Source organism: Ascaphus truei, chromosome 20, assembly GCF_040206685.1.
Source record: "Ascaphus truei isolate aAscTru1 chromosome 20, aAscTru1.hap1, whole genome shotgun sequence".
NCBI lineage: Eukaryota > Metazoa > Chordata > Amphibia > Anura > Ascaphidae > Ascaphus > Ascaphus truei.
In genome coordinates this window covers 4046287-4114889 of record NC_134502.1, presented here as the reverse complement: position 1 = coordinate 4114889, position 68603 = coordinate 4046287, and the positions used below count along the sequence as shown (strand labels likewise).

The following is a 68603-nucleotide window of genomic DNA, read 5'->3' as shown; positions in this document are numbered from 1 at the left end:
ACACACACACTCTCCCCCCCACCCCCCCCCCACACACACACACTCTCCCCCACCCCCCCCCACACACACACTCTCCCCCCACCCCCCCCCACACACACACTCTCCCCCACCCCCCCCCCCCACTCTCCCCCCCCCCCCCCCACACACACTCTCCCCCCCAACCCCCCCCCCCCCACACACACACTCTCCCCCACCCCCCCCCCCCACACACACCTCCCCCACCCCCCCCCCACACACCCACTCACCCCCACCCCCCCCCACACACCCACACCCCCCCCCCCCCCCCACACACACTCTCCCCCACCCCCCCCCCCCCACACCACACTCTCCCCCACCCCCCCCCCCACACACACACTCTCCCCACCCCCCCCCCCCACACACACACTCTCCCCACCCCCCCCCCCCCCACACACACTCTCCCCCACCCCACCCCCCCCACACACACACTCTCCCCCACCCCCCCCCCCACACACACACTCTCCCCCACCCCCCCCCCCACACACGCACTCTCCCCCACCCCCCCCCCCACACACGCACTCTCCCCCACCCCCCCCCCACACACGCACTCTCCCCCACCCCCCCCACACACGCACTCTCCCCCACCCCCCCCACACACTCACTCTCCCCACCCCCCCCCCCCCACTCACGCACCCACCCCCACCACACACACACACTCTCCCCCACCCCACACACACACACTCTCCCCCCCCCACACACACACACTCCCCCCCCACACACACACACTCTCCCCCCCACACACACACACACTCTCCCCCCCCACACACACACACTCTCCCCCCCACACACACACACTCTCCCCCCCCACACACACACACACTCTCCCCCCCCACACACACACACTCTCCCCCCCACCCACACACACTCTCCCCCCCCACACACACACACTCCTCCCCCCCCCACACACACACACTCTCCCCCCCCACACACACACACTCTCCCCCCCCACACACACACACTCTCCCCCCCCACACACACACACTCTCCCCCCCCACACACACACACTCTCCCCCCCCACACACACACACTCTCCCCCCCACACACACACACTCTCCCCCCCCACACACACACACTCTCCCCCCCCACACACACACACTCTCCCCCCCACACACACACACTCTCCCCCCCCACACACACACACTCTCCCCCCCCACACACACACACTCTCCCCCCCCACACACACACACTCTCCCCCCCCCACACACACACACTCTCCCCCCCCACACACACTCTCCCCCCCCACACACACACACACTCTCCCCCCCCACACACACACACTCTCCCCCCCCACACACACACACACTCTCCCCCCCACACACACACACACTCTCCCCCCCCACACACACACACTCTCCCCCCCACACACACACACTCTCCCCCCCCACACACACACTCTCCCCCCACACACACACACACTCTCCCCCCACACACACACACACACACTCTCCCCCCCCACACACACACACTCTCCCCCCCCACACACACACACTCTCCCCCCCCACACACACACACTCTCCCCCCCCACACACACACTCTCCCCCCCACACACACACACTCTCCCCCCCCACACACACACACTCTCCCCCCCCACACACACACACTCTCCCCCCCACACACACACACTCTCCCCCCCCACACACACACACTCTCCCCCCCCCACCACACACTCTCCCCCCCCACACACACACACTCTCCCCCCCCACACACACACACTCTCCCCCCCCACACACACACACTCTCCCCCCCCCACACACACACACTCTCCCCCCCCACACACACACTCTCCCCCCCCACACACACACTCTCCCCCCCCCACACACACACTCTCCCCCCCCCCACACACACACTCTCCCCCCCCCCCCACACACACACTCTCCCCCCCCCCCACACACACACTCTCCCCCCCACACACACACACTCTCCCCCCCCACACACACACACTCTCCCCCCCCACACACACACACTCTCCCCCCCCACACACACACACTCTCCCCCCCCACACACACACACTCTCCCCCCCCACACACACACACTCTCCCCCCCCACACACACACTCTCCCCCCCCCACACACACACTCTCCCCCCCCACACACACACTCTCCCCCCCCACACACACACTCTCCCCCCCCCCACACACACACTCTCCCCCCCCACACACACACTCTCCCCCCCCACACACACACTCTCCCCCCCCACACACACACTCTCCCCCCCCACACACACACTCTCCCCCCCACACACACACTCTCCCCCCCACACACACACTCTCCCCCCCCACACACACACTCTCCCCCCCCACACACACACTCTCCCCCCCCACACACACACTCTCCCCCCCCACACACACACTCTCCCCCCCACACACACACTCTCCCCCCCCCACACACACACTCCCCCCCACACACACTCCCCCCCACACACACACTCCCCCCCACACACACACTCCCCCCCCACAAACACACACTCTCCCCCATCCCCACAAACTCTCCCTCATCCCCCCACACACACACACTCTCCCCCACCCCAACCCCTCCACACACTCTCCCTCATCCCCCCACACACACACTACCCCCCGCACACACACTCTACCCCACCCCCACACACACACTCCCCCCACCCCCCACACACACACTCCCCCCCACCCCCCACACACACACTCCCCCCCACCCCCCACACACTCCCCCCCACCCCCCACACACTCCCCCCCACCCCCCACACACTCCCCCCACCCCCCACACACTCCCCCCCACCCCCCACACACTCCCCCCCACCCCCCACACACACTCTCCCCCACCCCCCACACACACTCTCCCCCACCCCCCACACACACCCCCCCCACCCCCCACACACACACTCTCCCCCATCCCCACAAACTCTCCCTCATCCCCCCCCCACACACACACTCTCCCCACCCCCCCTCCACACACTCTCCCCCACCCCCCCCCTCCACACACTCTCCCCCACCCCCCCTCCACACACTCCCTCATCCCCCCCCCCCCACACACTCTCCCCCACACCCCCACACACACTCTCCCCCAACCCCCCACACACACTCTCCCCCAACCCCCCCACACACTCTCCCCCACCCCCCACACACTCACTCTCCCCCCACACACTCACTCTCCCCCACACACTCACTCTCCCCCACACACTCACTCTGCCCCACACACTCACTCTGCCCCACACACTCACTCTGCCCCACACACTCACTCTGCCCCACACACTCACTCTGCCCCACACACTCACTCTGCCCCACACACTCACTCTGCCCCACACACTCACTCTGCCCCACACACTCACTCTGCCCCACCCCCCACACTCACTCTGCCCCACCCCCCACACTCACTCTGCCCCACCCCCCACACACTCACTCTGCCCCACCCCCCATACACTCACTCTCCCCCACCCCCCACACACTCACTCTCCCCCACCCCCACACACTCACTCTCCACCACCCCCCACACACACTCACTCTCCACCACCCCCCACACACTCACTCTCCCCCACCCCCACACACACACTCTCCCCCCCCACACACACACAAAGTGGAGTACAGAGGCAGTGACGGATGTGAGTGACTGGAGGGGGAGGGGGGGGGAGAGAGGAAAGGGCTGCAATCTGAGCAGGCGGCTCCCCGCCTCCCCCTGCACCCACCGCCCACCAGAGATCGCGCACCACCACTGCCCGCCCCCCACGCCCATCTCCCGCACCAAGGTGACCGGGGCAAAGGGAGCGCCAGGGGGGGGCAAAGGGAGCGTCAGGGGGGGCAAAGGGAGCGTCAGGGGGGGCAAAGGGAGCGCCAGAGGGGGGCAAAGGGAGCGCCAGAGGGGGGCAAAGGGAGGAGCGCCCCCCCTGCCCCGGGTCCCTGTGGCTGCCCGCCCGGCAGGGGACACCGCGCAGCAGACAGAGGAGCCAGGAGCGGGAAGACAGACACTCACCGTGTGCTCTGCACAAAGCGGAAGCCCCGCCCCCGGCTTCCTCTGACCTGCCTGCGACCAATCCCCTGCGTCCCGGCCGGCATTCTAAGCCCCGCCCCCGGCTTCCTCTGACCTGCCTGCGACCAATCCCCTGCGTCCCGGCCGGCATTCTAAGCCCCGCCCCCGACTTCCTCTGACCTGCCTGCGACCAATCCCCTGCATCCCGGCCGGCATTCTAAGCCCCGCCCCCGGCTTCCTCTGACCTGCCTGCGACCAATCCCCTGCGTCCCGGCCGGCATTCTAAGCCCCGCCCCCGACTTCCTCTGACCTGCCTGCGACCAATCCCCTGCGTCCCGGCCGGCATTCTAAGCCCCGCCCCCGGCTTCCTCTGACCTGCCTGCGACCAATCCCCTGCGTCCCGGCCGGCATTCTAAGCCCCGCCCCCGGCTTCCTCTGACCTGCCTGCGACCAATCCCCTGCGTCCCGGCCGGCATTCTAAGCCCCGCCCCCGGCTTCCTCTGACCTGCCTGCGACCAATCCCCTGCGTCCCGGCCGGCATTCTAAGCCCCGCCCCCGGCTTCCTCTGACCTGCTGCGACCAATCCCCTGCGTCCCTGCCGGCATTCTAAGCCCCGCCCCCGGCTTCCTCTGACCTGCCTGCGACCAATCCCCTGCGTCCCTGCCGGCATTCTAAGCCCCGCCCCGGCTTCCTCTGACCTGCCTGCGACCAATCCCCTGCGTCCCTGCCGGCATTCTAAGCCCCGCCCCCGGCTTCCTCTGACCTGCCTGCGACCAATCCCCTGCGTCCCGGCCGGCATTCTAAGCCCCGCCCCCGGATTCCTCTTACCTGCCTGCGACCAATCCCCTGCGTCCCGGCCGGCATTCTAAGCCCCGCCCCCGGCTTCCTCTGACCTGCCTGCGACCAATCCCTGCGTCCCGGCCGGCATTCTAAGCCCCGCCTCCTCCAACCAACCCCCCGGCAGCATTCACTCATTCTACTGACCATAGAGAATACTTACCCGCCGCCGCGTCCCCCTCACCGCTGCCGCGTCCCCCTCACCGCTGCCGCGTCCCCCTCACCGCTGCCGCGTCCCCCTCACCGCCGCCGTAACCGGGACACATTGGCTGGGCCGGAAAGATATTCGTTGCGGGCCGCGAGTGTGACATGCTTACTGCGCCGCGCCGGTCTGATCATTTAGCTGTAAGTGTCACAAGACGCAGGTATGGGCTGCCGGCGCGATCCAGATTAACCCCTGGCGTGCTGACCCCCTGTGGCACGCTGCTGCTAATATGTGTCTGCACGTTGGGTAGGTGGGAGCGGTAAAGCGCTAATCAGGCACAGTGTGTCAGGAGCCGGGTTACACACAGAGGCCTGTCACTGTCTGGTTACACTGTGTCACACTAGTTTGTGTCACACCATGCACTAAAAGTAACGTAGCCGGGATTTATTGCTGCAGGACCACGCTATTTAGTGTTTCAGGGCACCGTGGGGGTTAGGGGATCTCCTCCGGTGAGTGAGGTGCTTATTATATGGAGGGGTTCAGCTATACCTGTATGGGGGATGCAGGCTCCTGTTATCTGCAGGTTGCACAGGGATTCAAATAATAAATAAATAACAAGCAGCGGTACTGTGTGTGTGTAAATAACAAGCAGCGGTACTGTGTGTGTGTAAATAACAAGCAGCGGTCCTGTGTGTGTGTAAATAACAAGCAGCGGTACTGTGGGCGTGTAAATAACAAGCAGCGGTACTGTGGGCGTGTAAATAACAAGCAGCGGTACTGTGGTGTGTAAATAACAAGCAGCGGTACTGTGGGTGTAAACAAGCAGCGGTACTGTGGGTGTAAACAAGCAGCGGTACTGTATGTGTAAATAACAAGCAGCGGTTCTGTGTGTGTAAGTAAACAAGCAGCAGTACTGTGTGTGTGTAAATAACAAGCAGCTGTACTGTGGGTGTGTAACTAACAAGCAGCGGTACTGTGGGTGTGTAAATAACAAGCAGCGGAACTGTGGGTGTGTAAATAACAAGCAGCGGCACTGTGGGTGTGTAAATAACAAGCAGCGGTTCTGTGTGTGTGTGTAAATAACAAGCAGCGGTACTGTGGGTGTGTAAATAACAAGCAGTGGTACTGTGGGTGTAAATAACAAGCAGCTGTAGTGTGGGTGTGTAAATAACAAGCAGCAGTACTGTGTGTGTAAATAACAAGCAGCGGTACTGTGTGTAAATAACAAGCAGCGGTACTGTGTGTAAATAACAAGCAGCGGTACTGTGTGTAAATAACAAGCAGCGGTACTGTGTGTGTAAATAACAAGCAGCGGTACTGTGGGTGTGTAAATAACAAGCAGCGGTACTGTGTGTGTAAATAACAAGCAGCGGTACTGTGGGTGTGTAAATAACAAGCAGCGGTTTGGTGTGTGTGTAAATAACAAGCAGCTGTACTGTGGGTGTGTAAATAACAAGCCGCGATACTGTGTGTAAATAACAAGCAGCGGTACTGTGGGTGTGTAAATAACAAGCAGTGGTACTGCGTTTAAATAACAAGCAGCGGTACTGTGTGTAAATAACAAGCAGCGGTACTGTGGGTGTGTGTAAATAAGAAGCAGCGGTACTGTGGGTGTGTAAATAACAAGCAGCGGTACTGTGTGTGTAAGTAACAAAGCGGTACTGTGTGGGTGTGCAAATAACAAGCAGCGGTACTGTGGGTGTGTAAATAACAAGCAGCAGTACTGTTTGTGTAAATAACAAGCAGCGGTACTGTGTGTGTGTAAATAACAAGCAGCGGTACTGTGGTTGTGTAAATAACAAGCAGCGGTACTGTGGTTGTGTAAATAACAAACAGCGGTAATGTGTGTAAAAAACAAGCAGCGGTGCTGTGAGTGTGTAAATAACAAGCAGTGGTACTGTGGGTGTGTAGATAACAAGCAGCGGTACTGTGGTTGTGTAAATAACAAGCAGCTGTGCTGTGGTTGTGTAAATAACAAACAGCGGTAATGTGTGTAAATAACAAGCAGTGGTACTGTGAGTGTGTAAATAACAAGCAGCGGTACTGTGGGTGTGTAAAAAAGCAGCGGTACTGTTGTTGTGTAAATACCAAGCAGCAGTACTGTGGGAATGTAAATAACAAGCAGCGGTACTGTGTGTGTGTGAATAACAAGCAGCGGTACTGTGTGTGTGTAAATAACAAGCAGCGGTACTGTGGGTGTGTAAATAACAAGTAAAAGGGATAAAGGGGAATGTTACAGGGCAGTAGAGGCTTTTCCCTAATATCTCCGGAGATAATATACACATTAAATCATGGGGCAGTAACCCCATTATTTCCTATGAACAGGACAGGTTTTATCCCTATGAAACGTAAATGTTTGGCAGATATCCCCACTGCATATTATATGCTGCAGCATAACAAGAAAGGCAGGAATCACTGCACACAGCAGAATAACAGGAATAGAATAAACGCTCATTGGGAGGTGACAAGATTAATAAGACTATCAGATATTATATTATTATCCCACGCGCCTTTAAAGCTGCCGTCCCACCTAGGGCCAAAATAACTCAGCGGCAGAGTTATATCCGGGGAGCTGACGCATCTCTTTACAGTATCACACACCTAGAAATATTGTGATAACATTTATTAAATGAGATGAGAGACGCGGTGAGATAAACACTTGTCTGACAAACATTCTCAGGGAGAAGCAGGAATATGTTATTCTGCATCATACAATTCTTATATTATAAAGCATTTCCATTTACTGACACAGCACAAACATATATATGTAATGGGTATACGCTCCTATATTACTTCTATACGCACGCTCCCAGAACAGGAACTAAACACAGATTCACGCAATCAGATATCCCCAGGACAGGTATGTGAGATATATATATATATACATTGCAAAGTGCTGAAGGGCCCCTCTGGGTAACTGATTAATACATGAGATATATTCCCCTGTTCTCTCCCTCGCTCACTGAATCCCTCCCAGTATATTCTTATTTCTGTGTACTAATACCCTCTGGGTATTTCTTTTAGTGGGAGGGACAGATGTGAGGGGCCGTGTGTCCTGTCTGTGTCACCCTGCAGTGGGAGGGACAGATGAGGGGCTGTGTGTCCTGTCTGTGTCTCCCTGCAGTGGGAGGGACAGATGTGAGGGGCTGTGTGTCCTGTCTGTGTCTCCCTGCAGTGGGAGGGACAGATGTGAGGGGCTGTGTGTCCTGTCTGTGTCACCCTGCAGTGGGAGGGACAGATGTGAGGGGCTGTGTGTCCTGTCTGTGTCTCCCTGCAGTGGGAGGGACAGATGTGAGGGGCTGTGTGTCCTGCCTGTGTCCCCCTGCAGTGGGAGGGACAGATGTGAGGGGCTGTGTGTCCTGTCTGTGTCTCCCTGCAGTGGGAGGGACAGATGTGAGGGGCTGTGTGTCCTGTCTGTGTCCCCCTGCAGTGGGAGGGACAGATGTGAGGGGCTGTGTGTCCTGTCTGTGTCCCCCTGCAGTGGGAGGGACAGATGTGAGGGGCCGTGTGTCCTGTCTGCATCCCCCTGCAGTGGGAGGGACAGATGTGAGGGGCTGTGTGTCCTGTCTGTGTCCCCCTGCAGTGGGAGGGACAGGTGTGAGGGGCCGTGTGTCCTGTCTGTGTCCCCCTGCAGTGGGAGGGACAGGTGTGAGGGGCAGTGTGTCCTGTCTGTGTCACCCTGCAGTGGGAGGGACAGATGTGAGGGGCCGTGTGTCCTGTCTGTGTCACCCTGCAGTGGGAGGGACAGGTGTGAGGGGCCGTGTGTCCTGTCTGTGTCACCCTGCAGTGGGAGGGACAGGTGTGAGGGGCCGTGGGTCCTGTCTGTGTCCCCCTGCAGTGGGAGGGACAGGTGTGAGGGGCTGTGGGTCCTGTCTGTGTCCCCCTGCAGTGGGAGGGACAGGTGTGAGGGGCTGTGGGTCCTGTCTGTGTCCCCCTGCAGTGGGAGGGACAGATGTGAGGGGCTGTGTGTCCTGTCTGTGTCCCCCTGCAGTGGGAGGGACAGATGTGAGGGGCTGTGTGTCCTGTCTGTGTCACCCTGCAGTGGGAGGGACAGATGTGAGGGGCTGTGTGTCCTGTCTGTGTCCCCCTGTAGTGGGAGGGACAGATGTGAGGGGCTGTGTGTCTGTCTGTGTCACCCTGCAGTGGGAGGGACAGATGTGAGGGGCCGTGGGTCCTCTCTGTGTCCCCCTGCAGTGGGAGGGACAGATGAGGGGCTGTGTGTCCTGTCTGTGTCTCCCTGCAGTGGGAGGGACAGATGTGAGGGGCTGTGTGTCCTGTCTGTGTCACCCTGCAGTGGGAGGGACAGGTGTGAGGGGCAGTGTGTCCTGTCTGTGTCACCCTGCAGTGGGAGGGACAGGTGTGAGGGGCTGTGTGTCCTGTCTGTGTCACCTTGCAGTGGGAGGGACAGGTGTGAGGGGCTGTGTGTCCTGTGTCACCCTGCAGTGGGAGGGACAGATGTGAGGGGCAGTGTGTCCTGTCTGTGTCACCCTGCAGTGGGAGGGACAGATGTGAGGGGCCGTGGGTCCTCTCTGTGTCCCCCTGCAGTGGGAGGGACAGATGAGGGGCTGTGTGTCCTGTCTGTGTCTCCCTGCAGTGGGAGGGACAGATGTGAGGGGCTGTGTGTCCTGTCTGTGTCACCCTGCAGTGGGAGGGACAGGTGTGAGGGGCAGTGTGTCCTGTCTGTGTCACCCTGCAGTGGGAGGGACAGGTGTGAGGGGCTGTGTGTCCTGTCTGTGTCACCTTGCAGTGGGAGGGACAGGTGTGAGGGGCTGTGTGTCCTGTGTCACCCTGCAGTGGGAGGGACAGATGTGAGGGGCAGTGTGTCCTGTCTGTGTCACCCTGCAGTGGGAGGGACAGGTGTGAGGGGCTGTGTGTCCTGTCTGTGTCACCCTGCAGTGGGAGGGACAGGTGTGAGGGGCAGTGTGTCCTGTGTCACCCTGCAGTGGGAGGGACAGGTGTGAGGCGCTGTGTGTCCTGTCTGTGTCCCCCTGCAGTGGGAGGGACAGATGTGAGGGGCTGTGGGTCCTGTCTGTGTCACCCTGCAGTGGGAGGGACAGATGTGAGGGACCGTGTGTCCTATCTGTGTCCCCCTGCAGTGGGAGGGACAGGTGTGAGGGGCCGTGTGTCCTGTCTGTGTCCCCCTGCAGTGGGAGGGGCAGATGTGAGGGGACGTGTGTCCTGTCTGTGTCACCATGCAGTGGGAGGGACAGATGTGAGGGGCTGTGTGTCCTGTCTGTGTCACCCTGCAGTGGGAGGGACAGGTGTGAGGGGCTGTGGGTCCTGTCTGTGTCACCCTGCAGTGGGAGGGACAGGTGTGAGGGGCTGTGGGTCCTGTCTGTGTCCCCCTGCAGTGGGAGGGACAGATGTGAGGGGCTGTGTGTCCTGTCTGTGTCCCCCTGCAGTGGGAGGGACAGATGTGAGGGGCTGTGGGTCCTGTCTGTGTCACCCTGCAGTGGGAGGGACAGATGTGAGGGGCTGTGGGTCCTGTCTGTGTCACCCTGCAGTGGGAGGGACAGATGTGAGGGGCTGTGTGTCCTGTCTGTGTCTCCCTGCAGTGGGAGGGACAGATGTGAGGGGCTGTGTGTCCTGTCTGTGTCACCCTGCAGTGGGAGGGACAGGTGTGAGGGGCTGTGTGTCCTGTCTGTGTCCCCCTGCAGTGGGAGGGACAGGTGTGAGGGGCCGTGTGTCCTGTCTGTGTCCCCCTGCAGTGGGAGGGACAGATGTGAGGGGCCGTGTGTCCTGTCTGTGTCCCCCTGCAGTGGGAGGGACAGATGTGAGGGGCCGTGTGTCCTGCCTGTGTCCCCCTGCAGTGGGAGGGACAGATGTGAGGGGCTGTGTGTCCTGCCTGTGTCACCCTGCAGTGGGAGGGACAGATGTGAGGGGCTGTGTGTCCTTTCTGTGTCACCCTGCAGTGGGAGGGACAGATGTGAGGGGCTGTGTGTCCTGTCTGTGTCCCCCTGCCGTGGGAGGGACAGATGTGAGGGGCTGTGGGTCCTGTCTGTGTGTACAATCACCCCACATGTCTGCCTGTGATGTCTCTCCCAGTTACTCACCCTCTGTCTCTATCTTTCTCCACAACTGCACTGATTGAGATTGGCCGTCTCTTGTCATGTGGTCTCTCTCGCCTGCAGGGGCTTCTGGGAGTTGTAGTCCTACTTCTCTTCTGTTACAATTTTAGTTACAGCCGTGAACTACAAGCCCCAGAATCCCGTGTAAAATGGTGACATCATAATAATTCAACCAATCAATGCGCAGATCTGTGGTAACCACAACCCTCCCCCTCCTCCACAAGGCTGCCGCAAGGTCCCGCCCCGTAGTCAGGCAATGAGAGCCAATAAGAGCCAAGGCCCGCCCCGCAGTCAGCCAATGGGAGAGCTTGAGAGCCAATGAGAGACAATGAGAGCGCACACAAACCCACAAACACAATATATACTGTTTCTATGGGTTCCCCTGCTGGGCCGGGATCAGTACTCCTAGCTCCTGGTTCTGACCCAGCCTTTCTTATTTACATAGAACGCAGCATGAAGAGGCTCTGTGAAGGTGGCAGTGACGGTGTGTAAGTGTCTGATCGGGTCACACAGCTGATAAAAGGACAGCCGCCCAGCCTCATAGTCCAGGTATATTCCTAATCTCTGCACGCGAGACTCGGGATATATCTGTGTTCGTATTGAGTCATGTATCACTAAATGATTATTATCCAACATGCACAAACCCCAGGACTTCTTATTATGTCCTATGAGGGACTGATTTCCTTCCCTTACTATACTGGGATAGGAAATCCCTACCCCCCTGTCCCCTGAGTCACTGATCTCCACTTCCCAGTAATGTTGTCCTGAGGAAAAACTCCTGGTGCTTAAAACCTGAGGACACACAAATCTCTCTGGTGTATTTGGGTGTAACTGGCCTGTTTGTGACCAGGATGCAGTTTTCAGGTCACCTGATACAGATACATTACCAGCTGTATTTACATCCAGTAATATGCCTGAATCCCCCTGCACACAGAACCCGCTCTTTGCTTTTAGATCAGTCACAATATCAGCTAATCTCTGTAAGGTCAGTGGGATCAGAACCTCATCCAAATCCCCTACAGCAGGGACCTTATTACCCTCTCTCTCTCTGTCCTCAGCATTGTCTGATTCCCGTCCCTGTAAGACAGTTACTGGATCAGTGATGTTGCACAGCTCCTCAATGTGAAGCATCTTCCTGGACAGCTCGTCCTTCTCTATTTCCAGCTGCTGGATTAGATCAGAGACTCGGAGAGAAACCTGCTCTTCCCACCTGGTGATCTCACTCAGGACTCGCTTCTCTAGGACTTCCAGCTGTGCTCTGATGTCCCTAATCAGGGCAGTGACTCGGTCTGTTACCCCGGCTGCTTTCTCGTGCACTTCTCTCTTCTGTCCCTGCAGACTCTGGGCCCTTTTCTCAGTCTCCTCTCTCACTGAAGTCAGTTTCTCCAGAACATGTCTCAGTTTCTCCTTCTTCTTCTCAGAGGCCTCATTCAGCGACTCCACCTGGTGTCCCCTGTGCTCTCCGACCAGGCAGCAGGACACACAGACACAGGCAGCATCCTCAGTGCAGTAATACTTCAGGATCTCCTTGTGGACGGGGCATTTCCTGTTCTTTAAGGAGGTGGTTGGCTCAGTTAAGACGTGTTCCTCTGACTTGCTGTGTCTCTCTAGGTGAATATCACACAGGGAGGCGTCACACAGCAGACATGTTTTAGCAGCAGGTACAGAGGCGGTAACACAGTAAGTGCAGAAGATCACAGCCTCCTCCTGCTCCGGCTGAGTAGAAAGGAAACGCTCCGCTATGTTACACAGCTTCAGGTTCCTCTGCAGTGCAGGACGCTCCTGAAACTCTGCTCTGCATTCAGGACAGGTATAAAGTCCAGATCCCCCCTGGGAATCCCACACACTTCCAATACAGCCCTGGCAGAAGTTATGCCCACATGTCAGCGCTACAGGCTGGGTATAAATGCTCAGGCAGATGGGGCAGGTTAGCTCCTCTCTCAGATCAGCAGACGCCATGCTTGGAAGCAGCAACAGGAAACGAAACTTAAATTCTCTTGTTATTCAGCACACAGGGGCGGGGAGTTTGTTACTCAGACTATTAACCCTGTAAGTTCCGGGCTGCAGTGTACAATATGAGGAATGAGAGTCCTGTATGTCACGGGAGACCAGGCAATTATTTGTAAAGTGATATAAAAATACAAATAGCAATAGTAGGACAATATGAATAAAAATATGAGACAGACATCGTACCCACTTCCTATACGTACCAGTGTTATCGCTTAAGCTGCCGCGTGAATTGCCCTATAAATGTTACATAAGACGAGCATTGAGAGGAACGTACGTAATAAATTCTATACTAGACTATATACCCGTGAGCTTATAGTATCCCCGTCTGTCTCTACATGAGTCATCGGAGCAGAGAATTTAGGTATTGTTACGAAAGCAGGAACAGGACCTAAGAGCCCATTACAGCGCCCCCTCCTGTGGTCAAAGTATGTGTCAGGTGTAACAGGACTGGTTCAGGGACTGAACCTATTGTAGACCCAACAAGTAAACATATTAATTGCCCCTCGTTTATTGACTAGGAATATTGGATTATTAAAACACTTTATTATAAGTAATAAATAGAATAAGTGGGGCTGAATAGGCACATATATACAGTAACACACTAAGCACACTGCGGATACACAGCAGGGGGCTCTCAGATATGGCGCCCGGTATAACGTACTGAATCTCGGGGGTACAGGTCCCTGGGAATAGTATGAGCGGCAATGTACATATCACAGGGATTGGGGCATAAGGGTTATTGAAACAAATGTGTGTGGTGCTCTCAAGACAATACTTGAGCCAGATGAGTATATAACAGGAAAACAACCCTTGAATAAGTATATATGTAATGTCTCTAGGAATGTAGCCCGGTAATGACAAACCCACAAACCATGCAGTAAGGAAATGTCAATGACACCAGCAGGTGACCGGTAGATGAAACATCCTATGACTGTAATATAATAAGGGCAATATGGAACGAACTCACTTGGGAATCTTCATCCACCATCAGCAGCAAGTCCAGTTAGGTTCCAATGTCCAGGGTTGAATGTGCATCCGTAGACAGTACTCAGAATGTAGAACAGGGAAGAAAAAATGAAGCACCAAGTCCAGCTGTAGAATAGCAATAACACCAACAGGGATACGTACCAAAAATAAGCTGTTTAATAGGATCCAAACAAAGTAACAAACACACCTACGCGTTTCGGACCTCTACAGTTCTTTATCAAGGTGAATACAACCATAAGTTATGGAGCGTCATTTATACTCACTTAACAAGCATGTAGCCCAATCGCGGAGCATATCCGCATACGTCACGCGGGTCGCATGGATGACCTCTGACCCGTGACGTGCGGTCGCGTAGTTACGCTGCATGATGCGTGCCCTGGGGTCGCGCCATGCGCAAAGGGGGTGGGAGAATCACTGCACGCGCATGAGCACATGCACCCGATGCTAGTGCCTCCCCTCCATAGAAAAATAGCGCATGACGTCACTCCGTCACGGACATGTGACCAAAAGGTCAAATGCTAGGCGTAGCTAGGCAACCAAGCCCAATGCGTCCCAAGGTGTGTTAAACAAAACAAACACATCTTTATTAACATGAACAAAAATTTTTTTTTTTAAAACACTCCTAATGAGGAAAAGCATATTAATGATAAAACCAGTTAAAAAATAAAATAAAAACAATTAGAAGTGACCTATGATAACAGTTTTTCAAGATCCTCATAGTTGGTTGTATGATATTGTAAGGGTAAAGTGGAGGCACATTGTAATAACAAATTAGTATAATCATATATAAAGTGTAAGCTCCACTGCCCAGAGAGATAGTGAAAAAGGAGACCTTCTTTATAATGTCTCTATAACAGACATACCTTATATACATGCCTAAAGTCTGACAATCTAATATATATTAAGCATATAGCATATTTGGTCACACACAGAGAGTGGTGTTGCGCAAAGCTAGGTATCAAACAGAAGAGTACCAATGTCCCAATCTGAGTTTAAACCGTATGGGATACGTGTTTGTAAAGTAAATATCCAATATAGTTCTCTTCTGTTTAGAATACTTAGTCTATTGCCACCTCGGATCGGATTCGATATGTGTTCAATACCCTGAACGCACAAATTGTCTGAATCACCCATATTACAATGACTAAAATGTTGGGATACAGGATGACTCAAATCTTTTTTGATAATCAGTCTCAGGTGTTCGAGTATACGGACTTTCAAGTGTCTTACGGTCCTACCAATGTACTGTTTCCCGCAACCGCAACTTAACAAGTATACCACAAAATTGGTATCGCAGTTAATGAATGAGTTCACATAATATTTTTTACCAGTTTTGAAAGAAAAGAAATCTTTTTTGATATCCATATGTTTGCAAATTTTGCACTTTGAACATGCATAGTTGCCCTTAGGTAATTTCTTAATCACTGATTTGTCTGTAGTAAACAAACTGCCAGATACAAAGTTCGCAATGGTTTTAGCTCTGCTGAATACTATCTTAGGCCCCTCGTCGTATACAGTTTTTAATAAAGGATCTGCTGCTAACACTCCCCAATGTCTGTGAATGGATTCTCTAATGTTTTTAGATTGATTGTTATGTTGACAAAATAGGGAGATTGGAAAGATTTTTTATCTTTCTTACTTTGCACTCTTTTAAGCAAAACAGATCTGTCCAAATTTCTCACTTCCCTGAGTGTCTTTTTGAGATCGTCTTTTGGATAACCTCTAGCTTCAAAACGCTCCATCAACTCATCAGATTGTTTTACAAAGTCCTCATCATTTGTACAAATTCTTCTTAATCTAATGAGTTGGCTTTTTGGTATTCCTTTTAGCAAGGATTTGGGGTGGCAGCTGTCAGCTCGCAAAAATGTGTTGCGTGAATTTTCTTTGCGATACACCGTGGTGATAATTTGTTTGTGCATATTAACTGAAAGAAGTAAATCTAGAAAGTGAATATGGTGAGCATTGTGATTAGAGGTGAATTTTAAATTAAATTCATTATTATTTAAATATTCTGTGAACATAAAAAGAGAATGTGCATCCCCGTGTCAAATAAAAATAAGGTCGTCAATGTAACGCCTGTAAAAAGTGATAAGGTGTCTGTAGGGATTCTTGTCTCCAAACACGTGGACCGACTCCCACCATCCTAGGAATAAATTCGCATAGGATGGAGCAAAGCTGGTACCCATGGCGGTACCACGTGTTTGGAGATAAAAATCCCCATCAAACATAAAGTAATTATGTGTTAACAAAAATTGAATGGCATTAAGAATAAACGTGCTCTGTGCAGGTGAAAGCTCTGATTGTTGTAAATAAAATCTGACAGCTGCCAGCCCATGCTCATGTATTATCACTGTGTACAATGATGTGATGTCAAGACTTAGCCAAATGAAATTTGTTTCCCATGTGATGGAGTCAAGTTGAATCATGAGATCACCGCTATCTTTAATGTATGATGGCAATGTTTGCACTATTGCCTGCAGGAAGTGGTCAACATATTTGGATACACCATCTCCCAAAGATCCAATACTAGCGACTGTTGGCCTCCCAGGTGGGGAGACCAATGTCTTGTGGATCTTTGGGTGGCAATAGACTAGGTATTCTAAACAGAAGAGAACTATATTGGATATTTACTTTACAAACACGTATCCCATACGGTTTAAACTCAGATTGGGACATTGGTACTCTTCTGTTTGATACCTAGCTTTGCGCAACACCACTCTCTGTGTGTGACCAAATATGCTATATGCTTAATATATATTAGATTGTCAGACTTTAGGCATGTATATAAGGTATGTCTGTTATAGAGACATTATAAAGAAGGTCTCCTTTTTCACTATCTCTCTGGGCAGTGGAGCTTACACTTTATATATGATTATACTAATTTGTTATTACAATGTGCCTCCACTTTACCCTTACAATATCATACAACCAACTATGAGGATCTTGAAAAACTGTTATCATAGGTCACTTCTAATTGTTTTTATTTTATTTTTTAACTGGTTTTATCATTAATATGCTTTTCCTCATTAGGAGTGTTTTTAAAAAAATTTTTTTGTTCATGTTAATAAAGATGTGTTTGTTTTGTTTAACACACCTTGGGACGCATTGGGCTTGGTTGCCTAGCTACGCCTAGCATTTGACCTTTTGGTCACATGTCCGTGACGGAGTGACGTCATGCGCTATTTTTCTATGGAGGGGAGGCACTAGCATCGGGTGCATGTGCTCATGCGCGTGCAGTGATTCTCCCACCCCCTTTGCGCATGGCGCAACCCCAGGGCACGCATCATGCAGCGTAACTACGCGACCGCACGTCACGGGTCAGAGGTCATCCACGCGACCCGCGTGACGTATGCGGATATGCTCCGCGATTGGGCTACATGCTTGTTAAGTGAGTATAAATGACGCTCCATAACTTATGGTTGTATTCACCTTGATAAAGGACTGTAGAGGTCCGAAACGCGTAGGTGTGTTTGTTACTTTGTTTGGATCCTATTAAATAGCTTATTTTTGGTACGTATCCCTGTTGGTGTTATTGCTATTCTACAGCTGGACTTGGTGCTTCGTTTTTTCTTCACTGTTCTACATAAGCGTTATTGGCATTATACTCCCTTTGCCCCACTGGGTAATACTTCTGTACCCCCCTATATGCCACCTAAACTGATGTCTGCTGGTGCCGCGCCCGCGGATAATGGCGCTAATTGTAAGTAATAAGTTGCTTACGTGACGTTACAATGACGCTGACACCGTGTGTCTCAAGCGGGGTTAATAAGTATTGATGCCTGTGTGTGTTTGGGCAAACCAGGACCGCCAACAGAAATTATGGGGCCCAGGACAAATGAAAGGAGCAGGGGACCCCCCCCCCCCCCGAACCCATAGCGCACCTACCACGAAGAAATATTTTTTAGCGCAAAACTTTTACTTATCTGTTTTTCTTATTCAAACAATGGATGAATCAGACCGCGCTGCTCAGGGATTACGCGCTGTGTAAATTAGATGCGCAGGTGCAAAAGGGGTGAATATTATAGTACCCAGAACCCAAAGAAGGGCCCACAGAACCCCACTGATCGCTCTCATCGCTATATTCACAGAACTATTGTCTGATAAACACCTGCCAGGTTTGCACGCGTGTCTGTGTTAGGTATGTACAGATATACCGTTACACGCATGTAACCACACCATGGTCACGTGAGGAACCGCTTGCTATACTGCGTATCCACTGCAAACCCAGCTGCCCCACGGAGGGTAATTAGGCTGTAGAGATTATGCATTAACATTGCAGCAGTATATCTGTATATACCTAACACAGACAAGGCTGCAAACCTAGAAGGTGTTTTTGGATGCATGGTAACCTTATATTGTAGTGCAAAGGGTTAATAATTCCCACATAGGTTGCATTGTGGTTCCAGATATATGATGTAGGTGTCACAGTGTCGCTGCTCTCTGTGGATCAGCAATAGGCATACACACAGCACGCTGCTCCTCGCTTTACCAATTATAGCTACACTAGTATAACAAAAAAAAAAAATATATATATATATATATATATATATATTTATTATCCCAGCAGCGCCTGTGTTACACCCTGACAGCACAGGTACTGTGTCTATGGGGCTCTGATATCATTACTGACGCTTTAGTCTGTCTATGTACACAATATATCTAGAGCCAATACTAGGCTAACACCAGCCATAATAATACAGGTATCTGCGCTGGGAGCACAATAGTACCTCACTATATCACTGGGGGGCCACTATCTGACCTAAGGACCGCAGGAGGAAGGGAGGATTTGGCCATCAGCTCTATTATAGGTACCCAGAGGCCACTTACCCCTTCTCTCCCTACCTCCTCCGTGGGGATCATGTTAATACTTTAACCTATTATTATGTGTTTTTGATAAAATAAAACCTTTCTGTTTTGGTTAAATTTTAGACCCTAAATTGTTCTGGTGGTTGGACCATAGGAGGTTCTCAGACAATAGTTCTGTGATTATAGCAATGAGAGCGATCAGTGGGGTTCTTTGGGCCCTTCTTTGGGTTCTGTCTGTGTACTGTTTTTCTTACTGTAATACGGGAAAAATTACAATGCAATCTGTTTATTTTTACATTTTCAACAAACAACAGGTGACTGCCTTTGGGTGACTGCCTGGGTGGGTGATTGAATGGAGGGGTGACTGCCTGGGTGGGTGACTGCCTGCCTGGGTGGGTGACTGCCTGTCTGGGTGGGTGACTGCCTGCCTGGGTGGGTAACTGCCTGGGTGGGTGACTGCCTGGGTGGGTGACTGCCTGCCTGGGTGACTGCTTGCCTGGGTGACTGCCGGCCTGGATTGGTGACTGCCTGGGTGCCTGCTTGGCTGGGTGGGTGACTACCTGCCTGGGTGGGTGACTGCCTGGATGGGTGGGTGGGTGACTGCCTGGATGGGTGGATGACTGCCTGGATGGGTGGATGACTGCCTGGATGGGTGGGTGGGTGACTGCCTGGGTGGGTGACTGCCTGGATGGGTGGGTGGGTGACTGCCTGGATGGGTGGATGACTGCCTGGATGGGTGGATGACTGCCTGGATGGGTGGGTGGGTGACTGCCTGGGTGGGTGACTGCCTGGATGGGTGGGTGGTTGACTGCCTGGATGGGTGGATGACTGCCTGGATGGGTGGATGACTGCCTGGATTGACTGCCTCGGTGGGTGACTGCCTGGGTTGACTGCCTGGATGGGTGGATGACTGCCTGGATGGGTGGATGACTGCCTGGATGGGTGGGTGTGTGACTGCCTGGGTGGGTGACTGCCTGGATGGGTGGATGACTGACTGACTGCCTGCCTGGGTGACTGCCTGCCTAGGTGACTGCCTGGATTGGTGACTGACTGGGTGCCTGCTTGCCTGGGTGGGTGCCTGCTTGCCTGGGTTTGTGGGTGACTGACTGCCTTGGTGGGGATATTCGGGGGTGTGGGGGTATTTTTTAAATATTTATTCGGGGGGTGTGGGGATATTGTCAGTTGTGCTGAACCTGCATGCGCTTTCATTATAAAGCCATCACCCCCCCCCCCCCCCGCTTACCCCCCTCCGAAGACCCTGAGCTTTGCAAACCACCGGCGCTGACCCAAATAGACCCGCCCTCCGAGGCATCATTATGGGTCAGCCGCAGATCCATATCCTTATAATCTCACCCAATCTTCTTGTTTACTGATGCGTGTTACCGAAAAGCCTCACCGTAACGCACCCACAATCCGCCCCCCCCCTACAAATCTGGTGAGCCCCCCGAATGTGGTCCATATAGCGAATTATTGGCGGGCACTTCCGTGGCTCTTTCTCCATGATTATCGTGGCCAAAATGGCACACGCCTCTAGCCAATTCCAGAATGTTTGTGGGATAGTGTCCCTGTCCCCGTCCTTATCTTTGTCCTGTGACCTATCCGACCTCCCCTTAGCGTCCTTATAACCTGGCAACAGCGAGAATATTTCTACGTAATTGTCACGGGAGAACAGGTTATTTACACCTTTTTACCGGGATCATTCATTGTGCAAAACAAGGAAGAGAAATAAAGTGTCATTTATTCGGCATAAATTCGCTTACACACAATGATACACAAAATACAGACACAAAGACACACTTACTTTGGGGCTGGGGTTGAAAACTAGACTCTCCTAGGTGCAGGGATCTCTATGGGAGAGTTTTACCCTGACCGGGACTTAGCCCGGAATCTCCTGGAACCCAAATCGGCAGAAAGTCCCACACGCCCCCGCTACGTTCCCTCCTGAGAACCTGGTCCCTCCTGACCGCGAGTTACTACAAATCTCCTGGAACTCAAATCGGCATCAAATCCCAGCGCGGCCGCTACGTTCGATTCTGGGAACTTGGGCGCAGAAGTCGGGACTTAGTCTCAGGCGGGCAGGATTTTCAGGCTTGAAATCGAAGCCGGTTGCTTTGCTATTACAAACAAAGCAACTTTGAAAAGCTCTTTCAGCGCAGACTCAAGGGGAACGCACAATCTGATTGGCTCGCGGCTTCTTATTGTATTCTCTGCTTCATTCATAAAATAGAAGCTGAGCGGACAGCCAATCAGCGCGTGGGAACTTTCCCAAGCAGCCAATCGGAGTCGAGCCGGCTAGAATAGCCGGGTCAGTGGGAGATTTGAAACAGCTAAGGGGCATACGCAAGCTTGCCACATACCCCCCCAGCCATCCCAATGCCACCCGCTGGGACAGGCTCCACCAGGTCTGGCAGAACAAGTGTTATCCCGGAGGACGGCCATTGATCTCCGGACCTGGTACTCCTCCTTTCCCCGCTGACCAAATGCTGTCCGCACCTCTGGGCCTCCTCTGGCTGCTCTGAACTCCGATGTCCAGCAGACATGCCGGCACCTGTGGGTTTGCATGGGCTGCCTGTGTGGGCATCGGTTCCGAATGTTTAAACATATTAAAACTATATTTGAATACACACTGGGTCTCGGGGATCCCCGTCAGCAATGTGGGACTTTAGGGGAAGGACTTGGGGGTACAGGGAACAGAAAAGAAAAATGTCTCTTTATTTCTGCTGCCTTATCCCCCCTCACACTTTCCCTGTGACTCAGTTTGGACTCTGAGTCGTCCCCCCCGCCTTATATACGGTTGGGGCACCCACAAACCCTATACTGTTTGTGGGTCACCTTGGCACTAGCTGGGGTACCCCCCTTAACTTAGGGATACAGCTACAGGAATACATATGTCTCCCTGTGCCTCATTATCTGTCTGTCTGTCTGACGCGGGAGGCCAGGTCTCCTAACACATTTATATTTCAGGGATCAGTCACACGGCAAAATCAGGGAAAGTAAACAAACTGATCGGCGCCGCCCCACTGGTGAAATGTAACGCAACACCGCCACCCGGTGGTGGATAGGGTCAATAGCACCTGAGCAATAAACAGAAGTAAAATAATAAGAGTTATTAGCAACAAATAAAATAAATACAAATCTTTAACCACTACTCACCCTCTGAAAAGAAGCAGCCGGTTTCTTCAGCAGATGTATTAGGATCGGCCGTCGGTCTGTCGCAGCCCTATACATTACGTGTAGCCATGTGCTTTCAGGAATCTGCTTCTGGGTTTAACAAGCCATGTATCTGACTTCACACGTACTTAAGATATTTTATAAAATGCGGGGTAGACTTCAATGTTTAAATAATAACTACGAACGATCAGCTTTATTAATTAATCACCTCATATATTTATTTATTTCATGTCCGGTCGTATTCAGGGACTGGTTTTGTTCTGTATAATTTTGCAGTTGGCGAATTTAGCGAATCTGCCATCTGCACTTTCAACAGTAGCTCCCCTATCAACCAATAGGAAGGGGATGCCTGATATATTAGCGCAGGTAGTCAGGATCAGAGCCACCCCCTGAGGAAGTTGGCCCAGAGCCAACAAAACACGTCGACTGTTACGTCACAATTGTCCAGTGTGCTAGAGGAGGAGAATAATCACTGCCGGACCTGGACAATCGTGACGTCAGGACCTTCGGGGGAAACGAGTGCCTTTTCCAGCGGCCGCTGTAGGAGAGGACACGAGGCGAACTGAGGAGGAGAGACGTCCGCCAGAGCCCGACGGTAAAGGAGGAGAGAAAACCAACCCGCGTCACAAAGATACCTTTTCATGCCCTGATTGGCATTTACAGATGTGAGTGAACATCTATCTGGGACTGGTTTTATATGTGCTTATTGTATTAAAGTGTTTTACTTACTGCACTATCAGCCCCTCTTTCTCCTGTCCCTGCTGAAGAAGCGAATATACCTGCACTTACCCCCATACTCATCACCCCACCTATAACCACCTAACTACGGATGGGCTGCTGTTTATTCGTTGAATAAGTCTGACAATCACACCCTCACCTTGTGTTTACAAGGCAAAACAAGGCAGTTAAATAAAATGAGGTTTATTTTGGATAAATCCTCGGCAACACACAAGAATACAAAATACAAAAACATACACACTTACAGGGGTCTGGGGGATGAGATCTACCTTTCCTAGGTGCAGGGACCCACTTCAAATGGGTTTCCCCTGTCCGCTTCTCTGCTCCAGGATATCAGAGTGCTGAACACACAGCAGCCACTCTGACATGTATCTCCAGCTGGTCACAGTCCAACTTCACACTCCTTCCCAGAGATGGACCTCTGCAAACTTCACACTCCTTCCCAGTGTCTCGCAGATGGTCCTCTAAGAGAATCTTCACACTCCGTTCCAGAGTGTCTCTTCCTCTGAGGGTAAACTAGTGCTCTGATCAGCAGCACCCCTTATATAGCCCTCAGTGGCTATCCTTTACATGGGACAGGGGCTGCTGGCCAACCAGAGCACGGATTGAGTTGGTGTCACAAAAGCCAGAGGAGGGCGTGCTAAGGCACTCAAGACCTCCCACTGGGTAGAAGCCTCAGAGCCTGGGCAGTACAATCCTCTATTTTTTTTCAACTTTATATTTTATTGAATTTTCAAAAGGTACAGACTGTTGTGCACAAATTATGAAACACTCAATATACTCTGTAGCTTGTCCATATCTGTCTGAAATAACAAGACGCACACACCAATCACACATCAAACAGGTACAGGGGGGAAAGACAAACTGGGGAAGAGAGGTATGGGGGGGTCACTGAAGATCTGCTATCCAGCGCCATGCTGGGCATATCTCCACACTTCTCCATCCTGCTTTTAGCTCTGGTGCGGGAAACCTCTGCAGCTTCTTATGCCTTCACAGGCTTCCATGTATATAGAAATTTTCCCTTAACTTACTAACCCAATCGTCCCTTCCCTAGGCCCGTCTCTATACACCTTACTCCTCCCTGAGTGCAGGCTGTCACAGGAGAACTCACTTATTTCTATCATAGCCAAATGGAGGAGATGTGGTCACCCCTGGAATGTCTGTTTGTGCCAACCACGGCAGCCAGACCTTTTGAAAATTTGAGCCAGTGTCGTTGACCAAACTCGTCAGCTTCTCCATCTGGCAGACAAATTCTGTTCCGAATCTTTTCAATTGTTGGAATCGTGTTCTGTTTCCACAATGCTGCGGTCTCGCACCTCATTGCCATCGCAAAATGGACTATCAATTTGTTCCCAGCCCTTGACAGACCCTCCAGTGGCTTATTTAACAGAAACAGCCAGGGATCCCGGGGAATTTCGGGGCCCAAGATTTTCTGTAACCAATTCTGAATCTGTTCCCATATTGGGATCAAACGAGGGCAGGACCACAGCATGTGCAACAAGTCACCCAGCTCTCCGCATTGTCTAGGGCACAAGGGGGAGTACCCTGGTACAAATCTAGATAATCTGACTGGGGTGAGATACCACCTCATCAGTACCTTTTATATGAGTTCTCCTTTAACGTCGCGCAGATCGAACTTTTTGCTGCCGCCTCAAGTATCGTTCTCCAGTCCTCTTCCTCTAACGTCCTCCCAAATTCTGCTTCCCACTGCGTCATGTAACCTAGTCTCAGCCCGTGGCTGTTGCCAGGATCGATCACTTCCCTATATAGTCTAGATGTGAGTCCCCCTGTGTCGTGCCCCCGTGCACAGAGCGTCTCAAAATTCGTCATCTTAGGATGATTTACAGTATGTGTTTGGTATAAAATGCCCTGATCTGGAGGTAGCTAAAGAATTCGGTGTTGGGAATGTCCTTATCTGACTGAATCTGTCTAAATGTTTTGATTGTGTTCCTGCCCTCCAGATCCTTCAATCTCCTGTACCCTCCCTGCCTCCACCATGTAACCCCCCCCCCTTCTTCCAGCCCTGGGGCAAAATTTGGGTTCCCCCACAATGGGGCCATCAGTGAGTGCCTCGTAGTCAGAGCACTATCTAAATTTAGTGGCCTCCCAGATTGCAATTGAGTTGTTCATTGAGGCTAGCGGTTTCTTTATCTCCTTGAACCTAGATTTTGGGTACCAAATTAAGTTACTAATTTCTAGTGGGGCGCAGAGTTCGCTCTCTATGCCCACCCATCTGCGTAGCTTCGGATCTAGATGCCATTGAATAATTTGACTTAATTGGGCCGCTCTGTAATATGAGAACAAGCAAGGTACCGCCAGTCCGCCTGTGTCTTTGGGCCTCATCATTATTCTAGCCTTTATTCGTGCTTTTTTGTTCTTCCAAATAAATTTAAGAACCTTTGTCTGCATGTCCCTAATATCTGCATTCTCTATGGGTATGGGAATTGTCTGAAAAAGGTACAATAATCTGGGAAGAAGGTTCATTTTAACGCTATAAATTCTTCCAATCCATGAGATGCCATATGATGCCCATTCTTTTAACTCCTTTCCCAGGGATTGCAAGAGTTTAGGATAATTTGCCTTATATAGCAATTTTACTTCCTTGGTCAAATTGACACCTAGGTACTTAATTGCTTTAGGTTGCCAACTAAAATTAATCTCTATTAGTTTTTCTGTATCTTTTGGGAGATTTAGACTTATGGCTTCAGATTTCGCCTGATTTATTTTGAAACCTGATATCCTGTTAAATTTTTCCAGCAGGTCAAAGAGGTTGGGTAGAGAGACCAGGGGCCTGGACAGCATCAGGATGACATCATCCGCAGACAATGCTGTCTTATGTTCCTGGGAATGAATTTGGATCCCTGTAATGTCCATGTTACCTCTAATCCATACTGCTAGTGGCTCCATGCATAAGGCGAACAACAAGGGCGATAGCGGGCAGCCCTGCCTTGTGCCACTCTTGATTTTAAGAAATCCTGACGGGAATCTCCGATGAACTACCCGTGCCACAGGATTCGTATATAGTGCTTTGATTGCCCTCAAGACTCTGTCCCCAAATCCAAATGCTACAAGTGTGGCATCAAGGTACGGCCAGTCTATCCTATCGAAGGCTTTCTCTGCATCCAAGCTTAAAATAAATCCGGGATCTTGTTGGTATTTATGTAATCTATAATATCAATAACCCTTCTAGTATTATCGGCCGCTTCTCCACCTTTAATGAAAACAACTTGATCCGGGTGAATCAGCCAGGGTAGAATAGCACTCAATCTATTGGCCAGCAATTTCGAGTAAATTTTTACATCCGAATTAATCAGTGAGATCGGCCTATAGCTTGGGCAATTTGTGGGGTCCTTACCCTGCTTATGAATCACCGAGATGGACGCCTGCAGCATCTGGTCCGAGAAAGACCCCCCCCTCCAGGATATTATTGTACGTCTTTAACAAATAAGGGGTCAGGATCCCAATATATTTTTTGTAATATAAATTTGAGAATCCGTCTGGGCCCGGAGCTTTTGCAGGTTTAAGATTAGTAACTACCTCTTGTAGTTCTTCCACTGTAAACTCCTTCTCTAGGAACTCCCGCTCCAACCCCGTCAACCTTCTCAAATCCGAGTCTGCTAGAAAATTCTCTAGTGCCCTGCTCGTGTTAGCGTTGTGTTTCACCTTCTTCCCATCATACAGCCCTTCATAATATGTTCTAAACTCCTCAACTATGTGTTTGGGATTTGAGGTTAACTTTCCTTCCCTGTTCCTGATTGCGTGAATTGTATAGTTGGATTGTCTGTTGCGGATTTTATTTGCTAGCATGGTATCCGGCTTGTTCGCCTTTTCAACTCCGTGTCTTTTCGGCCTGGGAGGTAAGGAGTAGGTTAAGTTCTATTCTTACATCTTTCAACTCCTTCAGTGTCTCCTCTCTCCCCGTCCTGTTATGTAGTATAGAGAGTTCATGGAGCTTTTCTCTTAGCTGATTTATTTTGGCTTCCCTCTTTTTTTTTTCTCCCTGTCGCCATGTTGATCAACGTTCCTCTCAGAGGGGCCTTATGAGCCTCCCACAACATTATGTGAGATTCCACACCGCCTTTGTTTGTCTTTAAAGAATTGTGAGATCTCTTCTTGTATGGTTTGTGTGATCTCTGGGATCTTAATTAATGATTCATTGAGTTTCCAATTTGCCCCCGGGCTATCTAATCTGATTTGAGAGCACCGCAGCTCTAGTGGTGCATGATCCGACCATGAAATATCATGGATTCCTGAATAGGAGATCTGCGGGACCAGTCTATTCGACACAAAGAAGTAAATCGATCCTGCTGTAGCCGTCATGTGGGTGCGAGTAAACAGTAAATCCCCTTTCTTCCGGGTGCTGTTCCCTCCAGATATCTACAAGTTGCCTTTCCCTAATACCCTGACGGAGAGCGTCTACACCTCCCCTTTTGATTCTACTTCTTTGTTTGTTTCCGTCCAACGCCGGGTCAAAGTGTTTGTTAAAATCTCCTGCTACTACTATGCTCCCCTCCGCCACCCTATCCAGCTGTGCAAAGAATGTCCTAAAAAATTGAGGGTCATCTTCACATGGGGCGTATACCGATGCTAGCGTCAGACTACTCCCATGCACCGTCCCTGTTAGGATAAGATATCTACCGTCTATGTCCCTTTTGATTTTTTCCACCTTAAACGGCAAATTATTGTGGAACAGTATCTGCCACTGAGGCCAGATAGAACTGGCAGAAGTGCCCGTTTTAGAACCTCGGGCTATTTCTAGTGCTGAAGTGAGTCTCACAATATCACATCTGCTTTTCTAGTTCTGTACTCCCTAAAGGCAATGCGGCGTTTCTGAGGGCTGTTAAAACCTCTAACGTTGTGTGAAACCCATGTTGCTGCCATGTTACTGCTTTAGTGAATCGGCTTACCCTCGGCATATGCACTTTCGGGTCCCTTCTAGAGATCTGCCACCCCCAATGTTCTTCGTGCCTTGCGCCCGCTTCCAACCGTGACCAACAACTTGAGGGACATGAGGGGGGGAAACACACAGGGGTAGACAAGGAAAACCAAACAATACCCAACAAATCCAACACTATAAACAACAACGGAAATGAGCTGTATTTGATCCTTTCGGACCTAAGCTCAACTGCCATGGGGCAACGTGCCTCCCTCCTCCCCCTTCCACCTGGGGGGCCGCTGCTCCCACCCTCCTGGAGCCTCCCTTCCCCTGGGTCTTCACCTATGGGTTTAGCAGTCTAAGTCCCCATTGGTTGTCGGCGCAAGTCCACTGCCCGGATGGAGTAGCTTCTGCCCACCCCCCTGCGCATTCCTACATATTACCCCAATGTCTGGTATAACGTACTTTATAATAAGTTCTCTACCCACCTATCTTCCCATTTCTCGCCATTATAAACTCTGCCCACTGGCTAGAACTCTTTTCCCACCCCCACTTTTACCTTGGTGACTGCTGATCACTTTTCCCCCTATATCTGGAGTCTGTGACACATCTCTTTACAGTATCGCACACCTAGAAATATTGTGATAACATTTATTAAATGAGATGAGATTGTGGAAAAAACAACAACAGAAAAAGAACAATCTAAGTGCAGATGGAAAAACTTTTGGGTGTGTTAATTCACAGGGTGTCTTGGCTCATATGTGCAGCCTACTCACAAGATGTAAGTGGTATATGGGTAACAACTGGTGTCTTGAGTATATGTGGTCTCCTGTGTCCGCGCGTTGATACACTCCACCCCAGGTATTCAGTGTGGTGGTGAGATGCAAAGACAAAAGGACATATCCATGGTGCAGATCAATGGTATAAAGGTAGGTATTTTATGTACGTTATAAAAATGCGCACTTACAATAAAATCAAATTAAAACCGCATGTATCATGTAACCGTGAAAGAAGTGAGGATATGGTACCGCCGTGGCTCACCCCGCTGCCTCCGTTCTGTGCCCGTCAGCTCTCCCGCGTACAGCTGACTGCTGCCTGGTCGCACGCTGCAGCGCCTGCAACTCGATTCCCCGGCGGTCTCCAGAGCGTCGCGTCACTTCCGGTGAGGCTTCTATGCTTGGCAGTCACAAGGCACCAATCCTCTCTTCCTCTGGGCGGTGCTCCCCTACGTGTTTCACCACTAAGAGTGCACGGCTTCGTCAGGAGTATGCCGCCCCCTCCCACTTCCAACATTTAAATATCAAACACAACAGAAAAAAACTTAATTGATCAATAGATATGGGGAACTCATTGGAGCTGATGTGTTCACATCATTTAGGCAAAAAATCTGCTAACAGGATGAATATAAACTGTCCCAGATATAAGATCCAGAAATAGAATTAAACGTTTTAAAATTACATCTGATGTTAAATACACATATGTGAAAGACCTATTAATAGTGTCTACACGACCACCCACGGGAGCAGGAGGTGAGAAAACGGGAACATATTGGCATGACAAAAAATTGCTTCTCTATTTATACAATGATGTGGACACATCTGGGGTAACCATATTTATAACAATGCTGACAGTCATGGCTGTACAAAGATAAGTGGGACAATGGGACATGACGTTAATGGATGGATCACGTAGTATAATACAAATTACAGAGTACATGGTATCGTTAAAAATACATGATAATTAAACAACTCTAATAAAGACGACTTGATGATCTCCTAGAGGGAGAAGGGAAGGATCACGGGGGAAAAAGAGGCAACGTTAGTAACTAAAAATGCTTCTCTCAGGAAAGGTGCAACATCTATTCCCATATTTAACCCCTGGGGGAGACGGATCTCAATGTATGACTCCAGAACGGTTCTCTCTTTACCAGTTCTTAGTTCTGTCTCCCCCTCGCCAATGTGGTTTCACAGACTCAATGCCCTACAGGTCAGGCCCGGGGTTTCTCCCTGGTGCTTTTATAGGAAGGGGTTTGAGACGCGGTGTGTAACTAGTTTCCTTATGCTGCTGAGATGTTCAATAATTCTCGTCCTGACCGGCCCTTCGGTTTTGCCAATATATTGCCATTTACACGGGCACGCGAGCATGTAGGCGGTGGGGTCTGTTCTACGGGTGATACACGATTCTACGAGGAATTTCCCCCCGTGATGTTAGAACTGAATTCTGTTTTATTTATTGATTTGAACTGACATTCTCTGCAGCTGCTGCAGCCAAAGAAACCATTACTGCGCTGAAGCAGTTTGTCGTTTGTAAAGTACCTCTTTTTAATGCACCAGGTGCCAGTTTATTTTTAAGATTACACGCTTCCCTGAAAATCACATTCGGTTTTTCCGGTATGATTCCACCCAAAATGGGGTCATTGTTGAGAATACCCCAATGATTACTGATGATGTTTCTGATTTCCTTTGCTTCCCCAAATGGATCCTTCCTTCTAGAATCTTTTATTTTTGGTTTCAATAAATCTTCTCTGTTGAGCGTATGTACCCTGGACATTGCCTCATCTAATCTTCCCTCGTTATAGTTTCTCTCTACAAACCTCCCTTTCAGTCTGTTGGCCGGCATATAATAGGTCTCCCTATCACTGCAATTTCTTTTAATTCACGTTAACTGCCCAGATGGCACATTGTCCATCCATCTGGGCAGATGGCAGCTGGATCTGAATATAAAATTGTTCTTATCTGTATCCTTGAAATACGTTCTAGTTTTTATGTTACCTTCCTCTATGAAGATGCCTAGATCAAGGAAATTAACTTGGCCGCCACTGATATTGCTAGTGAATCTTAAATTACTAATCCTTAGTATTCAAAGACTCCAAGAAGGACTCTAACTCTCCCTGTTCCCCCTTCCAAATTAAAAACACGTCGTCGATGAAACGATGCCAGAGGACCAGGCCCGACCCGAGCTCTTCACCCTGCCAGATCTTCTCGTCTTCCCAGGCGGCCATAAACCGGTATTTTACCATTAACCTAAAGTTCATAAAAGTGTAGTCAATCCCCCCGGCAGGCCCATTGTCTCGGGGATTGACTCAATAACGGCCAACCTGTCACTGTATATAGACAGGTTCCTTCAGAAATATGTGGTGCAGCAAAGGGCGTATTTGAGGGACACAACACGTATGATTAACATTCTAAACAAAGTAAAGTGAGAGCAACATTATCTAATGGCTACGTGCGACGTAATGTCGCGTTATACATCAATAGAGCGGGATAAAGGTTGTGAGGCCGTAAAAAAAGTTCTACTAAGGGATGTGGACTTGACTGAGATACAAGTCAATTTCATTATAGATGGGATTAGGTTCCCCCCGAGCTATGCAAACCTATTTATGGCCATCTGGGAAGATGAGAAGATCTGCCTGTGGGTCCTGTCTGTGTCCCCCTGCAGTGGGAGGGACAGATGTGAGGGGCTGTGTGTCCTGTCTGTGTCCCCCTGCAGTGGGAGGGACAGATGTGAGGGGCTGTGTGTCCTGTCTGTGTCCCCCTTCAGTGTAATGGGCAGATGTGAGGGTCTGTGTGTCCTGTCTGTGTCCCCCTGCAGTGGAAGGGATAGATGTGAGGGGCTGTGTGTCCTGTCTGTCACCCTGCAGTGGGAGGGACAGATGTGAGGGGCTGTGTGTCCTGTCTGTGTCCCCCTGCAGTGGGAGGGACACATGTGAGGGGCTGTGTGTCCTGTCTGTATCCCCCTGCAGTGGGAGGGACAGATGTGAGGGGCTGTGTGTCCTGCCTGTGTCACCCTGCAGTGGGAGGGACAGATGTGAGGGGCTGTGTGTCCTGTCTGTGTCACCCTGCAGTGGGAGGGACAGATGTGAGGGGCTGTGTGTCCTGTCCCTGTCCCCCTGCAGTGGGAGGGACAGATGTGAGGGGCTGTGTGTCCTGTTTCTGTCCTCCTGCAGTGGGAGGGACAGATGTGAGGGGCTGTGTGTCCTGTTTCTGCCCTCCTGCAGTGGGAGGGACAAATGTGAGGGGCTGTGGGTCCTGTCTGTGTCCCCCTGCAGTGGGAGGGACAGATGTGAGGGGCTGTGTGTCCTGTCTGTGTCACCATGCTGTGGGAGGGACAGATGTGAGGGGCTGTGTGTCCTGTCTGTGTCACCCTGCAGTGGGAGGGACAGATGTGAGGGGCTGTGTTACCTGTCTGTGTCCCCCTGCAGTGGGAGGGACAGATGTGAGGGGCTGTGTGTCCTGTCTCTGTCTCCCTGCAGTGGGAGGGACAGATGTGAGGGGCTGTGTGTACTGTCTGTGTCCCCCTGCAGTGGGAGGGACAGATGTGAGGGGCTGTGTGTCCTATCTGTGTCCCCCTGCAGTGGGAGGGACAGATGTGAGGGGCTGGGGGTCCTGTCTGTGTCCCCCTGCAGTGGGAAGGACAGATGTGAGGGGCTGTGGGTCCTGTCTGTGTCCACTTGCAGTGGGAGGGACAGATGTGAGGAGCTGTGTGTCCTTTATGTGTCCCCCTGCAGTGGGAGGGACAGATGTGAGGGGCTGTGTGTCATGTCTGTGTCCCCCTGCAGTGGGAGGGACAGATGTGAGGGGCCGTGTGTCCTGTCTGTGTCTCTCTGCAGTGGGAGGGACAGATGTGAGGGGCTGTGGGTCCTGTCTGTGTCTCCCTGCATTGGGAGGGACAGATGTGAGGGGCTGTGTGTCCTGTCTGTGTCCACCTGCAGTGGGAGGGACAGATGTGAGGGGCCGTGTGTCCTATTTGTGTCCCCCTGCAGTGGGAGGGCAGATGTGAGGGGCTGTGGGTCCTGTCTGTGTCTCCCTGCAGTGGGAGTGACAGATGTGAGGGGCTGTGTGTCCTGTCTGTGTCTCCCTGCAGTGGGAGGGACAGATGTGAGGGGCTGTGTGTCCTGTCTGTGTCCCCCTGCAGTGGGAGGGACAGATGTGAGGGGCTGTGGGTCCTGTCTGTGTCTCCGTGCAGTGGGAGGGACAGATGTGAGGGGCTGTGGGTCCTGTGTCACCCTGCAGTGGGAGGGACAGATGTGAGGGGCTGTGGGTCCTGTCTGTGTCCCCCTGCAGTGAGAGGGGCAGATGTGAGGGGCTGTGTGTCCTGTCTGTGTCCCCCTGCAGTGGGAGGGACAGATGTGAGGGGCTGTGTGTCCTGTGTTCCCTTGCAGTGGGAGGGACAGATGTGAGGGGCTGTGGGTCCTGTCTGTGTCTCCCTGCAGTGGGAGGGACAGATGTGAGGGGCTGTGGGTCCTGTCTGTATCCCCCTGCAGTGGGAGGGACAGATGTGAGGGGCTGTGTGTCCTGCCTGTGTCCCCCTGCAGTGGGAGGGACAGATGTGAGGGGCTGTGGGTCCTGTCTGTATCCCCCTGCAGTGGGAGGGACAGATGTGAGGGGCTGTGTGTCCTGCCTGTGTCCCCCTGCAGTGGGAGGGACAGATGTGAGGGGCTGTGTGTCCTGTCTGTGTCACCCTGCAGTGGGAGGGACAGATGTGAGGGGCTGTGTGTCCTGTCTGTGTCTCCCTGCAGTGGGAGGGACAGATGTGAGGGGCTGTGTGTCCTGTCTGTGTCCCCCTGCAGTGGGAGGGACAGATGTGAGGGGCTGTGTGTCCTGTCTGGGTCCCCCTGCAGTGGGAGGGACAGATGTGAGGGGCTGTGTGTCCTGTCTGGGTCCCCCTGCAGTGGGAGGGACAGATGTGAGGGCTGTGTGTCCTGTCTGTGTCTCCCTGCAGTGGGAGGGACAGATGTGAGGGGCTGTGTGTCCTGTCTGGGTCCCCCTGCAGTGGGAAGGACAGATGTGAGGGGCTGTGTGTCCTGTCTGTGTCCCCCTGCAGTGGGAGGGACACATGTGAGGGGCTGTGGGTCCTGTCTGTGTCCCCCTGCAGTGGGAGGGACAGATGTGAGGGGCTGTGTGTCCTGTCGGTGTCCCCCTGCAGTGGGAGGGACAGATGTGAGGGGCTGTGTGTCCTGTCTGTGTCTCCCTGCAGTGGGAGGGACAGATGTGAGGGGCTGTGTGTCCTGTCTGTGTCTCCCTGCAGTGGGAGGGACAGGTGTCAGGGGCTGTGTGTCCTGTCTGTGTCACCCTGCAGTGGGAGGGACAGGTGTGAGGGGCTGTGGGTCCTGTCTGTGTCCCCCTGCAGTGGGAGGGACAGATGTGAGGGGCTGTGTGTCCTGTGTCCCCCTGCAGTGGGAGGGACAGATGTGAGGGGCTGGGGGTCCTGTGTCTCCCTGCAGTGGGAGGGACAGATGTGAGGGGCTGTGTGCCCTGTCTGTGTCCCCCTGCAGTGGGAGGGACAGGTGTGAGGGGCTGGGGGTCCTGTCTGTTTCTCCCTGCAGTGGGAGGGACAGATGTGAGGGGCTGTGTGTCCTGTCTGTGTCACCCTGAAGTGGGAGGGACAGATGTGAGGGGCTGTGTGTCCTGTGTCCCCCTGCAGTGGGAGGGACAGATGTGAGGGGCCGTGTGTCCTGTCAGTGTCCCCCTGCAGTGGGAGGGACAGATGTGAGGGGCTGTGTGTCCTGTCTGTGTCCCCCTGCAGTGGGAGGGACAGATGTGAGGGGCTGGGGGTCCTGTCTGTGTCCCCCTGCAGTGGGAGGGACAGATGTGAGGGGCTGTGTGTCCTGTCTGTGTCCCCCTGCAGTGGGAGGGACAGATGTGAGGGGCTGTGTGTCCTGTCTGTGTCCCCCTGCAGTGGGAGGGACAGATGTGAGGGGCTGTGTGTCCTGTCTGTGTCCCCCTGCAGTGGGAGGGACAGGTGTGAGGGGCCGTGTGTCCTGTCTGTGTCTCCCTGCAGTGGGAGGGACAGATGTGAGGGGCTGTGTGTCCTGCTTGTGTCACCCTGCAGTGGGAGGGACAGATGTGAGGGGCTGTGTGTCCTGTCTGTGTCACCCTGCAGTGGGAGGGACAGATGTGAGGGGCTGTGGGTCCTGTCTGTGTCACCCCGCAGTGGGAGGGACAGATGTGAGGGGCTGTGGGTCCCGTCTGTGTCCCCCTGCAGTGGGAGGAACAGATGTGAGGGGCTGGGGGTCCTGTCTGTTTCTCCCTGCAGTGGGAGGGACAGATGTGAGGGGCTGTGTGTCCTACTGCAGTGGGAGGGACAGATGTGAGGGGCTGTGGGTCCTGTCTGTGTCCCCCTGCAGTGGGAGGGACAGATGTGAGGGGCTGTGTGTCCTGTCTGTGTCACCCTGCAGTGGGAGGGACAGATGTGAGGGGCTGTGTGTCCTGTGTCCCCCTGCAGTGGGAGGGACAGATGTGAGGGGCCGTGTGTCCTGTCAGTGTCCCCCTGCAGTGGGAGGGACAGATGTGAGGGGCTGTGTGTCCTGTCTGTGTCCCCCTGCAGTGGGAGGGACAGATGTGAGGGGCTGGGGGTCCTGTCTGTGTCCCCCTGCAGTGGGAGGGACAGATGTGAGGGGCTGTGTGTCCTGTCTGTGTCCCCCTGCAGTGGGAGGGACAGATGTGAGGGGCTGTGTGTCCTGTCTGTGTCCCCCTGCAGTGGGAGGGACAGATGTGAGGGGCTGTGTGTCCTGCCTGTGTCTCCCTGCAGTGGGAGGGACAGATGTGACGGGCTGTGTGTCCTGTCTGTGTCACCCTGCAGTCGGAGGGACAGATGTGACGGGCTGTGTGTCCTGTCTGTGTCACCCTGCAGTGGGAGGGACAGATGTGAGGGGCTGTGGGTCCTGTCTGTGTCACCCCGCAGTGGGAGGGACAGATGTGAGGGGCTGTGGGTCCTGCCTGTGTCTCCCTGCAGTGGGAGGGACAGATGTGACGGGCTGTGTGTCCTGTCTGTGTCACCCTGCAGTCGGAGGGACAGATGTGACGGGCTGTGTGTCCTGTCTGTGTCACCCTGCAGTGGGAGGGACAGATGTGAGGGGCTGTGGGTCCTGTCTGTGTCACCCCGCAGTGGGAGGGACAGATGTGAGGGGCTGTGGGTCCCGTCTGTGTCCCCCTGCAGTGGGAGGAACAGATGTGAGGGGCTGTGTGTCCTGTCTGTGTCCCCCTGCAGTGGGAGGGACAGATGTGGGGGGCTGTGGGTCCTGTCTGTGTCCCCCTGCAGTGGGAGGGACAGATGTGAGAGGCTGTGGGTCCTGTCTGTGTCACCCTGCAGTGGGAGGGACAGATGTGAGGGGCTGTGTGTCCTGTGTCCCCCTGCAGTGGGAGGGACAGATGTGAGGGGCGGTGTGTCCTGTCTGTGTCCCCCTGCAGTGGGAGGGACAGATGTGAGGGGCTGTGGGTCCTGTCTGTGTCCCCCTGCAGTGGGAGGGACAGATTTGAGGGGCTGTGGGTCCTGTCTGTGTCTCCCTGCAGTGGGAGGGACAGATGTGAGGGGCCGTGTGTCCTATCTGTGTCCCCCTGCAGTGGGAGGGACAGATGTGAGGGGCTGTGGGTCCTGTCTGTGTCTCCCCGCAGTGGGAGGGACAGATGTGAGGGGCTGTGTGTCCTGTCTGTGTCTCCCCGCAGTGGGAGGGACAGATGTGAGGGGCTGTGTGTCCTGTCTGTGTCCCCCTGCAGTGGGAGGGACAGATGTGAGGGGCCGTGTGTCCTGTCTGTGTCACCCTGCAGTGGGAGGGACAGATGTGAGGGGCTGTGTGTCCTGTCTGTGTCACCCTGCAGTGGGAGGGACAGATGTGAGGGGCTGTGTGTCCTGTCTGTGTCACCCTGCAGTGGGAGGGACAGATGTGAGGGGCTGTGTGTCCTGTCTGTGTCCCCCTGCAGTGGGAGGGACAGATGTGAGGGGCTGTGTGTCCTGTGTCCCCCTGCAGTGGGAGGGACAGATGTGAGGGGCTGTGGGTCCTGTCTGTGTCACCCTGCAGTGGGAGGGACAGATGTGAGGGGCTGTGGGTCCTGTCTGTGTGTGCAATCACCCCACATGTCTGCCTGTGATGTCTCTCCCACTTACTCACCCTCTGTCTCTATCTCTGTCCACAACTGCACTGATTGAGATTGGCCGTCTCTTGTCATGTGGTCTCTCTCGCCTGCAGGGGCTTCTGGGAGTTGTAGTCCTGCTTCTCTTCTGTTACAATTTTATTTACAGACGTGAACTACAAGCCCCAGAATCCCGTGTAAAACGGTGACATCATAATGATTTAACCAATCACTGCGCAGATCTGTGGTAACCACAACCCTCCCCCTCCCCCACAAGGCTGCAGCAAGGCCCCGCCCCGTAGTCAGGCAATGAGAGCCAATAAGAGCCAAGGCCCGCCCCGCAGACAGCAAATGGGAGAGCTTGAGAGCCAATGAGAGCCAATGAGAGCGCACACAAACCCACAAACACAATATATACTGTTTCTATGGGTTCCCCTGCTGGGCCGGGATCAGTACTCCTAGCTCCTGATTCTGACCCAGCCATTATACCATACACAGAACGCAGCATGAAGAGGCTCTGTGAAGGTGGCAGTGACGGTGTGTAAGTGTCTGATCGGGTCACACAGCTGATAAAAGGACAGCCGCCCAGCCTCATAGTCCAGGTATATTCCTAATCTCTGCAACGGGAGACTCGGGATATATCCGTGTTCGTATTGAGTCATGTATCACTGAATGATCATCATCCCACATGTGCAAACACCAGGACTTCTTATTCTCTCCTATGAGGGACTGATTTCCTTTCCTTTCTATACTGTGATAGGAAATCCCTACCCACCTGACCCCTGATTCCCTGATCTCCACTTCCCAGTAATGTTGTCCTGAGGAAAAACTCCTGGTGCTTAAAACCTGATTATAATCCACAAATCTCTCTGGTGTATTTGGGCGTAACTGGTCTGTTTCTGAGTAGGATGCAGTTTTCAGGTCACCTGATACAGATACATTATTACCAGCTGTATTTACATCCAGTAATATGCCTGAATCCCCCTGCACACAGAACCCGCTCTTTGCTATTAGATCAGTCACAATATCAGATAATCTCTGTAAGGTCAGTGGGATCAGAACCTCATCCAAATCCCCTACAGCAGGGACCTTATTACCCTCTCTCTCTCTGTCCTCAGCATTGTCTGACTCCCGTCCCTGTAAGACAGTTAGTGGATCAGTGATGTTGCACAGCTCCTCAATGTGAAGCATCTTCCTGGACAGCTCGTCCTTCTCTATTTCCAGCTGCTGGATTAGATCAGAGACTCGAAGATAAACCTGCTCTTCCCACCTGGTGATCTCACTCAGGACTCGCTTCTCTAGGACTTCCAGCTGTGCTCTGATGTCCCTAATCAGGGCAGTGACTCGGGCTGTTACCCCGGCTGCTTTCTCTTGCACGTCTCTCTTCTGTCCCTGCAGACTCTGGGCCCTTTTCTCAGTCTCCTCTCTCACTGAGGTCAGTTTCTCCAGAACATGTCTCAGTTTCTCCTTCTTCTTCTCAGAGGCCTCATTCAGTGACTCCACCTGGTGTCCCCTGTGCTCCCCAAACACGCAGCAGGACACACAGATACAGGCAGCATCCTCAGTGCAGTAATACTCTAGGAGCTTCTTGTGGACGGGACATTTCCTGGTCTTTAAGGAGGTGGTTGGCTCAGTTAAGACGTGTTCCTCTGACTTGCTGTGTCTCTCTAGGTGAATATCACACAGGGAGGCGTCACACTGCAGACATGTTTTAGCAGCGGGTACAGAGGAGGTAACACAGTAAGTGCAGAAGATCACAGCCTCCTCCTGCTCCGGTGGAGTAGAAAGGAAACGCTCCGCTATGTTACACAGCTTCAGGTTCCTCTGCAGTGCAGGACGCTCCTGAAACTCTGCTCTGCATTCAGGACAGGTATAAAGTCCAGATCCCCCCTGGGAATCCCACACACTCCCAATACAGCCCTGGCAGAAGTTATGCCCACATCTCAGCGTTACAGGCTGGGTATAAATGCTCAGGCAGATGGGGCAGGTTAGCTCCTCTCTCAGACCAGCAGACGCCATGCTTGGAAGCAGCAACAGGAAACGAAACTTAAATTCCCTTATTATTCAGCACTCAGGGGGCGGGGAGTTTGTTACTCAGACTATTAACCCTGTAAGTTCCTGGCTGCAGTATACATTATGAGGAATAAGAGTCCTGTATGTCACGGGAGACCAGGCAATTATTTGTAAAGTGATATAAAAATACAAATAGCAATAGTAGGACAATATGAATAAAAATATGAGACAGACATCGTACCCACTTCTTATACGTACCAGCGCCATCACTTAAGCTGCCGTCTTTATTTCCCTATAAACGTTACACATAAGACGAGCATTGAGAGGAACGTACGTAATAAATTCTATACTAGACTATATACCCGGGAGCTTATAGTATCACCCCATCTGTCTCTACATGAGTGATCGGAACAGAGAATTTAGGTATTGTTACTGTAAGAAATCCAATTTAGCAATAATTATATTGTAATGAATGAATCTGTTATCAAAGGCAGAATGTTAAAGTATACAGTATAATAGTCTGGACTTTCCTTCATATCTATATATTATATCTGATTGTATTTTCGGTTATGGAGTTATTTTGACGGTGCAGCTGTCCTAAAAGGTCAGAGTAGGCAGAAACCCTGTTTAGGTTTGACACTGAGTGACTATTGACAACTGTGACTTTAGCTGAGAGTAGAGGCTGTGACAAAAGCTCTGAGACTCTTCCAGTCCATACTGTATTTGGTATTCTATGTTTAGAATAAGTGTGCTGTTTCTGATTCGATCATAGTTTGAAACTGCAGGACCTAATTTGGAATAGAAATATATATTAAGAGAGCTGATTCAAGGAATATTATCTGGATAAATACAACAGTGAGCTTAGTAAGCATTAGGAAGGAAGGATGGGGAGAAGATAGGCCAGAGGAAGAAAGACCAGGCCAGAGTGATGATATCATGAAGAGGAGAAAGAAATGTTAATACCTGGAGAGATTAACAGAAAGAAGGTTACTATGTGCAACTATTCTTAAGAATATCAATCTATTTGAAACATCATCGTCATTCTTACTATTTTTGTATGTAAGTAATTATTTTCAAAATAAACGTTTTTGTTTTTATGTGCAAAACGACAAGAATGCTGAATTCTGTTATACTGACGTAAATCTATACAAAAAGCGAATTTAAGGACATTTAACAGTTACCAAAGCAGGAACAGGACCTAAGAGCCCATTACAGCGCCCTCTGCTGTGGTCAAAGTATGTGTCAGGTGTAACAGGACTGGCTCAGGGACAGAACCAATTGTAGACCCAACAAGTAAACATATTAATTGCCCCTCGTTTATTGACTAGGAATATTGGATTATTAAAACACTTTATTATAAGTAATAAGTAGAATAAGTGGGGCTGAATAGGCACATATATATATACTGAAACACTAAGCACACTACGGATACACAGCAGGGGGCTCTCAGATATGGCGCCCGGTATAACGTACTGAATCTCGGGGATACAGGTCCCTGGGGAATAGTATGAGCGGGCGATGTGCATATCACAGGGATTGGGGTATAAGGGTTATTGGCATTATATTCCCTTTGCACCCACTGGGCAATACATCTGTGCCCCCCCTATATGCCACCTAAACTGATGGCTGCTTTTCCCGCGCCCGCAGATAATGGCGCTAATTGTAAGTAATAAGTTGCTTACGTGACGTTAAGATGAAGCTGACACCGTGTGTCTCACGCAGGGTTAATAAGTATTGATGCCCGTGTGTGTTTGGGCAAACCAGGACCGCCAACAGAAATTATGGGGCCCAGGACAAATGAAAGGCGCAGGACCCCCCCCCCCCCGAACCCATAGCGCACCTACCACGAAGAAATATTTTTTAGCGCGCAACGTTTACTTATCTGTTTTTCTTATTCAAACAATGGATGAATCAGACCGCGCTGCTCAGTGATTACGCGCTGTGTAAATTAGATGCGCAGGTGCAAAAGGGGTGAATATTATAGTAACCAGAACCCAAAGAAGGGCCCACAGAACCCCACTGATCGCACTCATCGCTGTATTCACAGAACTATTGTCTGATAAACACCTGCCAGGTTTGCACGCGTGTCTGTGTTAGGTATGTACAGATATAACGTTAAACGCATGTAACCACACCATGGTAACGTGAGGAACCGCTTGCTATACTGCGTACCCACTGCAAACCCAGCTCATCCACAAAGGGTAATTAGACTGTAGAGATTATGCATTAACATTGCAGCAGTATATATGTATATACCTGTAGCGGTCATGTAAAATGGCTACAGTCATCTCTCCTGCTGACAGTAAGGCCTGGTAAGTTGTGGGCATGCCAGCAGTAATTATGGAGGTTTGCCCTCACACCCTGGTGGGGTGCCCTGTGTATGGATGGGAGTGGTCACATGCTCTGACTCCATGGTTAGTGATGTCAGAGGTGTGTCAGCTTCCAGAGTGTACATAAGGCACAGCACTGTGTCAAAGTTAGTCTAGTTCTGGAAGGAGTGGTTCTGTCAAGTTCAAGTTCAAGTAGTCAAGACAGTTATGTTCTAATAGCTGCAGTAGGAGTCTGTGTCCAGGGACCTGGCGCAGAATAAAGATATCCCAGCTGGGATAGGGGATCCCTGATCAAGGTGACATACCTTTTAAAGGGAAGCACGGGCACCATGATGGGCTAGAGACACCCCATTGTGGAGGGCAGCTAGCCCACCGTATCAATAAAGATGAAGCTGATCACAGAAACCCTCGTGTGTAAGAGTCAAGTGATTGCACAGGGGGCTGCACCACCAAGGAGTTCCTCACCAGGACCATCCCCAAGTGACCGAAGGGACCCTGATGAGGTGGAGGCGCTGCACTGGAACTAGGTAGGACTCAGCACACTACCTCAGCTGCCTGTCTGGACGGGCCCTCCCCATACACCATCATGCGGGAGACTCAGGAGTCCTGTTGCCAACAGGTGCACCACCAGACACTATCATACTGTAATGGGGACCGGTTAGACCACAGGGGCCAATGTGAGGTTAGGTGGGTCAGGCCGGGCCATAAATACCGTTACATTTGGAGGCGCTGCTGAGATCAGATCTGTCATCAGGACAGGCTCTAGCTAGGCACACTGGGAAACAGGGAGAGTGTCTGCTGCCACTCTGCTGCGTTGGGACGGACCTAGGGGTGGTCAGGGGCTGATGGGATATTGTCAGTTCGCAGGGACGACCTAGGGGCCTGAAAGCAGTGAGGGGTCTGGAGCCGGGCTATAGCTGACCGAGTCACCTTGAGGTAGTGCTAGTTGGTAGGATGCCAGAAGGGATAGCCTGTTAACGTGGTCAGGAATCCTGGAGAGGGTCTGCGCTAGGCTGACCAAGAGAGGTAGACGCCCCAAGTACTGCATGGCAGAGCCAGAGTACTCTAGCCCATTCCAGACACTTACCATAGGGAGCACAGACTGGGAGGAAGGAGTTACAGCAGACACTGCGAGAGTGAGCCTAGCCTGAGGTAGTGCAACATGAGTCCAGCCTAGATCAGGTACACATGTGGTGGTGCATCTGAAGCAAATCTTTATTGTACTGGTGTGGTGGCTGCCCCGCAGAGTGGAGCCCCATGTACGATAATTGGTACGAGAGTGTGACAACCCAAGAAATGGAGGATCCGCGCGGTGTGGAGAATCCAAAATGGCGACCAGAGGCTGATGGGGAAGGCACCCGTGGCGTGCGCCCCACTGAAGAGCAAACTGTCGCTGAGCTGTCTTTAACTAATCTGCTCTGGAGTGGAGCGAAGGCTGTGGCTGCCCCGTTTTTGTCCTGTCTGGGACACCGAGGGGCCACCCTTGAAGAGTGTGAGGACATTGTGATAACTGGGGGGGAACCCCGCGAGGAGAGCAAACAAACTGACATTTCGGGCTTAAAAGCCAACCAAAATGGCGGTTCCCGCTTGCTAGGGAGACCGCATGGGCCAGTCGCAGAGAAAATGGCTGATACAGAACTTGCAAAGAGCTGGCCGGGAATGGCGCGAACAGCAGAGCCCCGCCCTGATGGGGGGCATGGCGCGAAAGCTACGGCTGCGCCTTCATGGACAGTGACTCACTCGGCCCCTGTGCTGAGTCAACCGCTTAGTCTATGGGACCCTCCCCTGATTTCCACCAGGGGGAGTGACTTTCAATTATGGCCTGTGAGAATGCACCCACTGGGCCCATGGACTGATATCCAGACGGCGCCACTACAAGAAGTAGTTCCGGCCGCGGAGGTAACGTGCAAAAAGGAGGGATATTTTGCACGGAAAGCAGCTGCTAGGAGAAGGCGGGAACTAGCCGCGGCCCAGGAATCCCACTCTGATGAGGAAATTGGCGCGAAAACGCAGACCGCGCCCACCAGGACTGAGAAAGGCGCGGCCTTAATTAAGGGGCATGATATTCCCCTGTGGGATCCGCCCATAATTGCAACCCCTGGGGGCGGGTTCCAGCTATGCCAGCGGAAGGAGGAGCCGAAGCAGGGAGTAGCAGATCCAGCAACTTCTACCAGTCAGTTGCGAGGAACCACTGACCTGAAGAGACCTATACAGGAAGTGGCTCCTGTGAAAAGAATGGCCTGCTCCTCCACTGTGGGCACGATGGTCTCCACCCAGCCCTACTCGGTACCCGGCGGGCTACTGGTAGTAAGGGTGGCAAATACCGAGACGGTGGTCGGGCTCTGCCTACAATGCGGGCTGCCCGCAGGCACTGTCAACACGGCGGCACGTTGCCCACATTGTGGGACATTATATCTGTGGCCCATGCCCACATTTATACCCATTCAACCTGCTGACCCCCCGGGGGATACGGCTAGGCGCTCCGCCGAGTCCCCTGGCGCACTGTGGATCAGCCGTGCGAGTCCCAGAGAAAGGGGACTGGAGTCGACCAAGTCGGCTGGGTCAGTAGGAACCGAGACGGTCGGGTCACTCCCCGACTGCGCGAGAAAAGACTTTCGCCACGCTCAGTGACCCCGAGATCAGGGAAGGGAGATTACTCCGACGAGGATCTCCGTGAGCTAGCGGTGGCGAAATCGGGACCCAAGAGGGACCAAGGACGGACGACACCCCGTGGGGTGAGTGGCAGTCTGGAGAACAGGGCGTCCCCCGCAGATCGGCGAGCCGAGAGACGGAGTCCCGCCGTCCCAGGACCTGAAGGCGGCGGGAGAGAGACGCCAACGCCCCTGCGGACTGGTAAGAGAAGCAGCCCCATCACTTACCTTGTCCCGGCAGACAGCGCAGCGGAGGAAGGGCCATGCCAGGCCCAAGGCGCACGTGGAGAGACGGCATCACTTCCGGTGAAGACGACGGCGGAGCTTCCGGATGTCGTCATCGAGGAAGAGATCCCGAATGGGGGTCCAACCCAAGATGGCAGCGTTTCCGGTTCCGGGGAGGACATCACTTCCGGTGGCGACGGCGGAACCGCTGGGAAAGACGCAGCGACGCTTCGGCGATCGGGGGAAGGTCCCCGATCACCTCAAAGGCCCAGGAGTTGGATGGGCGATCCGAGGACTGAGGAGGGTGAGATATCCTCATTGGACCAGTCTACGGACAGCCGAGAACGGGTCGTAACCCCGTGGGGTCCAATCACTTGCCCTTATGTCCCATCCCACGTCCTAGATAAAACCCCTGCCCCTGTCACCGGTTCCACGGGATCCCCGCCTAGCTTAGAATCGGTGGACATACCCTCGGAAGAGGAGGTGAAACGGACTGGGGGGAGACAGCGCAGTTGCGCTACGGAAGGCACTTCTCGGGGGGGGGGGAGAGTTGAGAACGGCCGCGGTAGGCCGGTGGCTGCCCCCTGTGGCTCCCGATCCAGTGAAAAAGGCCCCGGGATCATCCAGGTGGTCTGTACCGCGATCGGCACGGACATCGGGGGTATTTTCCCAGGGGGATGAAAGCGATTCAGGGGAGTCACACAAGTTCAAAGAGCACCGTTGGTGGGCCCCACTCTTTGAAGGGTATTCTGCATGGATGGACCGTACTCGGTTTCTCATCCGGAGGGAGGACGTGGTAGACTACTGGTGGGCAGTAGGAGAGTTCACCCCTGAGCAGAGGGACAGAGAGCTGCAGGATAGGTGGATTCAAATTGAGCATAGGGAGATAGAACCCATGGGTCCCGACATACTGTCAGATCCTGTGGATCCTGATGAGCCCCTGTCATGGGTGTTACCTGGGAGGGCAGGTAGAGCTGAACTGACCAGGATCAGCAGAGCGGAACGGGCGATAATGGCTCGATACAAGTCTTCCCACGGGTTGGAGTACCCTTACGTCCCTGAGCCTCTCATGGATGAAATAGAGGAAAACAGAGGGAGGTGGCTTAGGGAGACCATTGAGATATACTTGGTCGGTAGGGGAAGTGCAGTGATAGGAAAGAAGGCCGAGGAGCGGATAGAGCATTTAATACGCATATGGGGCATAGGAAGGAACATCTACAAGCATAAGGTGACCTATAGGCCCGAGAGGGGACTGCCGAGACATTACTATGTTACGGTCCTGGATATGGGTGGAAGGGAGGTAAGAAAACCTGACCCCAGTCACTACTTTTAGGAGGTACTATGCATTATGCGGGTTCGTGGCTGCTGGTCGGGGCGGGCTTGGCGGAGTGTACTGTAGACATTTTTGTGTGCATTATGAAAATTTGTAAGATGTTCTAATTATGTTTTGTGTTACAGTGCTTCCTGGAAAAGGGTATACAAATTTAGGTCCCAGCGAGGACGATGGGATTCACCAGGGGGAGAATGTAGCGATCATATAAAATGGCTACAGTCATCTCTCCTGCTGACAGTAAGGCCTGGTAAGTTGTGGGCATGCCAGCAGTAATTATGGAGGTTTGCCCTCACACCCTGGTGGGGTGCCCTGTGTATGAATGGGAGTGGTCACATGCTCTGACTCCATGGTTAGTGATGTCAGAGGTGTGTCAGCTTCCAGAGTGTACATAAGGCACAGCACTGTGTCAAAGTTAGTCTAGTTCTGGAAGGAGTGGTTCTGTCAAGTTCAAGTTCAAGTAGTCAAGACAGTTATGTTCTAATAGCTGCAGTAGGAGTCTGTGTCCAGGGACCTGGCGCAGAATAAAGATATCCCGGCTGGGATAGGGAATCCCTGATCAAGGTGACATACCTTTTAAAGGGAAGCACGGGCACCATGATGGGCTAGAGACACCCCATTGTGGAGGGCAGCTAGCCCATCGTATCAATAAAGATGAAGCTGATCACAGAAACCCTCGTGTGTAAGAGTCAAGTGATTGCACAGGGGGCTGCACCACCAAGGAGTTCCTCACCAGGACCATCCCCAAGTGACCGAAGGGACCCTGATGAGGTGGAGGCGCTGCACTGGAACTAGGTAGGACTCAGCACACTACCTCAGCTGCCTGTCTGGACGGGCCCTCCCCATACACCATCATGCGGGAGACTCAGGAGTCCTGTTGCCAACAGGTGCACCACCAGACACTATCATACTGTAATGGGGACCGGTTAGACCACAGGGGCCAATGTGAGGTTGGGTGGGTCAGGCCGGGCCAGAAATACCGTTACATACCTAACACAGACAAGATTGCAAACCTAGAAGGTGTTTTTGGATGCATGGTAACCTTATATTGTAGTGCAAAGGGTTAATAATTGCTACATAGGTTGCATTGTGGTTCCATATATATGATATAGGTGTCACTGTGTAGCTGCTCCCTGTGGATCAGCAATAGGCGCACACACAGCACGCTGCTCCTCGCTTTACCAATTATAGCTACACTAGTATAACAATCTATCTATATATATATAATCCCAGCAGCGCCTGTGTTACACCCTGACAGCACAGGTACTGTGTCTATGGGGATCTGATATCATTACTGACGATTTAGTCTGTCTATGTACACAATATATCTAGAGCCAATACTAGGCTAACACCAGCCATAATAATACAAGTATCTGCACTGGGAGCACAATAGTACCTCACTATATCACTGGGGGGCCACTATGTGACCTAAGGACCGCAGGAGGAAGGGAAGATTTGGCCATCAGCTCTATTATAGGTACCCAGAGGCCACTTACCCCTTCTCTCCCTACCTCCTCCGTGGGGATCATGTTAATACTTTAACCTATTAGTCTGTGTATTTGATAAAAATAAAACCTTTATGTTTTGGTTCAGGTTTAGACCCTAAATTGTTCTGGTGGTTGGACCATAGGATGTTCTCAGACAATAGTTCTGTGATTATAGCAATGAGAGCGATCAGTGGGGTTCTTTGGGCCCTTCTTTGGGTTCTGTCTGTGTACTGTTTTTCTTATTGTAATACGGGAAAAAACATTACAATGCAATCTGTTTATTTTTACATTTTCAACAAAAGACAGGTGACCGTCTGGGTGGGTGACTGCCTGGGTGGGTGACTGCCTGGGTGGGTGACTGCCTGGGTTTGACTGCCTGGGTGGGTGACTGCCTGGGTGGGTGACTGCCTGGGTGGGTAACTGCCTGGGTGGGCGACTGACTGGGTGGGTGACTGACTGGGTGGGTGACTGACTGCCTGAGTGGGTGGGTGACTGCCTGGGTGGGTGACTGCCTGGGTGGGCGACTGACTGGGTGGGTGACTGCCTGGGTGGGTGACTGTCTGCCTGGGTGGGCGACTGACTGGGTGGGTGGGTGACTGACTGCCTGGGTGGGGGACTGCCTGCCTGGGTGGGTGACTGCCTGGGTGGGTGGGTGACTGCCTGGGTGGGTGACTGCCTGGGTGGGTGACTGCCTGGGTGGGTGACTGCCTGGGTGGGTGACTGCCTGGGTGGGCGACTGACTGGGTGGGTGACTGACTGCCTGGGTGGGGGACTGCCTGCCTGGGTGGGTGACTGCCTGGGTGGGTGGGTGACTGCCTGGGTGGGCGACTGCCTGCCTGGGTGGGCAACTGCCTGGGTGGGTGACTGACTGCCTAGGTGGGTGACTGCCTGCCTGGGTGACTGCCTGCCTGTGTGACTGCCTGGATGGGTGACTGCCTGGATGGGTGGGTGGGTGACTGCCTGGGTTTGTGGGTGACTGACTGCCTTGCTGGGGGTATTTTTTAAATATTTATTCGGGGGTGTGGGGGTATTTTTTAAATATTTATTCGGGGGGCGTGGGGGTATTTTTTAAATATTTTTTCGGGGGTGTGGGGGTATTGTCAGTCATGCTGAACCTGCATGCGCTTTCATTATAAAGCCACCCCCCCCCCGCTTACCTCCCTCCGAAGACCCTGAGCTTTGCAAACCGCCGGCGCTGACCCAAATGGACCCGCCCTCCGAGGCATCATTATGGGTCAGCCGCAGATCCATATTGTTATAATCTCACCCAATCTTCTTGTTTACTGATGTGTGTTACCGAAAAGCCTCTCCGTAACGCACCCACAATCTCCCCCCCCCCCACAAATCTGGTGAGCCCCCCGAATGGGGCCCATATAGCGAATTATTGGCGGGCACTTCCGTGGCTCTTTCTCAATGATTATCGTGGCCAAAATGGCATACGCCTCTAGCCAATTCCAGAATGATTTGGTATAGTGTCCCTGTCCACGTCCTTATCTTTGTCCTGTGACCTATCCGACCTCCCCTTAGCGTCCTTATAACCTGGCAACAGTGAGAATATTTCTACGTAATTGTCACGGGTTGAGACCGGGTTATTTACACCTTTTTACCCGGATCATTCATTGTGCAAAACAAGGAAGAGAAATAAAGTGTCATTTATTCGGCATAAATTCGCTTACACACAATGAAACACAAAATACAGACACAAAGACACACTTACTTTGGGGCTGGGGTTGAAAACTAGACTCTCCTAGGTGCAGGGATCTCTATGGGAGAGTTTTACCCTGACCGGGACTTAGCCCGGAATCTCCTGGAACCCAAATCGGCAGAAAGTCCCACACGCCCCCGCTACGTTCCCTCCTGAGAACCTGGTCCCTCCTGACCGCGAGTTACTCCCAATCTCCTGGAACTCAAATCGGCATCAAATCCCAGCGCGGCCGCTACGTTCGATTCTGGGAACTTGGGCGCAGAAGTCGGGACTTAGTCTCAGGCGGGCAGGATTTCCAGGCTTGAAATAGAAGCCGGTTGCTTTGCTATTACAAACAAAGCAACTTTGAAAAGCTCTTTCAGCGCAGACTCAAGGGGAACGCACAATCTGATTGGCTCGCGGCTTCTTATAGTATTCTCTGCTTCATTCATAAAATAGAATCTGAGCGGACAGCCAATCAGCACGTGGGAACTTTCCACAGCAGCCAATCGGAACCAAGCCAGCTAGAAAAGCCGGGTCAGTGGGAAATATGAAACAGCTAAGGGGCACACGCAAGCTGCCACATACCCCTCCAGCTATCCCAATGCCCCCCGCTGGGACAGGCCCCCCAGATCTGGCAGAACAAGTGGCATCCCGGGGGACGGCCGTTGATCTCCGGACCTTGTACTCCACCTTTCCCCGCTGACCAAATGCTGTCCCCACCTCTGGGCTTCCTCTGGCTGCTCTGAACTCCGATGTCCAGCAGACATGCCGGCGCCTATGGGTTTGCACGGGCTGCCTGTGTGGGCATCGGTTCCGAATGTTTAAACATATTAAAACTATATTTGTAAACACACTGGGTCTCGGGGATCCCCGTCAGCAATGTGGGACTTTAGGGGAAGGACTTGGGGGTACAGGGAACAGAAAAGGAAAAATGTTGTCTCTTTATTTCTGCTGCCTTATCCCCCCACACACTTTCCCTGTGACTCAGTTTGGACTCAGAGGCCCCCTCCCCCCCAACCTTATATATGGTTGGGGCACCCACAAACCCTATACAGGTTGTGGGTCACCTTGGCACTAGCTGGGGTACCCTCCTTAACCTAGGGATTCCCTCAGCTACAGGAATAAATATGTATCCCTGTGCCTCATTATCTGTCTGTCTGTCTGTCTGACGCGGGAGACAGGTCTCCTAACACATTTATATTTCAGGGATCAGTCACACGGCAAAACCAGGGAAAGGAAACAAACTGATCGGCGCCGCCCCACTGGTGAAATGTAACACAACACCGCCACCCGGTGGTGGATAGGGTCAATAGCACCTGAGCAATAAACAGAAGTAAAATAATAAGAGTTATTAGCAACAAATAAAATAAATAAAAATCTCTAACCACTACTCACCCTCTGAGAAGAAGCAGCCGGTTCCTTCAGCAGATGTATTAGGATTCGCCGTCGGTCTGTCGCAGCCCTATACATTACATATAGCCATGTGCTTTCAGGAATCTGCTTCTGGGTTTAACAAGCCATGTATCTGACTTCACACGTACTTAAGATATTTTATAAAATGCGGGGTAGACTTCAGTGTTTAAATAATAACTACGAACGATCAGCTTTATTAATTAATCAATTAATATATTTATTTATTTCATGTCCGGTCGTATTCAGGGATTGGTTTTGTTCTGTATAATTTTGCAGTTGGCGAATTTAGCGAATCTGCCAACTGCACTTTCAACAGTAGCTCACCTATCAACCAATAGGAAGGGGACGCCTGATATATTAGTGCAGGTAGTCAGGATCAGAGCCACCCCCTGAGGAAGTTGGCTCCGAGCCAACGAAACGCGTCGAGTGTTACGTCACGATTGTCTAGTGTGCTAGAGGAGGAGAACAATCACTGCCGGACCTGGACAATCGTGACGTCAGGACCTTTGGGAGAAACTAGTGCCTTTTCCAGCGGCCGCTGTAGGAGAGGACACGAGGCGAACCGAGTAGGAGAGACGTCCGCCAGAGCCCGACAGTAAAGGAGGAGAGAAAACCAACCCGCATCACAAAGATACCTTTTGTTGTCCTGATTGGCATTTACAGATGTGAGTGAACATCTATCTGGGACTGGTTTTATATGTGCTTATTGTATTAAAGTGTTTTACTTACTGCACTATCAGTCCCTCTTTCTCCTGTCTCTGCTGAAGAGTCGAAAATATCTGCACTTACCCCCATACTCATCACCCCACCTACAACCACCTAACTACGGATGGGCTGCAGTTTATTCATTGAATAAGTCTGACAACCGCTCCTTCACCTTGTGCAAAACAAGGCAGTTAAATAAAATGAGGTTTATTTTGGATAAATCCTCGGCAACACATAAGAATACAAAATACAAAAATATACACACTTACAGGGGGTCTGGGGAATGAGATCTACCTTTCCTAGGTGCAGGAACCCACTTCAAATGGGTTTCCCCTGTCCGCTTCTCTGCTCCAGGATATCAGAGTGCTGAACACACAGCAGCCACTCTGACATGTATCTCCAGCTGGTCACAGTCCAACTTCACACTCCTTCCCAGAGATGGACCTCTGCAAACTTCACACTCCTTCCCAGTGTCTCGCAGATGGTCCTCTAAGAGAATCTCCACACTCTGTTCCAGAGTGTCTCTTCCTCTGAGGGTAAACTAGTGCTCTGATCAGCAGCACCCCTTATATAGCCCTCAGTGGCTATCCTTTACATGGGACAGGGGCTGCTGGCCAACCAGAGCACGGATTGAGTTGGTGTCACAAAAGCCAGAGGAGGGCGTGCTAAGGCACTCAAGACCTCCCACTGGGTAGAAGCCTCAGAGCCTGGGCAGTACAATTCTCTATTTTTTTTCAACTTTATATTTTATTGAATTTTCAAAAGGTACAGACTATTTTGCACAAATTATGAAACACTCAATATACTCTGTAGCTTGTCCATATCTGTCTGAAATAATAAGACGCACACACCAATCACACATCAAACAGGTACAGGGGGGAAAGACAAACTGGGGAAGAGAGGTATGGGGGGGTCACTGAAAATCTTCTATCCAGCGCCATGCTGGGCATATCTCCACACGTCTCCATCCTGCTTTTAGCTCTGGTGCGGGAAACCTCTGCAGCTTCTTATGCCTTCACAGGCTTCCATGTATATAGAAATTTTCCCTTAACTTCCTAACCCAATCGTCCCTTCCCTAGGCCCGTCTCTATACACCTTACTCCTCCCTGAGTGCAGGCTGTCACAGGAGAACTCACTTATTTCTATCATAGCCAAATGGAGGAGATGTGGTCACCCCTGGAATGTCTGTTTGTGCCAACCACGGCAGCCAGACCTTTTGAAAATTTGAGCCAGTGTCGTTGACCAAACTCGTCAGCTTCTCCATCTGGCAGACAAATTCTGTTCCGAATCTTTTCAATTGTTGGAATCGTGTTCTGTTTCCACAATGCTGCGGTCTCGCACCTCATTGCCATCGCAAAATGGACTATCAATTTGTTCCCAGCCCTTGACAGACCCTCCAGTGGCTTATTTAACAGAAACAGCCAGGGATCCCGGGGAATTTCGGGGCCCAAGATTTTCTGTAACCAATTCTGAATCTGTTCCCATATTGGGATCAAACGAGGGCAGGACCACAGCATGTGCAACAAGTCACCCAGCTCTCCGCATTGTCTAGGGCACAAGGGGGAGTACCCTGGTACAAATCTAGATAATCTGACTGGGGTGAGATACCACCTCATCAGTACCTTTTATATGAGTTCTCCTTTAACGTCGCGCAGATCGAACTTTTTGCTGCCGCCTCAAGTATCGTTCTCCATTCCTCTTCCTCTAACGTCCTCCCTAATTCTGCTTCCCACTGCGTCATGTAACCTAGTCTCAGCCCGTGGCTGTTGCCAGGATCGATCACTTCCCTATATAGTCTAGATGTGAGTCCCCCTGTGTCGTGCCCCCGTGCACAGAGCGTCTCAAAATTCGTCATCTTAGGATGATTTACAGTATGTGTTTGGTATAAAATGCCCTGATCTGGAGGTATCTAAAGAATTCGGTGTTGGGAATGTCCTTATCTGACTGAATCTGTCTAAATGTTTTGATTGTGTTCCTGCCCTCCAGATCCTTCAATCTCCTGTACCCTCCCTGCCTCCACCATGTAACCCCCCCCCCTTCTTCCAGCCCTGGGGCAAAATTTGGGTTCCCCCACAATGGGGCCATCAGTGAGTGCCTCGTAGTCAGAGCACTATCTAAATTTAGTGGCCTCCCAGATTGCAATTGAGTTGTTCATTGAGGCTAGCGGTTTCTTTATCTCCTTGAACCTAGATTTTGGGTACCAAATTAAGTTACTAATTTCTAGTGGGGCGCAGAGTTCGCTCTCTATGCCCACCCATCTGCGTAGCTTCGGATCTAGATGCCATTGAATAATTTGACTTAATTGGGCCGCTCTGTAATATGAGAACAAGCTAGGTACCGCCAGTCCGCCTGTGTCTTTGGGCCTCATCATTATTCTAGCCTTTATTCGTGCTTTTTTGTTCTTCCAAATAAATTTAAGAACCTTTGTCTGCATGTCCCTAATATCTGCATTCTCTATGGGTATGGGAATTGTCTGAAAAAGGTACAATAATCTGGGAAGAAGGTTCATTTTAACGCTATAAATTCTTCCAATCCATGAGATGCCATATGATGCCCATTCTTTTAACTCTCTTCTCAGGGATTGCAAGAGCTTAGGATAATTTGCCTTATATAGCAATTTTACTTCCTTGGTCAAATTGACACCTAGGTACTTAATTGCTTTAGGTTGGCAATTAAAATTAATCTCTATTAGTTTTTCTGTATCTTTTGGGAGATTTAGACTCATGCCTTCAGATTTCGCCTGATTTATTTTGAAACCTGATATCCTGTTAAATTTTTCCAGCAGGTCAAAGAGGTTGGGTAGAGAGACCAGGGGCCTGGACAGCGTCAGGATGACATCATCCGCAGACAATGCTGTCTTATGTTCCTGGGAATGAATTTGAATCCCTGTAATGTCCATGTTTCCTCTAATCCATACTGCTAGTGGCTCCATGCATAAGGCGAACAACAAGGGCGATAGCGGGCAGCCCTGTCTTGTGCCACTCTTGATTTTAAGAAATCCTGACGGGAATCCCTGATGAACTACCCGTGCCATAGGATTCGTATATAGTGCTCTGATTGCCCTCAAGACTCTGTCCCCAAATCCAAACGCTACAAGCGTGGCATCAAGGTACGGCCAGTCTATCCTATTGAAGGCTTTCTCTGCATCCAAGCTTAAAATAATTCCGGGATCTTGTTGGTATTTATGTAATCTATAATATCAATAACCCTTCTAGTATTATCGGCCACTTATCTACCTTTAATGAAACCAACTTGATCCGGGTGAATCAGCCAGGGTAGAATAGCACTCAATCTATTGGCCAGCAATTTCGAGTAAATTTTTACATCCAAATTAATCAGTGAGATCGGCCTATAGCTTGGGCAATTTGTGGGGTCTTTACCCTGCTTATGAATCACCGAGATGGACGCCTGCAGCATCTGGTCCGAGAAAGACCCCCCCCTCCAGGATATTATTGTACATCTTTAACAAATAAGGGGTCAGGATCCCAATATATTTTTTGTAATATAAATTTGAGAATCCGTCTGGGCCCGGAGCTTTTGCAGGTTTAAGATTAGTAACTACCTCTTGTAGTTCTTCCGCTGTAAACTCCTTCTCTAGGAACTCTCGCTCCAACCCCGTCAACCTTCTCAAATCCGAGTCTGCTAGAAAATTCTCTAGTGCCCTGCTCGTGTTAGCGTTGTGTTTCACCTTCTTCCCATCATACAGCCCTTCATAATATGTTCTCAACTCCTGAACTATGTGTTTGGGATTTGAGGTTAACTTTCCTTCCCTGTTCCTGATTGCGTGAATTGTATAGTTGGATTGTGTTGCGGATTTTATTTGCTTGCATGGTATCCGGCTTGTTCGCCTTTTCAACTCAGTGTCTTTTCAGCCTGGGAGGTAAGGAGTAGGTTAAGTTCTATTCTTACATCTTTCAACTCCTTCAGTGTCTCCTCTCTAACCGTACTGTTATGTAGTATAGAGAGTTCATGAAGCTTTTCTCTTAGCTGATTTATTTTGGCTTCCCTCTTTTTTTCCTTCCCTGCCGCTATGTTGATCAACTTTCCTCTCAGAGGGGCCTTATGAGCCTCCCACAACGTTATGTGAGATTCCACACCGCCTTTGTTTGTCTTTAAAGAATTGTGAGATCTCTTTTTGTATGGTTTGTGCGATCTCTGGGATCTTAATTAATGATTCATTGAGTTTCCAATTTGCCCCATGGCTATCTAATCTGATTTGAGAGCACCGCAGCTCTATTGGTGCATGATCCGACCATGAAATATCATGGATTCCTGAATAGGAGATCTGCGGGACCAGTCTATTCGACACAAAGAAGTAATCGAACCTGCTGTAGCCGTCATGTGGGTGCGAGTAAACAGTAAATCCCCTTTCTTCCGGGTGCTGTTCCCTCCAGATATCTACAAGTTGCCTTTCCCTAATACCCTGACGGAGAGCGTCTACACCTCCCCTTTTGATTCTACTTCTTTGTTTGTTTCCGTCCAACGCCGGGTCTAAGTGTTTGTTAAAATATACCATACTACTATGCTCCCCTTCGCCACCCCATCCCGCTGTGCAAAGAATGTCCTAAAAAATTGAGGGTCATCTTCACATGGGGCGTATACCGATGCTAGCGTCAGACTGCTCCCATTCACCGTCCCTGTTAGGATAAGATATCTACCGTCTATGTCCCTTTTTAATTTTTAAACCTTTAAAGGCAAATTATTGTGGAACAGTATCGCCACCCCTTTTATTCCTCTGCCACGGAGGCCAGATAGAACTGGCGGAAGTGCCCGTCTAAGAAACTCGGGCTATTTCTAATGCTGAAGTGAGTCTCACAATATCACACCTGCTTTTCTAGTTCTGTACTCCCTAAAGGCAATGCGTCGTTTCTGAGGGCTGTTAAAACCTCTAACGTTGTGTGTCATCCATGTTAGTGCCATGTTACTACTACTTTAGTGAATCGGCGTACCCTTGGCGTACGCACTTTCGGGTCCCTTCCAGAGATCTGCCACCCCCAGTGTCCTTCGTGCCGTGCGACCGCTTCCAACCGTGACCAACAACTTGGGGGACAGGAGGGGGGGAAACACACAGGGATAGACAAGGAAAACCAAACCACACCCAACAAATCCAACACTACAAACAACAACGGAAATGAGCTGTATTTGATCCTTTCGGACCTAAGCTCAACTGCCCCGGGGCAACGTGCCTCCCTCCTCCCCCTTCCACCTGGGGGCCGCTGCTCCCACCCTCCTGGAGCCTCCCTTCCTCTGGGTCTTCACCTATGGGTTTAGCAGTCTCAGTCCTCATAGGTTGTCGGCGCATGTCCACTGCCCGGATGGAGTAGCTTCTGCCCACCCCCCGGCGTATTCCTACATATTACCCCAATGTCTGGTATAACATACTTTTTAATAAGTTCTCTATCCACCTATACTCCCATTTCTCGCCATTATAAACTCTGCCCACTGGCTAGAACTCTTTTCCCACCTCCACTTTTACCTTGGTGACTGCTGATCACTTTTCCCTCTATCTGGAGTCTGTGACACATCTCTTTACAGTATCGCACACCTAGAAATATTGTGATAACATTTATTAAATGAGACGAGATTGTGGAAAAAACAACAACCGAAAAAGAACAGTCTAAATGCAGATGGAAAAACTTTTGGGTGTGTTAATTCACAGGGTGTCTTGGCTCATATGTGCAGCCTACTCACAAGATGTAAGTGGTATATGGGCAACAACTGGTGTCTTGAGTATATGTGGTCTCCTATGTCCAGGCGTTGATTCACTCCACCCCAGGTATTCAGTGTGGTGTGTGATGCAAAGACAAAAGGACATATCCATGGTGCAGATCAATGGTATAAAGGTAGGTATTTTATGTACGTTATAAAAATGCGCACTTACAATAAAATCAAATTAAAACCGCGTGTATCGCGTAACCGTGAAAGAAGTGAGGATATGGTACCGCCGTAGCTCACCCCGCTGCCACCGTTCTGTGCCCATCAGCTTTCCCGCGTACAGCTGACTGCTGCCTGGTCGCACGCTGCAGCGCCTGCAACTCGATTCCCCGGCGGTCTCCAGAGCGTCGCGTCACTTCCGGTGAGGCTTCTATGCTTGGCAGTCACAAGGCACCAATCCTCTCTTCCTCTGGGCGGTGCTCCCCTACGCGTTTCACCACTAAGAGTGCACGGCTTCGTCAGGAGTATGACGCCCCCTCCCACTTCCAACATTTAAATATCAAACACAACAGAAAAAACCTGACCCATAATTGATCAATAGATATGGGGAACTCATTGGAGCTGATTTGTTCACATCATTTACAGTAGGCAAAAAATGTGCTAACAGGATGAATATAAACTGTCCCCAGATATAAGATCCAGAAATAGAATTAAACGTTTTAAAATGACATCTGATGTTAAATACACATATGTGAAAGACCTATTAATAGTGTCTACACGACCACCCACGGGAGCAGGAGGTGTAAAAAACGGGAACATATTGGCATGACAAAAAATTGCTTCTCTATTTATACAATGATGTGGACACATCTGGGGTAACCATATTTATAACAATGCTGACAGTCATGGCTGTACAAAGGTATGTGGGACAATGGGACATGACGGTAATGGATGGATCACGTAGTGTAATACAAATTACAGAGTACATGGTATCGGTAAAAATACATGATAATTAAACAACTCTAATAAAGACGACTTGATGATCTCCTAGAGCAGGGGGGCGCAAAATTTTCCCTGCGCCCCCCTGCCGGCTGTCCCCTCACTCCCGCGCCCCCCCCAACCCCAACTTACCCTCGCTCCGGCGTAATGACGTCACGTTGCCATAGCAACGTGACGTCACATGACCTCGCAGCGTCATTTTGACGCCGCGTTGCCATGGCGACGCCGGGAGGAAGCCGCCGGAGCCACGGGTAAGTATGGTTTACAGAGGCCCTGCAGCTCCCCCGGCACTTAATTTAAGTGCCTTCGGGAAGCGCGCGGGGCCTCTGTAAACCCCGCGCCCCCCGTCGGCAGTCTCGCGCCCCCCCTGGGGGTCGCGCCCCATAGTTTGCGCACTGCTGTCCTAGAGGGAGAAGGGATGAATCATGGGGGAAAAGAGGCAATGTTAGTAACTAAAAATGCTTATCTCAGGAAAGGTGCAACATCTAGTCCCATATTTAAACCCCGGGGGGAGGCGGTTCTCAATGTATGAATCCAGAACGGTTCTCTCTTTACCAGTTCTAAGTTTCTGTCTCCCCCCCCCCTCGCCAATGTGGTTTCACAGACTCAATGGCCCTACAGGTCAGGCCCGGGGTTTCTCCCTGGTGCTTTTCTAGGAAGGGGTTTGAGACGCGGTGTGTAACTAGTTTCCTTTTTATGCTGCTGAGATGTTCATTAATTCTCTTCCTGACCGGTCCTTCGGTTTTGCCAATATATTGCCATTTACACGGGCACGCGAGCATGTAGGCGGTGGGGTCTGTTCTACGGGTGATACACGATTCTACGAGGAATTTCCCCCCCGTGATGTTAGAACTGAATTCTGTTTTATTTATTGATTTGAGCTGACACTCTCTGCAGCTGCGGCAGCCAAAGAAACCATTACCGCGCTGAAGCAGTTTGTCGTTTGTAAAGTACCTCTTATTAATGCACCGGGTGCCAGGTTATTTTTAAGATTACACGCTTCCCTGAAAATCACATTCGGTTTTTCCGGTATGATTCCACCCAAAATGGGGTCATTCTTGAGAATACCCCAATGATTACTGATGATGTTTCTGATTTCCTTTGCTTCCCCAAATGGATCCTTCCTTCTAGAATCTTTTATTTTTGGTTTCAATAAATATTCTCTGTTGAGCGAATCTACCCTGGACATTGCCTCATCTAATCTTCCCTCGTTATAGTTTCTCTCTACAAACCTCCCTATCTATTGGCCGGTCTATTGGCCGGCATATAATAGGTCTCCCTATCACTGCAATTTCTTTTAATTCATGTTAACTGCCCAGATGGCACATTGTCCATCCATCTGGGCAGGTGGCACTTTGTCCATCCATCTGGGCAGGTGGCACATTGTCCATCCATCTGGGCAGGTGGCAGCTGGATCTGAATATAAAATTGTTCTTATCTGTATCCTTGAAATACGTTCTTGTTTTTATGTTACCTTCCTCTATGAAGATGCCTAGATCAAGGAAATTAACTTGGCCGCCACTGATATTGCTAGTGAATCTTAAATTACTAATCATTAGTATTCAAAGACTCCAAGAAGGACTCTAACTCTCCCTGTTCCCCCTTCCAAATTAAAAACACGTCGTCGATGAAACGATGCCAGAGGACCAGGCCCGACCCGAGCTCTTCACCCTGCCAGATCTTCTCGTCTTCCCAGACGGCCAAAAACCGGTATTTTACCATTAACCTAAAGTTCATAAAAGTGTAGTCAATCCCCCAGGCAAGCCCATTGTCTCGGGGATTGACTCACTAACGGCCAACCTGTCACTGTATATAGACAGGTTCCTTCAGAAATATGTGGTGCAACAAAGGGCGTATTTGAGGGATACAACACGTATGGTTAACATTCTAAACAAAGTAAAGTGAGAGCAACATTATCTAATGGCTACGTGCGACGTAATGTCGCTTTATACATCAATAGAGCATGATAAAGGTTGTGAGGCCGTAAAAAAAGTTCTACTAAGGGATGTGGACTTGACTGAGATACAAGTCAATTTCATTATAGATGGGATTAGGTTCCCCTCCGAGCTATGCTAACCTATTTATGGCCATCTGGGAAGATGAGAAAATCTGCCTGTGTGTCCTGTCTGTGTCCCCCTGCAGTGGGAGGGACAGATGTGAGGGGCTGTGGGTCCTGTCTGTGTCACCCTGCAGTGGGAGGGACAGATGTGAGGGGCTGTGGGTCCTGTCTGTGTCTCCCTGCAGTGGGAGGGACAGATGTGAGGGGCTGTGTGTCCTGTCTGTGTCACTCTGCAGTGGGAGGGATAGATGTGAGGGGCTGTGTGTCCTGTGTTCCCCTGCAGTGGGAGGGACAGATGTGAGGGGCTGTGGGTCCTGTCTGTGTCACCCTGCAGTGGGAGGGACAGATGTGAGGGGCTGTGGGTCCTGTCTGTGTCACCCTGCAGTGGGAGGGACAGATGTGAGGGGCTGTGGGTCCTGTCTGTGTCCCCCTGTAGTGGGAGGGACAGATGTGAGGGGCTGTGTGTCCTGTATGTGTCCCCCTGCAGTGGGAGGGACAGATGTGAGGGGCTGTGGGTCCTGTCTGTATCCCCCTGCAGTGGGAGGGACAGATGTGAGGGGCTGTGGGTCCTGTCTGTGTCACCCTGCAGTGGGAGGGACAGATGTGAGGGGCTGTGGGTCCTGTCTGTGTCCCCCTGCAGTGGGAGGGACAGATGTGAGGGGCTGTGTGTCCTGTCTGTGTCACCCTGCAGTGGGAGGGACAGATGTGAGGGGCTGTGTGTCCTGTCTGTGTCCCCCTGCAGTGGGAGGGACAGATGTGAGGGGCTGTGTGTCCTGTCTGTGTCCCCCTGCAGTGGGAGGGACAGATGTGAGGGGCTGTGTGTCCTGTCCGTGTCCCCCTGCAGTGGGAGGGACAGATGTGAGGGGCTGTGGGTCCTGTCTGTGTCCCCCTGCAGTGGGAGGGACAGATGTGAGGGGCTGTGTGTCCTGTGTCCCCCTGCAGTGGGAGGGACAGATGTGAGGGGCTGTGGGTCTTGTCTGTGTGTGCAATCACCCCACACGTCTGCCTGTGATGTCTCTCCCACTTACTCACCCTCTGTCTCTTTCTCTCTCCACAACTGCACTGATTGAGATTGGCCGTCTCTTGTCATGTGGTCTCTCTTGCCTGCAGGGGCTTCTGGGAGTTGTAGTCCTGCTTCTCTTCCGTTACAATTTTATTTACAGACGTGAACTACGAGTCCCAGAATCCCGTGTAAAACGGTGACATCATAATGATTCAACCAATCAATGCGCAGATCTGTGGTAACCACAACCCTCCCCCTCCCCCACAAGGCTGCAGCAAGGCCCCGCCCCGCAGTCAGGCAATGAGAGCCAATAAGAGCCAAGGCCCGCCCCACAGTTAGCCAATGGGAGAGCTTGAGAGCCAATGAGAGCCAATGAGAGCGCACACAAACCCACAAACACAATATATACTGTTTCTATGGGTTCCCCTGCTGGGCCGGGATCAGTACTCCTAGCTCCTGGTTCTGATTAATACAGCGGTACTGTGTGTAAATAACAAGCAGCGGTCCTGTGTGTGTGTAAATAACAAGCAGCGGTACTGTGTGTAAATAACAAGCAGCGGTACTGTGGGTGTGTAAATAACAAGCAGTGGTACTGTGGGTGTGTAAATAACAAGCAGCGGTACTGTGTGTGTGTAAATAACAAGCAGCTGTACTGTGGGTGTGTAAATAACAAGCAGCGGTACTGTGGGTGTATATAACAAGCAGCGGTACTGTGTGTGTAAATAACAAGCAGCGGTACTGTGGGTGTGTAAATAACAAGCAGCGGTACTGTGTGTAAATAACAAGCAGCGGTACTGTGTGTGTAAATAACAAGCAGTGGTACCGTGTGTGTGTAAATAACAAGCAGCGGTACTGTGGGTGTGTAAATAACAAGCAGCGGTACTGTGGGTGTGTAAATAACAAGCAGCGGTGCTGTGGGTGTGTAAATAACAAGTAAAAGGGATAAAGGGGAATGTTACAGGCAGTAGAGGCTTTTTCCCTAATATCTCAGGAGATAATATACACATTAAATCATGGGGCAGTAACCCCATTATTTCCTATGAACAGGACAGGTTTATCCCTATGAAACGTAAATGTTTGGCAGATATCCCCACTGCATATTATATGCTGCAGTATAACAAGAAAGGCGGGAATCACTGCACACAGCAGAATAACAGGAATAGAATAGACGCTCATTGGGAGGTGACAAGATTAATAAGACTATCAGATATTATATTATTATCCCACGCGCCTTTAAAGCTGCCGTCCCACCTAGGGCCAAAATAAAGCAGAGTTATATCCGGGGAACTGACGCATCTCTTTACAGTATCACACACCTAGAAATATTGTGATAACATTTATTAAATGAGATGAGAGACGCGGTGAGATAAACACTTGTCTGACAAACATTCTCAGGGAGAAGCAGGAATATGTTATTCTGCATCATACAATTCTTATATTATAAAGCATTTCCATTTACTGACACAGCACAAACATATATATGTAATGGGTATACGCTCCTATATTACTTCTATACGCTCGCTCCCAGAACAGGAACTAAACAAAGATTAACGCAATCAGATATCCCCAGGACAGGTATGTGAGATATATATATATATACACATTGCAAAGTGCTGAAGGGCCCTCTGGGTAACTGATTAATACATGAGATATATTCCCCTGTTCTCTCCCTCGCTCACTGAATCCCTCCCAGTATATTCTTATTTCTGTGTACTAATACCCTCTGGGTATTTCTTTTAGTGGGAGGGACAGATGTGAGGGGCTGTGTGTCCTGTCTGTGTCCCCCTGCAGTGGGAGGGACAGATGTGAGGGGCTGTGTGTCCTGTCTGTGTCACCCTGCAGTGGGAGGGACAGGTGTGAGGGGCCGTGTGTCCTGTCTGTGTCACCCTGCAGTGGGAGGGACAGGTGTGAGGGGCCGTGTGTCCTGTCTGTGTCACCCTGCAGTGGGAGGGACAGGTGTGAGGGGCCGTGTGTCCTGTCTGTGTCACCCTGCAGTGGGAGGGACAGGTGTGAGGGGCCGTGTGTCCTGTCTGTGTCCCCCTGCAGTGGGAGGGACAGGTGTGAGGGGCTGTGGGTCCTGTCTGTGTCCCCCTGCAGTGGGAGGGACAGGTGTGAGGGGCTGTGTGTCCTGTCTGTGTCCCCCTGCAGTGGGAGGGACAGGTGTGAGAGGCTGTGTGTCCTGTCTGTGTCCCCCTGCAGTGGGAGGGACAGGTGTGAGGGGCTGTGTGTCCTGTCTGTGTCACCCTGCAGTGGGAGGGACAGATGTGAGGGGCTGTGTGTCCTGTCTGTGTCTCCCTGCAGTGGGAGGGGCTGTGTGTCCTGTCTGTGTCCCCCTGCAGTGGGAGGGACAGATGTGAGGGGCTGTGTGTCCTGTCTGTGTCCCCCTGCAGTGGGAGGGACAGATGTGAGGGGCTGTGTGTCCTGTCTGTGTCCCCCTGCAGTGGGAGGGACAGATGTGAGGGGCTGTGTGTCCTGTCTGTGTCCCCCTGTAGTGGGAGGGACAGATGTGAGGGGCTGTGTGTCCGTCTGTGTCACCCTGCAGTGGGAGGGACAGATGTGAGGGGCCGTGGGTCCTCTCTGTGTCCCCCTGCAGTGGGAGGGACAGATGAGGGGCTGTGTGTCCTGTCTGTGTCTCCCTGCAGTGGGAGGGACAGATGTGAGGGGCTGTGTGTCCTGTCTGTGTCACCCTGCAGTGGGAGGGACAGGTGTGAGGGGCTGTGTGTCCTGTCTGTGTCACCTTGCAGTGGGAGGGACAGGTGTGAGGGGCTGTGTGTCCTGTGTCACCCTGCAGTGGGAGGGACAGATGTGAGGGGCAGTGTGTCCTGTCTGTGTCACCCTGCAGTGGGAGGGACAGGTGTGAGGGGCTGTGTGTCCTGTCTGTGTCACCCTGCAGTGGGAGGGACAGGTGTGAGGGGCAGTGTGTCCTGTGTCACCCTGCAGTGGGAGGGACAGGTGTGAGGGGCTGTGTGTCCTGTCTGTGTCCCCCTGCAGTGGGAGGGACAGATGTGAGGGGCTGTGGGTCCTGTCTGTGTCATCCTGCAGTGGGAGGGACAGATGTGAGGGGCTGTGTGTCCTGTCTGTGTCCCCCTGCAGTGGGAGGGGCAGATGTGAGGGGACGTGTGTCCTGTCTGTGTCCCCCTGCAGTGGGAGGGACAGGTGTGAGGGGCCGTGTGTCCTGTCTGTGTCTCCCTGCAGTGGGAGGGACAGATGTGAGGGGCTGTGTGTCCTGTCTGTGTCCCCCTGCAGTGGGAGGGGCAGATGTGAGGGGACGTGTGTCCTGTCTGTGTCACCATGCAGTGGGAGGGACAGATGTGAGGGGCTGTGTGTCCTGTCTGTGTCACCCTGCAGTGGGAGGGACAGATGTGAGGGGCTGTGTGTCCTGTCTGTGTCACCCTGCAGTGAGAGGGACAGATGTGAGGGGCTGTGTGTCCTGCCTGTGTCCCCCTGCAGTGGGAGGGACAGATGTGAGGGGCTGTGTGTCCTGTCTGTGTCCCCCTGCAGTGGGAGGGACAGATGTGAGGGGCTGTGGGTCCTGTCTGTGTGTACAATCACCCCACATGTCTGCCTGTGATGTCTCTCCCAGTTACTCACCCTCTGTCTCTATCTTTCTCCACAACTGCACTGATTGAGATTGGCCATCTCTTGTCATGTGGTCTCTCTTGCCTGCAGGGGCTTCTGGGAGTTGTAGTCCTACTTCTCTTCTGTTACAATTTTAGTTACAGCCGTGAACTACAAGCCCCAGAATCCCGTGTAAAATGGTGACATCATAATGATTCAACCAATCAATGCGCAGATCTGTGGTAACCACAACCCTTCCCCTCCCCCACAAGGCTGCCGCAAGGTCCCGCCCCGTAGTCAGGCAATGAGAGCCAATAAGAGCCAAGGCCCGCCCCGCAGTCAGCCAATGGGAGAGCTTGAGAGCCAATGAGCGCCAATGAGAGCGCACACAAACCCACAAACACAATATATACTGTTTCTATGGGTTCCCCTGCTGGGCCGGGATCAGTACTCCTAGCTCCTGGTTCTGACCCAGCCATTATAACCTACCCAGAACGCAGCATGAAGAGGCTCAGTGAAGGTGGCAGTGACGGTGTGTAAGTGTCTGATCGGGTCACACAGCTGATAAAAGGACAGCCGCCCAGCCTCATAGTCCAGGTATATTCCTAATCTCTGCACTGGAGACTCGGGATATATCCGTGTTTGTATTGTGTCATGTATCACTGAATGATTATTATCCCACATGTGCAAACACCAGGACTTCTTATTCTGTCCTATGAGGGACTGATGTCCTTTCCTTACTATACTGGGATAGGAAATCCCTACCCTCCTGACCCCTGATTCACTTATCTCCACTTCCCAGTAATGTTGTCCTGAGGAAAAACTCCTGCTGCTTAAAACCTGATTATACACAAATCTCCCTGGTGTATTTGGGCGTAACTGGTCTGTTTCTGAGTAGGATGCAGTTTTCAGGTCACCTGATACAGATACATCATTAGCAGCTGTATTTACATCCAGTAATATGCCTGAATCCCCCTGCACACAGAACCCGCTCTTTGCTATTAGATCAGTCACAATATCAGCTAATCTCTGGAAGGTCAGTGGGATCAGAAGCTCATCCAAATCCCCTACAGCAGGGACCTTATTACCCTCTCTCTCTCTGTCCTCAGCATTGTCTGACTCCCGTCCCTGTAAGACAGTTACTGGATCAATGATGTTGCTCAGCTCCTCAATGTGAAGCATCTTCCTGGACAGCGCGTCCTTCTTTATTTCCAGCTGCTGGATTAGATCAGAGACTGGGAGAGAAACCTGCTCTTCCCACCTGGTGATCTCACTCAGGACTCGCTTCTCTAGGACTTCCAGCTGTGCCCTGATGTCCCTAATCAGGGCAGTGACTCGGGCTGTTACCCCAGCTGCTTTCTCGTGCACTTCTCTCTTCTTTCCCTGCAGACTCTGGGCCCTTTTCTCAGTCTCCTCTCTCACTGAGGTCAGTTTCTCCAGAACATGTCTCAGTTTCTCCTTCTTCTTCTCAGAGGCCTCATTCAGCGACTCCACCTGGTGTCCCCTGTGCTCTCCGACCAGGCAGCAGGTCACACAGACACAGGCAGCATCCTCAGTGCAGTAATACTCTAGGAGCTTCTTGTGGACGGGACATTTCCTGGTCTTTAAGGAGGTGGTTGGCTCAGTTAAGACGTGTTCCTCTGACTTGCTGTGTCTCTCTAGGTGAATATCACACAGGGAGGCGTCACACAGCAGACATGTTTTAGCAGCGGGTACAGAGGAGGTAACACAGTAAGTGCAGAAGATCACAGCCTCCTCCTGCTCTGGCTGAGTAGAAAGGAAACGCTCCGCTATGTTACACAGCTTCAGGTTCCTCTGCAGTGCAGGGCGCTCCTGAAACTCTGCTCTGCAGTCAGGACAGGTATAAAGTCCAGATCCCCCCTGGGAATCCCACACACTCCCAATACAGCCCTGGCAGAAGTTATGCCCACATCTCAGCGTTACAGGCTGGGTATAAATGCTCAGGCAGATGGGGCAGGTTAGCTCCTCTCTCAGACCAGCAGACGCCATGCTTGGAAGCAGCAACAGGAAACGAAACTTAAATTCCCTTATTATTCAGCACACAGGGGGCGGGGAGTTTGTTACTCAGACTATTAACCCTGTAAGTTCCTGGCTGCAGTGTACAATAGGAGGAATAAGAGTAGTTAAAAGAATATGCAGCATGTTACCTATCTGTGCTCACATGAGGCGTTTGGTGACATGTGATAGGTGTTGCACTTCACGGGTTAGGTATCCTTTTAAGTCAGCTTTGTGTTATACACCTCAGCATGTTCCTGCAGTACATGGGCTGACGGTAGGGCTTAGCCGGCCTTCATTAAAAAAGGTGGAGCCCGGCTGGCTGCCCCTGAAACCGTATGGCAAGGGCTGAAAGTGTCAGCTCTTGGGTCTAATATTGTACCTTACTGTGTTGTCCTGTAATGTTGTTCCCCTTATACTGTCCCTATAGGGTTATAAGCTAGGAACTGTGTGTGTGGGGTAACTATGTAAGCCCAGTGGGCTAGTTAATGTATTCTCTGTGTATTCCCTTTGCCGCAGGGGCCCATAGCTGCCTGTGCAGCTTATAAGTGGGCTGCCTTGTATGGGGGGCCTCTTATGAGAAATAGCTGCAGGGCAGAGACTTCAGGAACATGAGGAAAATGGGGGGTAGTTTAACCTGTATTGCCTTCCAGCAGGGTGTTAGGGCTGGTGTCTTAGAGAAGGTTTAGAACACCCACATTATACAGTAGGTGCAAATTGGTGGGGTGCCAGTTCTTGGGTGCACATGTTAGTTTACGGTGTTTTAAAACTACAATGCATGTTGTGCTTGTGCTATGAGTGGGACTGCACACAGGACAAAAGGCAGCCACAGGTCAATTAGCATCTCAATGCCACCAGCTCAGGTATAGGGACCAGGGGCAATACACGCTGGGAAATAACAGCAGCAGCAGCAGCAACACGAAACAACACTTACATTCTCCTCTCTCTCATATAACCAGTGGGACAGGTTTCCCTTCTCAGCACACGGGGGCGGGGAGTTTGTTACTCAGACTATTAACCCTGTAAGTTCCTGTTTGCAGTATCCAGTATGTTCAATAGGATTATTTATAATGTAACGGATTTTCTGGTTCTTCCTGACCCACCCAATCTCACATTGGCCCCTGTGGTCTAACCAGTCCCCATTACATGGTAGTGTCTGGTGGTGCACCTGTTGGCAACAGGACTCCTGAGTCTCCCGCATGATGGTGTATGGGGATTGCCAACCCAGACAGGCAGCTGAGGTAGTGTGTGCAAGTCCTACCTATATCCAGTGCCTCGCCTCCACCTCATCAGGATCCCTGCGTCTGCATGGGAATGGTTCTGATGAGGAACTCCTTGGTGGTGCCTTCCACTGGAGAGTAATTTCACACTCACACAGTGGGGTTGTCTTTGAACAGGGCATCTTTATTTGCATGATGGTATGGGCCAGCCGCCCCTCACAGCTTTCAGCTTAGCCGTGCATTCTCTTCAGTACTTCCCTTTGAAAGGTATGCCTCCCGAATGAAGTGGGATCACCTCTCCCCTCAGGGAGATCACCACCTGTGCCAGGTCCCTGGACGCAGTGTAGGCCTTGTACTAATTGATATTGACTCAACTGGCTGCAAGTCTAAACGTAGACTTGCCCTTGCAGAATACCCTCTAGAACACACTAACTTTGGGCAGTGCTGTGCCTTATATACCTCAGGAAACAGGCACATCTCTGATGTCACTAACGGTGGACTCAGAGTATGTAGCCACTCCCATCATTACATAGGACACCTCACCAGGGTGTGAGGGCAAACCTCCATGGTTACTGTTGGCAACCCAGTAACTTACCAGGCTTACTGCCAGCAGGATAGAAAACTGTAAGCCATTTTACAGCATGGCTACATAAGAATTAGCAGCCTCTCGCCTATCTGGGCTCACATGAGGTTTCTGGGTACATGTGACGGAGGTGTAGCACCTCAGGGGTTAAGTAACCTTTTAAGTCAGGCGTATGTTATAAACCTAAGCATGTGATTACAGTTCTTCCTGGCAGACACAGGGTTAATCCCGCTGCGCACTAGCAAATAGCGGTAAGAAATGCTGAGTGCGGCCTGAAGCTGCTGTGACACCGACACGTGTTCTCTGTATAAGGGGAGTGAGCCGGAGCTCACGGTAACATATATATGTGTCCCCTCCTTGCCCGGCTCATGGTAACATATATATGTGTCCCCTCCTTGCCCGGCTCACGGTAACATATATATGTGACCCCTCCTTGCCCGGCTCACGGTAACATATATATGTGTCCCCTCCTTGCCCGGCTCACGGTAACATATATATGTGTCCCCTCCTTGCCCGGCTCACGGTAACATATATATGTGTCCCCTCCTTGTCCGGCTCACGGTAACATATATATGTGACCCCCCCCTTGTCCGGCTCACGGTAAGATATATATGTGTCCTCTCCTTGCCATTTCACTGATTAATTTGGATGTTAAAATTTACTCCAAACTCATAGCAAACAGGGTGGGTAGTGTCCTTCCCGGGTTAATCCACACGGATCAAGTAGGGTTTATCGGAGGTAGACAAGCCGCAGACAACACCAGGAGAATAATTGATTTAATTGACTTGGCTAAAAAGAAAAACATACACTCCATGGTGTTAAGTTTGGATGCTGAGAAAGCCTTGGATAGGATAGACTGGCCCTACCTAAAAGAAACATTGGGAGAATTTGCTTTTGAAGGACGCCTACTGTATTAAGATCCATTCTTACGCTATATGAAGGTCCAACGGCAAGTGTGCGACATCAGGGCTTCCCCTCAGATCAATTTAATATACGAAGCGGAACAAGACAGGGTTGCCCGTTGTCCCCACTGCTGTTTGCTCTCTGTATCGAGCCCCTAGCTGCGCACATTAGGCATAGCCCAGATATAACAGGAATCTCAAAAGAAGACCAGATGCACAAAGCAGCCTTGTATGCAGATGACGTCATTTTAACGTTGTCAAAACCTCTTACATTCTTGCCCAATGTGTTCGAGATTCTAAGTAAATTTAACCAAATTTTGGGGTTTA

At 51.4% G+C, this 68603-nt stretch overlaps 3 protein-coding genes across 4 annotated transcripts; all 3 read right to left on the bottom strand.

The window, feature by feature from the left end:
* Window positions 1-7545: 7545 nt before the first annotated feature.
* On the bottom strand, window positions 7546-12990 carry LOC142471303 (E3 ubiquitin/ISG15 ligase TRIM25-like). The gene has a single exon (XM_075578137.1). It carries the CDS (start codon window positions 12960-12962, stop codon window positions 11409-11411), a length of 1554 nt encoding a protein of 517 aa, XP_075434252.1. The 5' UTR covers window positions 12963-12990; the 3' UTR covers window positions 7546-11408.
* A 22922-nt stretch (window positions 12991-35912) lies between these two features.
* On the bottom strand, window positions 35913-65599 carry LOC142471246 (E3 ubiquitin/ISG15 ligase TRIM25-like). Of its 2 annotated transcripts, XR_012789379.1 has the most exons (2): window positions 63339-65599; window positions 35913-36131 (listed from the first exon to the last, which is right to left on the bottom strand). XR_012789379.1 is itself a non-coding variant. In XM_075578055.1 (1 exon), the coding sequence occupies exon 1, from the start codon at window positions 65563-65565 to the stop codon at window positions 64009-64011; it is 1557 nt and encodes a 518-aa protein (XP_075434170.1). In that variant the 5' UTR covers window positions 65566-65599; the 3' UTR covers window positions 61323-64008. The 2 variants fall into 2 exon arrangements, 1 of the variants encoding a protein (XP_075434170.1); XM_075578055.1 differs by lacking the exon at window positions 35913-36131 and having other exon boundaries at window positions 61323-65599.
* On the bottom strand, window positions 36131-38521 carry LOC142471243 (E3 ubiquitin/ISG15 ligase TRIM25-like). Its single transcript, XM_075578053.1, is given in 2 exon segments — window positions 36131-37105; window positions 37107-38521. Coding segments are annotated over 2 exon segments (1560 nt in total). The 5' UTR covers window positions 38460-38521; the 3' UTR covers window positions 36131-36898.
* Window positions 65600-68603: the final 3004 nt, after the last annotated feature.

Bases quoted from the DNA above. Each gene is read 5' to 3' on its own strand.
- LOC142471303 (XM_075578137.1), bottom strand. From the start codon at position 12,962: ATGGCGTCTGCTGATCTGAGAGAGGAGCTAACCTGCCCCATCTGCCTG.
- LOC142471246 (XM_075578055.1), bottom strand. From the start codon at position 65,565: ATGGCGTCTGCTGGTCTGAGAGAGGAGCTAACCTGCCCCATCTGCCTG.